The following is a 72,089-nucleotide window of genomic DNA, read 5'->3' as shown; positions in this document are numbered from 1 at the left end:
TGCATGTACCAAATTTATTTATTTATTCTTTTGATCAGCAATTGGAATTTGCAGTTTCCTACTGTTATAAAAATGATATTATAAACATTTTTGTACATGACTTCTTCGCACATGAGTCCTAGGGCATTCTACCAAGGGGTTAAAGTGCCGGGTTTAGGATATGCAATCTTCATGTTTGCTAGACAAGGCAAAATGAATTTCCAAAGTGATTGTACCAGTTTAACTTCCACCATTAGTGTGTGAGAGTTCTCGTTTATCCATATCTTTGCCAACAGCTGAGTTACCGCCAGATTGTTGTGGCTTTAATTTCACTATCAATGTGTATTGTTTTTTTCCTTGTCTATTCATATTCTTTTTCTCTATGAAATTCCTGTTGATGTCTTCTGTCCATTGTTTTTCCATTGAGAGGTTTCTATTGTCTTTCAATAGGAATGCCGTATTTTCTGGACACTACTACTTTTTCCATTATATCAATGTAAGAAATATTCAAACCTGTAGAGAATGTTTGTGAGTTTATTTGAGCCAATCTGGTGACAATTGATTGCCAGGAAGCAAAACCTCCACAAGTTGAGATAATGCTCTAGAGAATGGCAGTTTTACACCTCATTTTACACATTACAATCAAAAGAGGAGGTATAAGTGGGTTATATGAAATCCATTGGTTATAGATTAGGGAGGCAAGAGGGTGCAAAGCAGGGAAACTTCTGGGATTGGATAATAGTAAAATGATAGATACATCTTTTATAGAAGTAGGTACAGGATAGCAACAGTCAACAATTAACATAATAACAATAACAATGAGGGAATTTGTGGTCTCCCCCTGGTGCAGTGCCTGTGCTTTGAGGAGTCCAGAAAAAGGAAACTTGACATTCCAGAGGTATGTTATCATACATGTTAAAAGACAACACACAGGCTAAGTTAAGGTAAAGGTTGACCTTTGTTAGGGAAAAATACCGATCTAGGACATGACCACCCACCATGATCTGCTTTTAGTTAGAAAGATTTCAATTTCAGACCATCCTATGTGGTTACTCTCTGTCTCTGAGTTTGTAAGGCCACCGCTCAGGCCTCCCCTGAGCTTGTCAGTTTTATTATGTGGCCAGTTTTTGTCCACAGTTACATTTCTGCAATTATCCTCTTCTAGTTTGCAGCTTATCTTTTCACTTTGTAGGATCTTCCCATGAACAGTAGTTGTTAGTTTAAAGTAGTCAAATTTATCATCTTTTCTCTTATTGTTTATTTTTTTTCTACTTGTTTAAGCAGCCTTTCCATACTTGAGGTTGTAAAGACATCCTATATTTTCTTACAAATTTTTTAAAATTTTGCTCATCACATTTAAATCTTCAAGCCATTTGCAACTGAGTACAGATTCAAACTTATTTTTTTCCCACATGGTCCTCCAGTTTTCCAAACACTGTTACTGAATAGTCTATCCTTTCTCCCACCAATACACAGTGGCATCTGCTAATCATCAAGGTTCCATGTATGCATGTCTTTCTCTGTCTGGGCTCTGTGTTCTGTACTATTTGTCTTCTCTGCCATTATCACTGTCTCACTTAATCCAGCATAATATTGTTTTGGCAGCTGGTAGGGTGAGCCTCCCTCATATGTTCTTCAGGAGTATTGACTAGTTTCATGCCTTTGCTCATTCATATAAATTTTAGAATCAATTTGTCAAGTTGTATGAATGCAGAACACACACACACACACCCCTGCTGTCAAATGCATGCACACACACACATACCTGTTGAGATTTTTATTAGAATTGCAATGAATGTATAGATAAATTTGGGAAGGACCGACCATCAAAACAATATTGAGTCTTCCTATTCATGAATACAGTATAACTCTCCATTATTTAGATTTTCTTTAATGTATTTTGATAACATTTGAAATTTTCTTTATGAAGTTATTGCACATCTTTAGTTCATTCTATTCTTGAGAAAATTAATTTTTTCTGTTATAAATTGTACCTACTTACAAAGTATATGCTGTTATTGATGATTAATAGAAATGCAGTTGACTTTTACATGCATCTGGCAAATTTGCTAAATTTGCTTATTAATTCTCATTATTTGTACAGCGAGTCTAAGAACATCATATTGCTTATAATTAATGATAATTTTGTTTTTATTTTCTTAAACTTACACTTTTTGTATCATTTTGTTATGTTACTAAACTGGATAAAACATCCGGAACAATGTTAAAGGGAAATGATGATAGGGTATCCATGTTTGGTTCTGATTTTGAAGACAGGGCTTTTAACATTTGATAATTAAGTATAGGGTTTGGCACTCCTAGCAACCCACTTGCTATGTGTTGTGGAATGGACTCTTCTCATACTTGACTGGAAGATGCTCAGCTCAAGGTTAGCCTTGGAGAAAGAGGCAAGATTGCATGCTTGAAATCTAGATTCCTGAGACTAAACAGTAGAGAGAAAAGCTTCTCTGTGTGGTCCACCCTCAGTCACTAGCTGACGTTAGGGTTTTGGTCTCAAGCCCTAGCTAGTATTCTTTGTACCTGTATTTTCCTCTGAAACCTTGAGGGCAGGATTGAGTAGTTTTGAAACCCCAGCCAAAACTACCTCCTAAGGCAGCAGGTGAGTATCAGAATCACAGGCTGGGCCCCATGCCAAAGCTAATGATTCAGCAGGTCTGGGGCAGGGCCTGATCATTTACATTTCTAAGAAGCTCCCAGGTGGTGCTGATGCTGCTGGTCCTGGGATTACACTTTGAAAAACATGGTCTTCACGCTGTCTCCTTAAAATATCCCAGCAGTGGATAGTCCAGAGAGCAGGAAACAAAATTATTAAAGTGCCTGAGATGAAAGAGGAAGATTGCAAAGAGTGCTGTCGGCCTTAGGGAGTACCAGCCCTGCAGAGTGACAGAGGGCCCCTCCAAACATGGGAGAATGGAAGGAGTGGGAAACACAGGAGAAAATGAGATTTGGGACAGAACAGTGGAACAAACTCATGGGAAAGTATGAAGGGAGACCATTCAGTCTGCATCCCACAAGGAATATAGAGGGAAGGATGACAGTGAGATCTGTGTAGCTTTGGGGAGGACAAGTGACAGAATGGCCATTTAAATGACAGTTCCTTGTGAAGACCTATTCCACACAGAGACGGGCGTCTGCCAAGTAAGACAGTAGGTACTGGATGAACCAGAAACCCAAGCCCCAGGAAGTCAGAGAATTAGTACAAGCTTCCTATTAAGAAGATAAACTGGATTTATTCTTAAAGTGAAAAAGAAAAGGGAAAGTACTACCAGCAGGCAAGGCTTAACATCACAGTGGCAGGAGCTGCAATTCCTGCTAGAAACTCTGAATTGGGCTCAGGGGCCTGCGAGGTGGGACAGGGAAAGTCACACAGGAAGATGAGGTTGAGGCCATTGCTCTGCTGAATGGAGAGCATCACCAGAGGTGCCAGAGCAAGCCAAAGGCTAACTCTGCACCTGGGGCCGGATTTATATGATGCCTTTGATACTGGAGTTTTCACTCATCAACGGTGTGACTAAGCAGCGAATAAATTAGAAAGGGAGTTAAGTTCTCCATTCCACTTGTATACCTTCTGCCAGACACCTGCCTGTCAAGGGCTTGCTGGGTCTCTGGGACATCACATCTTAAAGCTGCCCCTGGCTTTGATAGTCTCTTGTCAACATTATCAGAGCTGGAAGAAACAGTAGAGGCGATCCTCACTGGTCCAGCTGGGACCATTCAGCAGGAATGACCTGCCAGCTGTCAACTAGAGTAACTGCATTCATTTATTTTATGCATTTTCCATTAGGACTGCTTGATTCAATTAACTGACTTATTAAAACATTTCAATCAGTACCTCCATATTTACTCTATAAAATCTGAAAAGCTTGTCTCAGATTTATATAGTATGTTGCCTCTGGATAGACTAAACCAGCTTCATCTGTGTAAGAATATAAAAACCAATGAGAATTACATTCCTAGGAAGGGTTTTGATCCCAAAGTATCTACGAACAATTTTTAAGCAAATTGCTTCATTGTCCTGTGATTCACTGACTCTTGCGAGACTAGAGGTAAGAACACTTTAAGTTTCAAAAAAAGTTTCAATATAAATTCAAGACAGTTCTTAGAATTGCAGATTTTTCTAGTGAGACACGTAGATCTTATGCCCTCCCACACCCAGAGCTGGATGCCCTCTCCGCTTCCTTCATACCTGACCATCCAGCCTTTTTCTGAACACTTTTACATCCTCACTTTGGGGGATGTGTATTTCCATTGTTGCACATTCCTAATTTTTGAGAAACAACCACATGGAAGAAATGAGAAAGATACCTTCAAGCGCAGGGCTTGTACCTCTTAGAAATCACAGTTGAAAGAGTCAGAAGCCAGCCTGAGCAAGTCTTCCTAGATTATCTTTGACTTCTCTTTGCTATGGTTGTCCAAATGGCAGATAAAAAAAATCAGTGTCATGCTGTGTTGGAAATAAAGTTTTCTCATGCTATGTTGGAAACCTAGAGCATTGTACAGTTCTGATGGTTAGATTATTATACCTTACATCACACCAAAATCTGTTTCCCTGGAATTTCTGCCTGTCTGCCCAGTCCTATTCTTCATAGCCACCGAGGGAAAAAAAATCTAAGACCTCTATCAGCAGCTGAAGACCGCAGTAATGTTCCAACTAAGAGTCCTTTTCGTCAGGCAAAGTCTCAGGGTTACTCCCGGCAATTGTTTCCTCTTCATGGCCTCATTTCCAAGCTTTCACAGTATTGTTTGCCTTCTCTGGACATAGGCCAGCTTTTCTGGGTCCCTCAGTCTTAGGACTGAGATACACATATACTTGGATACCACTCCACACATGAAGTTTGAGCCAGTGGCTCTTAGTCTTCCTGATCCTCCTTAACAACCCACTGCTTTATTATCTGTAGGTACTACAGACCCTTCTATCTCTTTTTGTGTACTCTTTGGGTACTGTTGCTAGGTCAGTGTCAAAAACATCTATGAGTTACTGAAATCGACACCAATTTTTTTATTTGCCATCTGGACAACCATAGCAAAGAGAAGTCAAAGATAATCTAGGAAGACTTGCTCAGGCTGGCTTCTGACTCTTTCAACTGTGATTTCTAAGAGGTACAAGCCCTCCACTTGAAGGTATCTTTCTCATTTCTTCCATGTGGTTGTTTCTCCTGACCAGGATCTGCTCATTGTCCTGGACCTCTGTCTGTGCATCACCTGCCCATATTTACCTCCTCAACATTTAATGCTGTGTCATCCTTTCTTGAAAACTCCAAGGTGACTTTTTAGAAGTGCCTGAGTTGTTGTTGTTGTTGTTGTAAACTATTTTCTTATCCTTTTGTCCCTCTGATCTCTGTGTCATAATCTGCCATTTGCTCTTTTAGGTTTATTGAGTCACTTTATGACTCTGCTGTGTGTGTGTGTGTGTGTGCGTGTGTGTGCGTGCTCGCGCCTACAGTGCCCATTTAAGGATTCTTTAATGGACAATATCCACTTTACTCATTAAAGTCTGTGATTTGTGCTGCCTTCTAAAAATAAATGGTTGCTTCAGAACTTCTTTAAAACTATGCCACAGTAGCTGTATGGTATCTTAAAGCGGGGTGTGCCTACGTAGTTTCAGGGCTAGAAGAGGCTCCAGTTCTGCAATCTCTCATTTTTATGTCTCAGGCAACATTACTATTTGCTCTTAGTTCAGAATGTTCAAAAACCTTGTGGAAATAGTGGGGCTGGGTGGGAAGGGGGGCAGAGGGCCACAAACATCAGTATCATCTAATGCCACAAGCGGAACATATCTGAATCCCAACTCTAACCCAACAGAGAAAAGTGTACTACCATTTAGATAAACTCAGTTGTCATTCACTTTGTACTTGGACTCTGTAGGAATGTTTTACAATCTAGACTCCAATGGCTAGAATTTAGTCAAATATAATTTTTCTTGGCTGCTAAGGAGTACTTGGAATGAAAGTGGCCAAGAAAAGACCATGTTCCCTGGCTGGACACATGGCAATAGGGCAGAAAAGCTAATTCCTTGTTTGAAAGTGCCCATAGCACAATATTTTTTCACCAACTGGACTAAGGGTCACACAAAGGTTCATGATAAATGACTTGCTTTTCTTCAGAGTCATTTATTAACCTCAGGAGTGTGGAATGCATCACTGAGACTAATCTGTGCCACTGAAAGGACATAAACCAGAGTTTTCTGGACCACTAAGGGAGAGGGTGTGGGTTTATCCTTGCTTTTGCCACCATACCAAACGTGGCTGCCCTACCTCCTTGAATAACAGATAGATAGAGTCTGCCTACAAGGATCTGAGCAGACACTTCTCCAAAGACATGCAGAGGGCCCATAGACATATGAAAAGATGCTCAATATCACTAGCCATCAGAGATGCAAATTAAAACCACAATAAGATGCCACTTCACACTGGTCAGAATGGCCATCATAAACAAATCAACAAACAGTAAGTGCTGGCGAGGTTGTGGAGAAAAGGGACCCTAGTGCACTGTTGGTGGGAATGCAGACTGGTGCAGCCACTGTGGAAAACAGGATGGAATTTCCTCAAAAAACTCAAAATCAAACTGCCTTTTGACCCATCAGTTCCACTGCTGGGATTATACCCTAAGAATCCCAAAACACCAATTCAAAACAACCTGTGCACCCCAATGTTCATAGCAGCACAATATACAATAGCCAAGTGCTGGAAACAGCCTAAGTGCCCATCACTAAAGTAGTGGGTCAAAAAACTGTGGTATATTTACACAATGGAATACTACACAACAGAAAGAAAAAAGGAACTCCTACCCTTCACAACAGCATGGATGGAACTGGAGAGCATTATGCTAAGTGAAACAGGCCAGGCTGTGAAATACAAGTACCATATGATCTCGCCTGTAAGTGGAACTAATCAACAAGACAAACAAGGGAGCAAAATAGAACCAGGGGCATGGAAATAAAGAATCAACTGACAGTGACTAGAGGGGAGGGATGAGGGGGGTAATCAGGGAAATAAGGGGGAGGGTCAAGTCAAGGAACATGTATAAAGGACCCATGAACAAGGACAACTTGGGGGAGGATTGAATGTGGGAGGTGGGGTGTGGGCAGGGCAAGGGAGAGTAATGGGGAGAAAAGGGGGACAATGGTAACTGAACAACACTAAAAACATTTTTTAAAAAAGAGCCTTTGCCTACACATATGAGAAGGCTGGGCTGTGCTTTGATTATAGCCCTCTGCCTCCACAAGTGAACCAGGGGTACAACTGGAGAGGTGGCTATGAATGAGGCATAAAATAACGTACTGATTTATTTTAAACCAACATACTGGTGTGGGCACAGCCAAATGAGTGTGGCTTCCTTTTAAGTAAAGCCCCTTGAAAAGCTATCCATTTATTCCATGATCTTTCTGTTGCTCAAATGATTATTGGGAAGTTGGTGAAGAAAAGAAAATACACATACACACACCAATGATAGCCATCTATATCAACAACTCAGAATTAGGTACTGTTAATATTTTGGCATATTTTTTCCAATGTTTGTTTTTATTTGAGAAATCTCTTTCTATTGTTTCTCATTAAAATCCAATAGCTTTTTACAGAGATTTAAATCAGGTAGAAAAGAACAAAAAAAAAAGAATTTTTTTTTAAAAAACATCTGAAAGTCCTTCATTAATATTCAGTGAACATTATTCCAGGCATTTCTCTTTATATCCCATTCTTTTGAATATCATTAGTTTTGGTAAAGTTGCCACCTGTGAGGAAGGATTGATTTTTGGAAATAGGTCAAAGTTGCCAGGAGCCAGCTAAGTCTGGTAAATAAGGTAATGATTAAGCTAAGTAACAAGAATTTGGCACCAAGTCAGATGTAATTGGTTTTCTCGGACAGCTCGGAAACTGGCTCCAAGACAGGCACCCATGTCAGCAGTTTTCTGAGCACCAGCAAGGACTGCCCTCCGAGGGGCTCTTTCTGAAGGACATGTGCATGAGGAAGGCAGAAGCCTTGGGAACCGTAACCTCTAGAGCTGGGCCAGAGATGCACCCCTTGAGGCCTCTGGGCCTCTGTCAGGTCTGTAGCCCCAGGAGCCTCTGCTTGCTCATCTTTACTGTGATGTTCATAATGTCCCCTTTTCATGAACTGTTACAAGAATCAAATTAGGTCATGGGCATGAAAGTTCTTTTGCAAACTGTCAGATGTAAGACACTATTATTTATGTTTGTCAGATTAATCTTGTTTCTTGATGGGCACACCTCCTTTCCATAGATGGCTGCATCATCAAAAAATAAGTAGGTAGGACTATTCTCTCCCCTTCCACTCTCCTCAGGCTTCAGGTTTATCGCTTCACAGCTGCTTTACCTTGTGGTCATTTTACTTGATTTTTCCAATGCCCAAGGCTGGGCAAGGAAATCAGACAAAGCTAATGGGACACCGTTTGAATCCCTACTGCTGGCATTTCTAGCATTCAGCAGCTGGACGTTAGGATGGGGTGGTGGTGGTGGTGATGAATGATTTCAGTCTTGGATGTCTATTTTGGATCTGATCAATTTACTGTTTACCTGAAAGTTATTTTAACATTCAAAACTTACCAACTCTTCTCTCACAGAACAAGGGAATCTGAGGTCTAGAAGATTTCTTAAGAGTTTCCATGGTGAATACCTCATCTACAAAAATGGGGGTAATAGCTGTACCATCCTAACAGGTGGGTGGAAGGACTAAATTTCAGGCACTAGTATAGTCTGACACATAATAAGTGCTTAATAAATGTTAGCTATTATTTTGAAAAGAAGCACTTTTTTTTTCTTTTCTTTTCTTTTTTTTTTTTTTTTTGCTGGGAATACTTATTTATTTGGTCTATTAACACCAAGATCTGCAAAAAACAACTTCTCAACACAGGATAAGAAAACTTGAACGTTAACATTCTCCTTCAATTTTGTGAAGCTATACAGTACAGAAAATACACATACTTCAGACATCTGCAAAAATGGTGTCTTTCTGAGAAAACAGAGTTTCTACATCAATACAAGACAAATAGGCATTTTTCTAATCCAGTTCAGTGCGGGACACGTGGAAAGTGTAGAATCACCACTTGCCACCTGGAGGAATACCAGCTCTCCCCTTTCCCCCACTGCCCACCTGGGGCTGGGCAGGTGGGCTGCTGCCTAAGAGGATCTTAGGGTGAAAGCAAGATGAAAATGCCACTTGCAAAAATCACTAGTTTCCCCACTCTGCCAATATAAATATTGGTGTTTATAAATTCTATAAGTTAGATTGATGTCAGCGTATATGCCATCAGCGAGTGACTTTTGACACATGAAAGAGTACTTCACCAATAATAAGCTGTTACTCATACATAATTTATAGATATAATGTCATCATTTGGAATGTTTACTTTTTTATTCATGTTCATTCAGCATATATTTATTGAGTGTTTACTATATATAAGGCATTGTGCCATCCACTGGAGATATAGCAGTGAATCCAACAGACATAGCCCTCATCACCATGGAGCTTACTGCCTAATGTAGAGGACAATTTGGTAAACAAATTACATACAGATGTGAATATTTGATTGTAACTCATTTTAAGTACAATGCTGGGAAAGTGTAACTCTATGAAGTCATGTAACTGGGTGGACCCAATCTTGTGTAGATGGATGGGAAGTGGGCAGGGAGGATTCAGGGAAAGTTTTCTTAAGTAAATGGCATGTGAACTGAGATCCAGAGAAAGAACAGACTAACATAGCAAAGAGTGAAGAGAAGCAGGCCCCTGCGCTTCACTCAGAAGCAACAGAAGCAAAGGTCTTGAGGCTGGAAGGAAAATAGGACATAGTCACAGCTGGAGTAGTGAGGGGGATGCATTGTGGAGCAGAAAATGAAGTTGGAGGCTGAAGGGCAGGCACTACACCAGGCAGGGCCTTGCAGATCATGATAGAAATTATGGCCGTGACCCTCCCAGCAAAGGGAAGCCATTGAAGCGATTTAAGCCAGGACATAAAATGAACAGATTTATGATTCAAAACTCACGCCCAGCGCAAGGAGAATGGACTAGAGGGGAGTGAGTGTAGGGAGACAATGAGGAGGCTGTCGTAGCAAGCCACAGGAAAGCTGATAGTAGCCTGACCTAGGGTGGTAGTGGTGGGACTGGAAAGAAGTGGAAAAAATGAAGAGTTATTTAAGAAGAAAAATCCACAGAATCTCATGATGAAAATTGGATGGAGGTGGTAGAACAGAGGAAGTATGAATGATCTATTCATTCGGCAAACACTTATTGGGCCATAATTTAATTCTAGAAACTCTGCTCAGTATCTGGATTCAGCTCTGAATAAGACAGACAGGTCCCTGCCCAGGACATTGCCTACCCATAGCAAATCTTTACCTAAATGGTCCACAGTGGGGCAGAGTGAGGATCTGCAAAGGTTTAAGGGAAACTCTTGAATTGATTACTTTTTCATTCAACAAATATGGAGAATGAGCCCAATGGAATGGAAAAGGGTCTATTTCTGCAGTTTTTATTAAGCTACCTTGAGAATTGAACCCTGAACTCAATCCATCTTTTATCAAAGATGCAGAATCTTTAGAGATGTATTGCAGCTAGAAAGATAGTAACAATAAAACAACAATAACAACAACAAAAATCTCCAGTACAGCCCTGGCCGGTGTGGCTCAGTGGGTTGGAGTGTTGTCTCATAAACCGAAAGGTCAAGGGTTTGATTCCTAGTCAGGGCACATGCCTAGGTTGTGGGTTCAGGCCGTGGTCGAGGCACATACAAGATGCAACCGATCCATGTTTCTCTCACTCGCTTTCTTCCTCCCTTCTCCTCTCTCTACAATCAATAAATATGTCCTTGGGTGAAAAACAAAAAAAAATTTCCAGTACACCAGTAAAGTCTTCTGGGAACAATACAAGGTTTAAATTCTTCCTCCATCATTTATTAAGTGGGACTTTGGCCAAGTTGCTTTACCTCTTTGAGTCTCACAGAGCTCATCCTGTGAGGGATAACATCATGGAAATTGTTAAGAGGATTTAAGGAAATACTATGGCAAACATGAAATACTTTTTACCTTATTTACCTCTCTCTTATTTGTCCATTTAATTCCCATCTCTTCCCCAGTCCGTTTAGATCCATTAAGCCAGCACATCCCCCACACAGACACCAGAATCCACATCAATTCAAACTCCTCCTTCCTGCTCCAGGCACATTAACTGAGACTTTACTGGAAAGGAAGAACCGTCTGGCTGCTTTCTTCCAGGATTGAGGTGGGATTGGTCTTTTTCTGGAACAGCCTCTAAAAGACAACAGCATTATTTCAGAGTAGATTCTACAAAGTGAGATAATGGGGACAAGAAGAGGCCCTTGGGAGGGTCCATTCCCTGCTGAGGGACAACTCACTTTCTCTTGACCCTTGGTTTTCTCATTTACTAAGTAATTCTCTAGACCCCCACCAGCTCTGATAGGGTAGGTACACAGGGTATGTGCATAAAGTGCCCTGAAGCTTGCCCACAGCACTTGCCTGTGAGAGTTTTGGGAAGCAGGGCAGATTTCTCCTGAGCAGATTGCTGCATCATTTCTTAAAGAAAAAAATTTTTTTCCTAAGGGCATCTAAATGACTCTGTGACCATGTCGTATTGCTAATTCAAAGTAACATGTCCTTCCTGAAATGCATATACCTATGACAGACACCAGCAATCTGAGGAAGGAGTGGATTGGAATGGTCAATGGAAGACATTGAACCAGGAATCTGAAATCTGGTTCCAGCTGAGGCTTTGCCATCACTAATGTTGGGCAAGTCACTTGAGAACCTGAATCTCAGGTAATTTTGTTGTTGCCCTTGTTTGTTTTCAGCATCATGGGATTAATGCTAGACATCTCTTCCTTGTCCAGTGCACAAGGATGTTAACAATGGTTCCTCTTTTCTTCCTATATCTACTCATATGTTTAAAAAAATTGATTTCATAGTACGTGCTGTTCTATAACTTATTTTTAATTTACTTAACAGCATATCATGAGTATTGTTCCATGTCTCTTGGTAGTTTATTTAAGTTTTTAAGGACTACACAATCTTCTATTATAAGGCTGTCCCGTCTTTGCCTGTTTATTCTCACTTATTGGACATGGAGTTTCATTGTTTGCTGTTAGAAATAATGTTGCCAGGTGCAGAGAAAAAGAAAAAAAGAATCTGGGCACCTCAAATTGAGATCACACCCTTGTTTTCTATTTGCAAGACCCATCTGTCTCTGGCTGGAATCAAGACCCTGAAAACAGGAGAGACCAAAGAACTGGTCACTTAGAAGAGAGAAAAGGGCTGAGGAGGACAGGGCAGGAGCTGTGTGTCTTTATTGGGGACCAATGTGCCAGACTCTTATACATGTATTAGAACATCAATCCTGTGAAGTAAGGTTATCCACTTGCTGAAGTGAATCCATGCTCACGGCTACCAAGTTGAGAGGGGAAACTGCCTGAGAAGAGACCAGAACCACACGGTGCCACCCCTCCTGTGCCTTCACCTACTCTACTCTCCCCACCAGGTGTCCTCTTGTCCCCCCACCCCAGCCTGTCCACACTTTCTATCCCTCGATGCCCACTCCTCTCAAATACATCCTTCAGATACCCACTGGTTTATCTTTCTGGAATTCTTAGTCACATATTTAGCATTTTATTATAAGTGATCTAACTCTCAGACTCTTAGGGTTACCACAGTTAATTTGCAAAGCCTTGCCTGTGTGCAATAAAGTCCTTACAAAGTAGAAAAACTCCTCGTTTTTCTGAACTTATTGTTAATATTTAATTATCCCACAATGCAACAAAGATACTCTGTGCTGAGTATATTTTATTGTAAAGTCTTAAATTTAAAATACACATTTTTAAGTCTGCTAAACATGTCTTGCCAGCCTTTCTATTCTTCTCATCCACCTTCACCAACCCTCAAAATCGGGACACAAAGTAGAAACCAAATGTCCTACTTTCATACTGGAGTGAACATATGGGGTTTATTTGCAGTTTTACTAAGGTGGGTTTCTTTGTTTATTTAATGACAGCTGTGACAGTGAACCAGGGCCCCTGGGAATCTATGCTTTTCCCTGCCAGTAAGCGCTTGGAAACTGAAATGAGGGAATGAGTTAGAAGATTTCTAATATCTTTTCCAATTTAAAGTTCTGTGTCCTTTGGACATTAATATTTTAATGTTCCAGTGGATGGATATTACTTTCAGTGAGTGGTTTACTTTCTTTTGTAAAAAGTTTGCACATTAAAAATTAAAAATAAGAAGCTTTTCATTCCTTATTTAAGTAAGCTCCCTGAAGTGAGAGAAAGAATGGACATTCGCATCCTACTCTTAGCACTGTTCAAGTCTGGCCATGGGACTTTGGCAAGCCGTTCCCCTCTTAGAGCCTCAATTTACCCATTTGTAAATGCTAAATTTTAAACCAAACTTATTCTGAGATGCCTCCTAGCCTGGGCATTGTTGGATTCTCATTACTTATTCATTCTGTTCAGAGTGCCTCTCTGGTCTTAAGTTATCAATAACCCCTCGAATGGGACAGGATCCTCCAATCCCAGCATAGGCCCACAGGAGCCACGGTTTGGAGGAGACGCCCCACGGAACAGGAAAGCGCAAAGGCCACGTCCCCTCGCCAAAGCCAGAGAAGGCCTGTCCTTCAGCTCCATGCAATACAAGTCGAAACACCCTCTCTTCCCTGCTGACGTCACGGCCGGTCTCAGGCTGAAAATCTACCCGCGATCTTTCTGCTCCAACGGCAGATGCAGGTGCATGGACGCGCGGGCGGAACCGCGGAGAGCTGTGCAGGAGCCCTGGCCAGGGATGCTGACCTCGGAGAAAGGAATCCACTCCCCGAGGGCATCCTCTCTGCCTGCCCCCTGGCCACAGGACAGTCTCTGAGCCCCAGGGAGTGGGAGAAAGGAATGAGACCCTCTCATCTGAACAAGGAAAGGGGAAGGGGACCGGGAGAGTGACCACCTCTAAGCCCACCCCTCTACTGCTGCTCCCCCTGCATGGAAGGGACGTCAAAAGATCCACCAAACCCTGTTGCCCAACTCAGCCATCTTAGAGATGAAGAAATCAAAGCCCAGAGAAGAGCTGCAGCTGGACCAAAGGGGGGTGGCCAGGTGGAGAGAAGGCCATAGTCTCCTGACCCCTTCTAGTCTTCTGTCTCCTCCACCTGTTTCTTCAGCCAAATGGCTTTCTCCTGGTTGCTTCACAAAAAATACTTCCAAACTGTCTTACTGACCTATCAGATTGCTACATAAAGGGTGGAAGATTTGCACATTTGAAACCTGAAACCCATCTCTCCCTGTTGAATTTACAGCAGAGCTTCCTTGCTTGTTCTGCCTGCCATCTGACTATGCACAGCTTTCTCAGTGCCATCCTCTGGCCTGTGATCACCTGACAGTCATCAGAGAACATCCTGATTGTGACTGTGACCCAAAGTAGAAGTGTGGCTCACAGCCAGTCTCATCCACTTTCTGGACAGGATGCTTACTGCATCTCAGAGAGCACCATTTCTCGCTGTTGGATGGCCTGCCGGGCTCCTGCCAGAGTCCTGTCTTATCATCATACACTTGCTATTTGAAGGTAGCCATGCTGTGAGTGAGCTAAACCAGGTGCATTCTGGGATCAGAGGGAGAGAGCAAGTGACTGTTCTGCTAAGTTCAAGAAGAGGAGGTGGACATTACTATAATCATATTAAGAACTAACGTTTTTTGAGCATTCACTATGTGCTAGGTTCTATGCAAGTTCTTACAAGTATCATCTTAATATAATGCTACAGCAACCTGTTATTGTTATTCTTGTGCTATAGATGAGGAAACAGAGGCACAGAAATTGAAAACTTGCCCCAAGTCACCAACTAGTACTTGTCAAAGCAGAGATTTGAACTGTAGGTTCATCCAGAGCCTGTGTCTTCAATTGTTATGCCCTGTCACATCTCGTGATGGAAACATTTTGGTGTAAGAAAGAGGATACTAGATGAAGAATGAGGATACCCAGCTTCCATTCTTTACTCCATGTCTCTAGACAGTCACATAATCTTGCTTTTCAGGTCCATGAAATGTCTGAAACAAATAGAATTATGGGAAGATGTGTGTTTTTCTGGGAAGAGCAGCCATAGTTTTCATCAGAATCTCAGAGAGACCAATATGTTCCCTCCCCACAAAAAAATATATAAACTCTCTGGACTGTCTCATCTTTATAGCCTTTATCATGCCAAATAGTCTAGTTTACATTCTCTTCTACCATTTTAAATAATGATGCAATAGCAGCTTCAGGCTCCACTACCCCTCTCCGGTTCAGGAGTGTAAAGGGCTCTTGGCTGAAGGTTGGCCTTTCAAGCACACCCGCATGTCCAGATAACGATCACAGGAAGGACAACATTAAGATGGGATCATCAAATTCATCCCCCACCTACTTGCAACACCTCAGCATTTTTCCTTTAGCCTACTGTATTCCTTACTTTCAATCAGACCTTATGTTTATATAGACACCCCAAGTACAGATTTCAGAACCTTTTTTTTTTTTTTATGTATATAAAAAGAATTCTAGTGGTGGAGCTTCCACCGGCCTTCTGGTAAAGTGCCCATTTATTACTGAGCATCGGCTGTGTCCGGAGCATACAGCAGTGAATAAGAGAGACCAGATCCCTGACTGCGGGGATACTCAGAGGGACTCTGGCCAGGAAGTGCTAGGAAGATGCACAGAGTGCCTGGAGAGTGAGGTCTAGGGTGTCCTTGAGAAGTGGTGGGATTTGAGCCAATCCTTGAAGGATGAGTAGGAATGAGATAAGTAAGAGGTGCTGGTCAGAGGGGTGGAAGAGCATCCTAAGCAGAGGAAACAGCTGTGGGAAGGGCCCAAAACAATAAAGAACCTGGCCCATCAGAGGACCTGAAGGGATGGACAGGCTGGAGCACAGAAAGAGGGACAGTGATATAGGCTCTCCCTACTGCTACAGATGAGGCTGCTGAAGGAGGTAGGCTCAGTGTATGCAGGGCTCCCAGAGCCAAGAAACATGGCTCCTAGTACCAGCTGTGACATTAACTGGCCGTAGGATTTTGGCAAAGCAGGTAAGAGCTCTGGTCTTCCATTTTTTTACTTAAACATTAGAGGTTTGAACTATACGGTTTCTAAAGTCCTTTCTGGCTCCACTATCCTGTGACTTCAAAGAAGGTGAAATGGTCAGTGAAAAAGAGAAAATCGGCCCCTGATATATGGGAGCTGGGTGGCACTGTTAGCAAGGCCCTGGTGTTTTCCCTTTGAGCATAAGGAATTTCATAGAACATCAGCATCAAACAAGGGCTCTCTGTGACTGTGCTGTGTGAAGACAGAAATAAGATCACTCCATAATCACGTTTGAACACAGACAAAAAAAATCCACATTATTCAACCCACAAAAAAGACCAAACATCTCCCTATCTGGCTCAGATGACTACTGCTTCTTTACCAATTACAGCTCCGCCTCACTCTAGTCTTTCTTTCTTCTAGACAACATTTCCTAAGACACCAAATCATAGAACAACCCCTGCTTTCTTAGACCTGCCCCAAAATCACCTCCCATAAGTTCCAACCTTCTAAGTCCTTTCTGATACCTTCTCTGGGACAGCTCACAGGTCTATTTCTCTGCCATGAGGAACAAATCAAACTTGTCCAACCACAGGGTGTTCCTGGAGCAGGGCTGGACTCGGGCCCTGCAAATACAGGACCAGCCGTAACAAGCAGGGCCTCACATTTGGCAACCTCACTGCCTCTCTTTCCTCACCCTAGTTCCCAGCCTGTCCAGATGGTCCATGGCTGGGGGGCACTGACATCAGCCCCCTCCTCCAGTGATGCTCTCCTCTGATCTCACCAGAGACCCTGCTCCGGGCCTCAGGTGTTGGGAGTGGAGCCATGAAGTGGAGGAAGACAGAATGAGGAAGGAAAGGCAAGAGGACGACTTCACAAGGAAATTTGCTCCCATCCAATGATGAGAAAGCAGAATTAAAACTACCTCCAGAGTGAACATTTCTTCCCTCACGTAAAGTACCAAGCTTTCTCCTTTCAGGCTTTCTTCTTGGCACCCAGCATGGACTACTTGGGAGATAGTGGTGTTTCAGTTTCCCAGCCAAACCACATCAATCATATCCTCCCTTAAAGCCATCTTCACAGAAAGGTAACTGGCTCCCAGAGAACTGACTCATTTAGCAGTATCAGAAGGGGGCAAAAATTGTTGCTGCTGGTGATTCATCTCAGCTTGGACTTCCCATCCTTAGCTGAATTTCTTTTGCTGGGGGAGAGGGTATCCCCACCACACAACCCACTCTATGCTGTTCATGAGAGCAAATGGTAAACAAACATTACTCCTGGTACCACCTGTGTCAGGTGGCAACCAGGGAGAAGTTACCTGTTTCTCGGGCTGCAAAACAGACTGTTGCGCTCATTCCTGTAGCAGAGAAAGATAATGGAGTCAGCCAGGCACATAGCTATTCCCAAAGCTGTCAGTGTACAGTGACAGCAAAAGCAAAGTTTTCTCTTGTGTTCAGTTTAATGCAGGGGTTAACACACTTTCTCTGTAAAGGACCAAACAGGAAATATTTTAGACTTTGTGGACCAATCTATGTTGTAAGGACTTGGCCCTTGTAGCCCAAAAGCAACTATAAATAATATGCAAGTGAGTAGGCATGCCAGTACGTGATTTTACAAAAACAGGTGGGCCATAGCTTCCTAACAACCCCTGGAACATTGTAAACAATGCATTGGCACAGCTGAATAAGAACAAGAATAATAAGTTTTCCCATAACTTTTTTTTTTTTAATACTCATTGGAGAATATATTTATTGAAGGGAGAGAGAGAGAAACATCAATCGGTTGCCTCCCGCACAGCCCCGGCCAGGGACCAAACCTACAACTTGACTGGAGATCAAACCCACACTGTCTTTTTTCCTTCCTTCCTTCCTTCCTTCCTTCCTTCCTTCCTTCCTTCCTTCCTTCCTTCCTTCCTTCCTTGGGTGCAGAGGATGATGCTCCAACCGAGCCACCTGGCTGGGGCAACGTTTCCCATAACTTTAGAAGAGCTTATTTCTCATCAAAGAGATTGGAAGACTTGAAAATCAGTTTGGAAACTTTGGGAAGAGAGAGTGTAAAGATCTCTTTGTAAAACCTCTGGGAGCCTCCTCTTACCCTAACCAGCTCTTCTGGAGCCACTCACAGATTTGGGGGCAGGCAGGGAGACACTGAGAGCTCACTAGATAGCCACAGATTGTGCAGATGTTCAGGACCATTCCAGCTTCTGAAGAAGAGGCCTTTCTGAGCCCCTAGGAGGATTCCCAGAGAGAGCAGAAGAGACCAGGGCATGCTGCACAGACGGGGTTTGTGAAGGTGGTTTCTAATGGCCACGTGTAAACAGGATCCTGGACCTTCCCATCATTGGGGTGAATATACTGGTTGTGAAGAATATGTATTCATTTCTTAAATTTGGAAAAGGAATTTAATAATGAAAGATTTAAGTTTAAAAATAGAATTCTCAAGATTATGCCAAAGAATTGTAGTGGAGAATGAGAACCAGATATGTAAATCCCATCCATTTAGCTGGGAGAGAAGGTGAGAAGTGACTGATCTAGGATTCATGGCCATTTTCTCTAGTTCACAGATCATGCATACTGATTACAGATTCAGAAAGTTAACCTAGCTATAGAGCAATGATTTCTGAGCTGTGTTTTCTGAAATACTGGAGTCATAAAATGTTAGCAATTGCTGCATGAAAGACTTCAAGGGAACTAAGAATGAATTGACATCGACAGGAAACTCTTGTGCATCTGTTTCAATAAATTTTTGCTTTGCTAGTTATGCTTGGTTTAAAAAAAAAGTTATAGTGTGGAAGACAAAAATCATTTTAAAATTATTCTTAGGAAACAGATTTTTCAGAGCCAAGAACAGACTTCCAAACTGATCCAATGTAGATAAAAGAGTTGTTAAGATAGTCTAACTGTGGTTTTCAAAACTTGAATGTACATTAGATTCACCCACAGGGTTTGTCAAAACCCAGGTTGCTGGGCCCCATCCCCAGAGTATCTAATCCAGTAAGTCAGGGTGGGCCCCAACCATCCGCATTTCTAACAAGTTACCAGGAGATGCTGCTGCTACTGCTGCTGCTGTTGATGATGATGATGGCTCAGGGGCCTCACTTTGGGACACATTGCCCTACACTCAGCCCAGTGCTTGACAGGTACGAGACTCATTATACAGTAACATTACATTTCTGCTTGAGGGTTACCACATTATAGGAAATATATTGGATGGGTTTCCACCATGTGTGAGGGGGTGTATTGGATAATTGAGCTTCAAAGTCAGGCTTATGGAAACCCTGACTTTAGTTGGGCTTTAGTTGGGAAAGGTTTATTTCTTCGGGACAGTCTTCCTCCAGAGCAGCCGCAGGTTTCATTAGCAACGGAGCATTCATAAGGGCAAGTGCATGTAGCATGTTACAAGATTTTTTTTTTTTTAAATGGAGAGAGTTCATGGCTCTCCTGTGTGAAGCTGGTGAGGCCAGTTAATAAATCAGTAAATATTTCCTGACAGGGAGAGAGTAACCAGAGTGGGGGGAGGGGGATAATGCTGGAAAGAAGGGGAAGAGACTAGTCAAATAACATCCATGCATGACGCATGGACCTGGACAACAGTGCGGGAATTGACTGTGGGAGTGGGGGGTGCGGTGCGCAGAAGAGAGCAAAGGGGGTAAAATTGGGACAACTGTAATAGAATAAAAAAATGATTAAAAAACTGGAAACAAAATTCAAAATTAACAGGGGACCATAGTTCTTCAAAAAAAAAAAATCAGCTTGAACAATTGCAATGTGACATATTTGGGAATTAAAAAATACTAATACAGGCTCTGAAAGGACTGCCCCAGGAAATATTAGAAAACAAGGAGAACCCAGATGACTAGAATGTGGATGTGCATTAGCCAAATGATGATGTTTTGGACAAAAGGCAGCAAATATGTCCTGAGATCTGTCACTTAAGAGCAGGGACACAATGCCTCTCAACCTCAGACTAGTCTTAAGCATGGTACTAAATTTTATTAGCATACTCTAAAAAATAACATGAAGTTAGAAGAATTCATGGGGTATTAACGTATATCTTTAGAACAATATGAAAAGGCAGAAAGGTTTGAGTTGTGAAGCCTGGAAAAAATGAAGATAACTGTTCTACCTTTAAATGAATGGGAGTGTTCTGCCTCTGGTCTTTCATTGCAGTGGTAAACTAAGCAAGAGAAAATATAATTTTTAAAATATGTGTGATTTTAATTAACTCTGAGGAAGTTCTTCTTTAAAACAAGATGATAAAACACTGGGTGTATGTCATTTTTGGCCCTGGACATTTACTAATAGCAGTTATCCATTTTAAGTGCCTTAAGAATTTCATAGAACTCGTCCATGATCCCTGCAGCCCTGGGCAAACCTGAAGGAAAGGATCGCCACATTAGTGAAACAGCTCAAATGTCCGTCTGTGGGAAAGTGAACAAGCTGTGATACATTCACACAGTGGAATCAGCAATCAAAATGATGAACTATGGTTACATACAATAACATAGATGAATGTTATTAATATGATATTAAGTGAAAAGAGTAAGTCTCAGAAGAATCCATACAGTATGGTATCCTTTTATAAAGTTTAGGGCAATTAAAAATTTTTTAGGAATGCAGGCAGATACAATATAACCATGTAAAAGGAAAACAAGAGATGGCTACAGTGGAAACAACTGGCAGCGCTAAGGGTGGGCAAGGGTATGGACCAGTGGAAATTCACACATACTTCTCATAAAGATAAACTGCTTACAACCATTTGAAAAATGTTTTGGCAGTATCTACTGAAGCTACACAGGCACAAACTCCATAGGACCCAGTAATTCCACTTCTAAGTATAAACTCAAAATATAGTCCCCGAAAGACATGGTTCAAAGATGTTCACAGCAGCACTATTCATTAAAACCCCAAACTGTTCATCAACAGGGGAATGGATAATTTGTGAGATGATCATACAAAATACCAAACAGTGAGGAAAACAAACTGAGGTTACAAACTGCAGTTTAGAGAACCTAGCAAACATAATGTTAGACTAAAGAAGGCAGACACAAAAGAGCATATATTACAGAATTCAATTTATAGAAAGTTCAAAAACCTGGAGAACTGACTTGCGACAGCAGAGGTCAGGCCACTGGTTGCCTTGGGTGAGGATAATGATCAGAAAAGGCACGAGTGGGGTCTCTGTTCTGCTTTTTTAATTCGGATGCTAGTTATGTGATGTGTTTCTTCTGTGAAAATTTACTTATGATTGCACCTGTCTGATATCTTACACTTTAATTATTAAGAGTTTATTTCAAGAGACAAAAAGAGAAGTGAAATAGAAAAGAGTTGGTGAAAATTAGAAAAACAAAACCAGAAACAATGAAAGATATGAAGGAATATCCAGCATAATTTCCAAAATATTGGAAATTAATATTTCACATTAAAATATTAGTAAAATCTTTCTTTTGCACTGTTTCCCTTTGCATTTAATGTTTATATCTATTTCTATAACCATCTTTTGAAATAACATTTTACAATAACATCTTTTCTGATTTAAAAAATAATACGTTTATTATTTTATTTAAAAAACAGAAGAAATTCATTATTCTATCACTGAGATCTAATCACTCTTAACATTTTGATGTATATTCTCTTAATCTTGATTATGAGTTTTAAAAACATTTTATTTATTTATTTTTAGAGAGAGAAGAAGGGAGAAAGAGAAGGAGAGAGACATTGACGTGAGCGAGAAACAATCGGTTGCCTCTCCTGCGCTCCCAGACTAGGGACCAAACCCACAACTCAGGCATGTGCACTGACCAGGAATAGAACCAGTGACCTTTTGCTTTGCGGGACAACACCCAACCCGCAGAGCCACACAAGTCAGGGCAGTCTTGATTATAATTTTTTTTTTAATTTTAAGGCAGGGGTGGTGGGTTGTGAAGGAAAACAGAGAAGTAATGAATGTGTAGTTTACGGTGATGGTTTTGGTGGGAGAGGCAGGAGAACAGGATGCAAGAGGGTAATGGACAGGTAGGGTACTACTGATGTTCTTTGTTTTGGATGGTAGATTCTCAGGTATGTATTCATTATTAAAAGTAACTCAATTTATATCATTTTTTTAAAAGTAAAAAGATCTCTAAAATACTAGAGAATCAATGAACAATTAAAAAGAAAACTTCAATAACAAAAAACCCACCAAGGTATCGGGAGACCCAAAAAACTGGACTTTATTTATTTAAAAAAGTGTGCATTTATTCTTCCATGTTTAAACTTCAGTCACCTTCCAAGTACTCTCCATTTTATGCAATACACCTATTGAGACATTTTCTCCAGTGCTCAAAACAGTTTCTGAACTCATCTATTTTCAAGTCCTGTAGTGCTTCTGCTGTTTTTTGTTTCACCTCTGCCACATTGGCCAAACATTTCCCTTTGAAGAATTTTTTCATCTGGGGAAATAAAAAAATGTTGTGTGGAGCAAGATCTGGTGAATAGGGAGGGTGGGGAATGGGGGTCATGCCATTTTTGGTCAAAATCTGCCGAACACTCAGCATGGTATGGGCAGGTGCACTCGTAAATCACCTATAATGAAATGGGCAAACACGTGAAGAGTCTCCAAAAAAAAATTCACTGAAGCTGAACACAGCCTCTCACAACAACACCTGCTGGTGCACTGATACAGATGGGCTCCTAGAACACTCCCCTAGCAGGGGAAGCCTGTACTAGAAGGGGCCCGCCCTCCAGAAGATAATTCTGGGGGGGTTTTTGGTCCCCCTCCTATAATTAACATGCAATACAAAATCAGTAGCTTTCAGAGACAGAAACAATAACCAGTTAGAGGACATAATGGTAAAGAAAGCCCCATGCATAATAACAAGAAAAGATTAAATACTCAGTAATAAACTTAACAAAAATGTGCAGAATCTCTAAGAGGAAACACTGTTGAAACATACAAAATTATTATTGAACAAAAGGAAAGACACCCCTGTTTTCAGATAGGACAACTCAACATCATAAAGATGTCAATGTAACAAAATCCCAATAAAAATATTTCTAAGCTTCTTTTTATGGAGCTAGTCAAATTGATGCTAAAGTTCATAAAGAAAAACAAACCTGCAGGAATAGCCAGGGACACACTAAGAAGTAGAAACTACAAATGTGAACTAGTCCCACCAGGTATTAAATCATGCTGTAAGTCTCCTTAATTAAAACAGGGTGCTACTGTCACAAGAGTAGACATTCAAAGCAGCAGAGTAGAATAGAAAGTTATGAGCTAGATCTAAATAAATTTGGAAATAATAAAAATGCTGTCACAGAAGCAAAGATGTGCTTTTTAATAAATGTTGCTGGTACAACTAGATAGCCACTTGGAAAAAAGACAAAATTAGATCCATATCTCACACCACACACAAAAGTAAATGCTGCACTGATCAGGGAACTAAGTGTAAAAAATATTTAATAGATAAGCTAGAAAAAATATGATGAATTCCTCTATAAATTCAGTATAGGGTAAAGCTTTCTAACATTGACTCAAAATCCAAGAGCAATAAAAGAAATAATTCATTAATTTGGCTACATAATATTATTTTTAAGTTGTACAGTGACACAAAGAACTGCCACACTAGCAGAAAACATTTGCTGCGTATATCACAGATAATGGGCTAATATTTATAATATATAAAGAACTCTTAAAATTGGAGGGGAAAAGGACCAAAACTCTGATTAAAAAATGGGAAAGATAGAACAGGAAAAATAAATAAATAAAAATAACAATAAAGAAATAAAAGTGGACCAGGTATGGATCAATGATGGGAATGTCACCAAGCAAGGATTATGATTAATTTAGTTCTGTGCACCTGAGGTCCAACTAAAAGTTCAAGAATTTCCACAGTAGATTTTATGCTGTAATTGAAAGCAAGTTCAGTCTTCTGGAGACCTAAAATGATGTTATTAAGACACACTAAGGAGTACTGACAAAATTTTTTTTTTAAAAAGTGACTTCCTTTTCATCACTAAACCTCACTCAGCTTTTTCAATGAGTTCTGAATTCCAATGCCTACACATAATAAGCTTGGCCACCATGATTCAGGCGTTGTTTTGTCAAAAGGTTTCAGTGTGAACCAGATAAACTTTCCAGTTCCCGTCTACCTCTAAAGTTCTGTATTTCAGATTGATGACCCGATGTCCCAAAACAGTCTACTCAAATCTACCCACTCAGTTAAGGAGGCGAGGAATGTCTTTCCCAGACACCTTCCTCCTAATTACACAGGCAGTTTTCCCTGGGGACACTTCTTATTGTCCTCAGTAAAACTCCAGATTTGTGTATTTGCTTGTGTTTATATTTATACCCTGTCATTATTTACAAAAATGGAGGATTTAATAAGGTGAGGAAATTGGGGTAAAATAAGAGCAGGAAGAAAAAGTAATACTATGAGTAATATTAAAGCACAAAATGCACCCTTTTGGTTTCTATCTTAGCTACAGCTGTGCCACGAATTTGGCTTGCAGTTTCCTAATAGTCAGAGCAGAGAGGGAACAGGAGACATTCATAATGCCAATAAAATAATTTGGGCCAGTTTTTCCAAGAAAGACCAGTATTTCTGCATTCGTAGAAATACGTCCCAGTGGTATGCTGGAGCAAGCAGGCTTCCACCGGTGCACGAAAGCCAATGGTTAAATATCAGGGATTTTTACAAGTTGGTTGTTAAACCATGGTAGCTGGGAATCTGTCATGGTGGGAGCATACAGCAAACACCACAAATCAAGATGCTTTTTCCTTTGGTTTTGTTTGTTTGTTTGTTTGTATGTACACCACTACATGTTCCACTGGTCCTCGTACAGGGACATTCTACAAGGCTAGAGTTGCTGCAAGTAAGAGAGAAAGGCTTGGTGTGCAAGCTTGTAAAGAAGAGAGTGAGAATATATGCCCCAGACCAGACAATGACTGGAGTATGCATCGGCATTCACCTACCCCACCTCAGTCCTTCCTTCTTTCCAATACCACCCTTTGGAATTTCAGACCTGAGGCAAATGTATCTCCCCATTCAAAAGTGCATCCAAAGAAACTGGGAGGAGCTCAGGTGAAGGATTATATGCTTTCCACTAAGTCAGCATTCCTCAAGCCTATGTTTCACAGCATTGTAACAAGCGTCCTTTGCGGGGTGGAGGGGAGGGGGTTAAAGTGTTCGATGCCAAAATAAATCTGGGAATGAGCAGGTTAGAGTTAAGCAGGACTTTATGCAGGACTCCTCAGAACGTTTAGGAGGTGAACGAGCCCTTGTGGTACAGAGTATACATCAATCCCCAAATTTATTTTTACCCCCAGAACACTATGTAGTGGCACATCTGGGCACACCTGACTGAAAATACACCATGCTGGGTAGTCAGGGCTCCCTGGTGATTTTGAAAGGCAACACTGGAACTTATTCCACAGAAATATATCTTTCGTCTTGAAGCTCTGGCATTTTTCTTTACAATATGACTTGCATGTCTTTGCTTTTCATCTGAACCATTTCAATAAGCCTGTGGGTATCCACACATCCATGAGCAGAGCATATTTAAGGGAAATGTTTCAGGACAACAAATTTCTTAACTCATGGCCTGAGTCCCCAGGAGCTCACTCAATCCTGTCAGAAAACACAGGCATCAGCCAAATCAAAGCCGGAAGCCAGCATATGTCTCAGCTCACAAGATTCTGGAACATTTCTGGTCATTTTTAAACCTTGAATTTTAACCCCCACCCCTCAACTCCCATTCTATTTCTTTATTCTTTCTCTTTCTCTTTCTCCTTAAGATGGCATCATAGACTCCTAAGATGGTTTATCCGCACATGCATTCATTTAGGGAGGCCCTCTGCGGTTCTAGGCCACAAATGAGACAGACCAGGCTCTGTCCTCACAGAGCTCATAGTACATTATTCATGAGTGTTTGTTTCCTCTCCTATTTCTCTTCTTTATTTGCTTTGTCTTGACTGTTTCTTCCCACTTTGCTGCTCCTCCCCACCCTGGTTCATCCTTTCTCATCTGTTCCCTGACAGCTTTTTCCAGACTAGCAGGAACTCAGCTCAGCTGGTTTTTATCACGCTCCTGTCCTTGCATTTTTCCAACTCAATTAAGCCATTACCGGGGCTAAATGAGGCATGGACTCTCCAAAAGTCACACCTGTTGTCAGGGAGATGGAGGGTACACCTGTGCAGCTGGCCGGGGTAGGGTGGGGTGGGGGGGACGGCAAGTTGGCCTGGAGGGAGGCAGTTGAGTGTGACCAGAAGTTTGTGTCTGCCTTCCCCCCTCTGGAGTGCTGAAAAGAACCCTCATTTTAAACAAGATGTCCCCAATTCTTTGGCAAATGCGCACTAGGTGTGCATAAAAACCCACAGTGTGGATGTGTGCCCAGCAAGAGGTGAAAAAAATAAATAAAGTTGTAACCAGAGCCAGGTACCGAGACACACAGATTTTTGGTTGAACTTTCTCAGGTTAAAACGTACATGTTTCACCTTTCTGCAATATTGGCTTCATACCTTACTGTTTGTATTCTTTGTGATGAGTGTGACAAAGGAAGACAAAGATACAGTACAATAAACCAGAGATAAATCAGTTATACTCCCCATAAGAAGATAAATAATCTCTATTGAAAGTAAATTTTGGTTTCATAATCACCTTTTTTCCTGGCAACCTAGAATTTTTATTTCTGCAATCTAAGAATTGAGAAAGTATAGTCCTTTTGAGATTGCCATGCCTCTAATTTACTGAGTAGTTTTATGTTTCAAAGGTCTATGCCTCAGTTTTTCTCTAGTTGAAGGGTGGGCAAAATCATTCTGCCCTAGAATTACACAATTGCCAGAAATTTTAAAGGCCAGGGTGGGTTTTATTTCTATGAAAATTGAACATTGCAGTGTTGATTCTAACCTTGCCTTGCATCCTCTGTTAATTTGTCCTCAGCTCTGGAACTTGGATGAGCCATCCAACTTGTTGGTCAAATGCAAATTAAACAGATATTTTTTAAGCATCCTTTCAGTACCAGGTTCCTTGTTCAATGATGGAGGTGCAGCTGAGATCATGATGAAGCTCCTGCCTTCAGGAACCTTCAGTCTTGTGGGGTACCCCCTCCCTATTCTGTCCTAGAATTGCTCAACCAGCTACTCGTTTATTCCGATCATGCTTCATTCATTCATTCATTCATTCACTCACTCACTCACTCACTCACATATTCATTCACTTGTTCATTCATTCATTCATTCATTCACTCACCCATTCATTCAACAACTATTTGTGGAGCATCTATTAAATTCCAGGCACAGTTCTTGGTTTCAGGCTACAAAGATGAGGAAAAAAGACAGGCCCTACTCTCAGGAAGGTTCCAGTCCTCATTTGAATTAATTCTTGCTCCTGGCAGCCACAAGAAAATAATATCACTCCTCTTTCTGCCTTCCCTCAACACTTAGTGCAGGTTTCTTTTTAGCATTTGAATCACTGTAATTACAATACATCTTTCTGTCTCCTTTTAAGTCATGAGCACCTTGAAGGTAACAACCTCAACTTTTTCCCGAAATGCCTTACACTCCCTGGTGTCTAGCACATAGAGAAGTTCAATAAATGTTTTTTTGAATGAATAAATAACTGTACGAATTTACAAATTCATGAACCCATGGAACCATAGACCAGTCTGCCCTGACCTTTCGTGCCATGTCTCTTGGATGAGGAGCTCAATGTAAAATCAATCATCTGTCAGTACTGAAACACCCCACAATTTCAAGGACCCTCTAAATATAAAACCAGCTGGTCCATGGGTCATTTCTTCTTCTAAATGTACCTGCCACTGAGATAAAGAACAAATAAAGCTTTGGCTTCTGTTTACAATACTCTTTTTTGCAGGAAGGCAAATACGATTATATATGATTTAAATGAAATAAACTTATAGTAAGGAGAACAAATGAGTTTATTTGCGGCTCTTGGATAGATACGGTTAATATAGTTTCCGTAGGAAAAAATATAATAACAATGGCTTAAACCAGCTAGAAGCTTTTTTTCCTCTGTCATGTTAAGGTCCGGGAACAGCCTGCTATGGAGGTTCTGCTCTGTGAAATCCTGGCCTCACAGCACCATTGTTCCCTAGGATGTGGCTCATGGTGCAGGATGGACTCCAGGGGTCACATTCACCTCCCTGTGGCAAACTGGAGGCAAGGGGCATGAAGGGACAACAGACACCAGCTCGCTCTTAAGCAAAGTTTCCTGGAAGCTACCTACAGGGCACTTCAACAGACATCCCATTGGCCAAAACTTAGACCTATGACAACACATAATTATAAAAGAAGTTGGGGAAAGTAGTGTCTTTATTTTGAACAACTACTTGTCCAACTAAAAACTATTTTACTGTGGCACAAAAGGAGTGTAGATATGAGGGATAAAATTAGTATTGTATCATATAGTATCATATGACATAGCATCATATATAGTATCACAGATACTACAGCTGAAGTGTTAGTGATTATTCAAGAATTTCTGTATTCTAACTATTGCAGGCTGAGGTGACAGTGATGAACTCCAATTGTTAATCCACTGTGTTACAATCACACCTGGTACTGCTATGGCTGTCCATATCTAGGAGATGAGGGGAGTGAAGTAGAAAGGGAAAAAAACTTTTGCACAAAGTAGTTGGAGTGGGTGACACAATGACAAAAGTAATGGATGGAGGAAGGCAGAGTGGAAAGACAATAGAATCAACAGGACAAAAGATATTGGATATTGGAGAAAAGAGAGAAGGGGGATCTGGAATGATTTTCAGCTTTGAAAGCAAATTGTACCCTAGTAATTGGACTAAGAAGCGTGCTTTGGAGGCTACATTAGACTGGCGGAGTTAACTACTGCAAATTGACCTGAAATCTCTCCTTCATCTATTGCTTCTTGCCATAAATTTTCTCTTGAATGAGCTAATGAAGTTAATAAACTTCTCTAAGTAGTTAATCTTTCATAGGAAAAAATTAACAGGTCTTTGTGACTTAACCCTCGTCAGTTATAATGTTCCCTCTCCTAATTAAGTACACTACACAGGACTCCTTAAAATGTTGAGTTCTTGAGGCACTTGTATTTCAAATGCCAAAACTTCTCATTTGAGTAAGCTGACTACTTGGAGAATCTATTCCCCCAACTAGAAAGTAAAGTTGGTATTGCCCTCTCTGCAGTTGTAGAGTTTCAAATACATTGAATGTTTAAAGGTCCTGACATTATGTCTGGTTCAATAAGTGTTAGTTTCTGTCTCTTTCCAAAGTACTTTTTAAAAATGCCCTCATACAAACATTTATTCAGCAGCTACTATATCACATACTGTGTTAAGTGCTGGAAGAAAAGTTGAATTTAGTCATTGAAAACGAAGTTATAATATTTTTGGTCACTTCCACTTTTGGGGTAAGTTGTGACCCTCTACACTAGTGTGCCTGCCCCTGGACTGGGAGTTCCTGAGGGCAGGGGATGCACATGTGTTTGTTTCCTTAGGACCCCAGGCCTTATTAAATGTATGGCTGAATAGATGACCAAGGTGCAAGGAATGAAGCCAAAAAACCTAAAAGCAGGACTGGAGTTAGAGAACTAGGATGTTCATGGGTGTTCAGACACTACTAGAGGCAATTCCATGAATGTTGAGTATCTGCTGGGTGCTCCTTCCATGTGGGGCTCAGTACCCTGTTCTAGAATGGCTGTTGGAGGGGCTGGAGATCTTAAGAGGCAAGGGGCGGCCTATGACAATGATTAAGAGCGTGGGCTCTGGAATCAGTGTCTGGAATCAGACACTTATGCATATAATTATAATAAGTGTAATGAATCTTTCAAGAAGGGAACTCCAAGATCCAAGATGTAAAAGACTATAACAGGTGGATGTACCTGGTCTGAGGGTTCAGGGAAGGCCTCCTTGAAGAGTCCTCTAAGTTGCTTACTGCACAAGTGAGGTGTTGGCACTGGTAGAATCCAGTCTGTGTTCCATTCCCCAGGAAGTAGGTTCACCTTGGCCCAAGACTGTGTCTACCCCTGAGTTCTTTCTCCATTTATTCAAAGGCCCCACAAGGCACCATGCTTTCCCCACCTGCTACCCCTCAGCCATGCCTCCGAAGTTATGGGCATCTGAAAGCTGAAAAATAAGCAGATATTTTCCAAAGTTTAGGCCAGAACGACCAAGAAGGAAAGTAGCATGTTTGAGGTCTGGGGGATTTTAAAGAAGTCTGGTATATTTGAGAATCTCAAGAAAGTTCACTATGGCTGGAGTGTGAAGTTCAAAGGGAAGACTAGCAGGAGTGAGCCTGGAAAGATACTCATACAGCTGGCATTTTCTGTGAGTTTTCTCTTTAAGCTGCGCTAATGGATCTCTGTACATTATTTTATCAAGATCACAGAGGTTAAATGAGTTTCCCAGGGTCACATGTTAGGAAATAGTGGAACTGTGATTCAAAGTCCAGAGACTGTGCTCCAAACCACTTGTTCCATGGCACCCAAAGATTTGCAATGGTGGACTGCGAAGGGACAAAACTATAGAAGGGAAGGCCAGCTAAGAAATAGTTGCAGAAATCCAGGTAAGAAATGTTGGTGGACTTCAGATGGCCTTGGAAATGGGAAGGAGAAAATGGATTGCAGAAAGATTTAGGAAGTAGAATCTACAATACTTGGTGCTTGTTTCAATATAAAGGACAATGATGAGAAGAGAGAGGAGGCGAAGATGACTCTTATTTTGTGTCTTTGTGGATGGCGTGTCATTTGCCAAGAGGAAAATGGTGAGAGAGGGACAACTTTGGGATGAAGGTGAGTTTAGAGCCTGTCAAGTTGGAAGCACCTGTGGGACATTCAAGTGGATATGTCTAGATGATGGTTGGAGGCTTGGGCCTGAACCTCAGGAGAGGCTGTATAAGTTGGCTGACATCAATATGCAACTGTAAATTGACCCACAGAGTAGATGATATGGAGTGAAGAGTGGAAGAGCAGTGGGTTCCTACTAGGATAGCCGTGCCAAAGCAGAAGGACTCTTCCCTAGATCCAGCTGTTAAGCTTTGTAGAACATAACCTCACCCTTAATTTAAATGAGTCCTTTTCAAAAACTATTCTCCAAAGATTTATGGAGTGTCATATTGCAGATTCTAATCAAAGATCTGTCATGAGACGGCACAAAAAGGGAGGGGAGTGCTACCATAATAAATAAAGAATATGTGGCCTTTTCTGACATTTTTATTCAATTTAAAGTCAGATTTAAACTTAAATATGACTCATTCTCTATTTTCTATAAGAGCATATTGCTGAATAAAGTATAATTAATATTATTGTTCTCTAAGGATTTGCCAATTCTATACATTATTTACACAGAAGAATAAATGGATTAAAATCCAGGGACAACTTCAGCGGAGGGCTTAGCTTATTGGTGGCCTCTTTAAAATGTGGTCCTTACAACTGAACACAGTCCTTCTCCCACACGAGCAATTCAAGTTTTCTGTGTCTTATGTGAAGTGCTATGAAAATGAGACTCTGAGCCAAGCCTTCCCCACCTGCTACGCTTCAGCCTCTCTAAATAGAACCGCTGAGCCACCTCTGTGGTAGTCATCATAACAAGATGGGATTTAGGCTTAGTTGAATTCATTTTGTCTCTCTTTCCTTTTAGAAAGCATCACAGGCAGTCTCTACATGATGTGGCATCTAAAGACTCAAGAACCATCCACCTCACTAATCTGCAATGAAGAAGGCAAAAGTGGGAATTCAAACACCATGACTTCCATTCTGTTATTAATTGTTCTGTAGACATGTACCTCCACCACAGGGAGTGAACTGCACCAAGGGGGAACGTTCTTGGGGCCCCCAAACTTCCAGCACTTCTTGTCTCTCTCCCTGGAGAGAAAGCAGAACTATGGCCCTTTATAACTGCTGTTTCATTCTCTTGGCATTTACCTGCTGCACTTCTGCTTATGGGCCCGACCAGCGAGCCCAGAAGAAAGGGGACATTATCCTTGGGGGGCTCTTTCCTATTCATTTTGGAGTAGCAGCCAAAGATCAAGATCTAAAGTCAAGGCCAGAGTCTGTGGAATGTATCAGGTAAGGAAAGGAGCCAAGTCAAAGAGTCTCTTCCCTTCTGGGTGGATGGAGTAAAGCCATACCAAACCCAAAACAATTTTTTCAAACTTGGTTCTCTCTTTTTAAAAGTGGTGATTTGAAATCATACTGAAACTTATTATTCTCCCCACCCCTGACTTTTTAAAGAAATTTTTTCCAAAAATAAAATGTCAGTGGTACTGAGTAGAAAAATCCATAGCCTGTTGGAACATACAGTATGCCCGGCCACTTGGTAACTGAGTTGTCATTGTTCACCTGGTAGCAGTGTTGCTTAATGGAAGCCCAAGTACCTCAGTGGAAATTTATTGTAGGTCTAGCAAACCTGAGTAATAATATCTCCCATTGACCCTGGTCAGTAGTAGCTGAGTGTTGACTATGTCACTATTATTTTTTTAAAGGATTTATAGTTGAGGAAAACCTCAGTGATTGGCATGACCCAAAATGAAGATGGGCATCTTCAAAATGAAGCCCATAGCATTTTGGAAGCACTCCCATTAGAAAGTCTTTTAGCTTTCTTCTAGAAAGCTAAAATCCCCCTGACTAACATAGATGGAGAAAAACAGAATCCACCTAATTCGACTGGACTCTCTTCACCCATTTGAAGACAACTAACATATCCCCTTGAATCATTTCTTTTCCAGACCAGTCTCAGTTTTCTAAACAATTATTTCATGACATGATTTCCAGATCCCTCACCATTCTGTTTGCCCTCCATTTGTTGCTCCCTAATTTTTTATGAGTCTTTTAGAATATGGCAGGCATCTAAAACTAGGCACAATTCCCTCAAATAGGATTTGTAGAGTCCAGTGGGCTATATATCACCTTTCTTTACCTGGACATCAGAGACTGTTACTGCACCCCAAGTCCTGACCGATCTTCTAAGAGAGAATAACACTTTCTCTTTGAGATTTACAACTTCCAAAAGTGATCCAACACTGCTCCTTAGTCTTCCTTGTAGCTAGAAAATGAAAATTAAAACTAGGATTGTTCCAACAAAACTGGATTTCAGTGTAAGTTCTAATGAGAGCTCACAAATTCGATAACATTTTCACATTTTTCTTATGAATGAAGAAAAACTAAGTGCAGAATTTCACTGATCCTGATTATATCCTTCACAAAACCCATGTGACAAATACTCTCTTTGTCGTGTGCTGCTGGACAGAGTTGTGCATGTGATACATGTGTACTTAAGATCAAGCAAGAAGCTTGACCTTAATATATAGTTCTAATTACATTAAACAAAGGTAACAAAATTAGTTTATCAGTATAGATGTTTTATATAATAAAAAATTCTATAATATCTCCTAATAACTTTGCAGATTTTAAACAATTAAATAACAGGAACATAAAGAAAACGACTAAGAAAAAACATCACATTAAAAGTTAGATCAGGGCCATTAGGATCCTAAACAAAAGAGTAGGGTAGAACAGATTGTATTTCTCACCTCCTGTCATTGAGTTCAAGCAGGACAACCCACGACAAAGGGAGAACCTGCAGAGTTGCTCTGGGCTCTGATGCGCTGATTCAGCACATTTATAGAGCCCTCACTCTGAGCCAAGTCTTGAGAGAGTAAAACTATGTCACTGACCCTATTTCTCTGTGTTAATTTGCTTGATTTTTATTTAAAACAACTGTTCTTTAAAAAGCAATCCACACCCAGAAATAACCAGTTTGTGAACAGTCTTCCTGTGCATAATATTTGTTTGTTTGTTAACAAAGATGAGATTATTTATTTCCCTTTCCACTTTGACCTCTAGGACTGTCATGGTCTAAATTTGTGACTTTGCAAATCTGAGGTTACCCCTGGGCTCCCACATGTTAAAATCCTAATCTATTTTTATTTTCCCTAGTCATTTTCTTTTGAAATCTCTGTATCTGCTGAAGTACCTCACAACAGTTGATTCAGATTCTTTGCTGAACGAGGCAGGTACAAATTATTCATTCTGTTACTAAAACAGTCTTCATTCTTATTGCTCCCTAACTCTATGAGGCACCATGCTGAGAATGTTGCACAATTATCTCCTGTCTGCAGCCAGTCTATGAGGAAGGTGTCATCCCCATTTACAGACAGGACCTTGAGTCTCAAAGAACACACTGTCATGAAACCAGAAAGTAACAGAGCCAGGATTCCAACCCAGCTTTGCCCAGTCCTTACTTTAAAGTGGGTGACCAGAAAGCTTCCATTTTCTTCCATGTCTTCTTTCTTCCAGGTATAACTTCCGGGGGTTTCGCTGGTTACAAGCTATGATATTTGCCATAGAGGAAATAAACAGCAGCCCGGTCCTTCTTCCCAACATGACGCTGGGATACAGGATATTCGACACTTGCAACACTGTGTCTAAAGCCTTGGAAGCCACCCTGAGTTTTGTGGCCCAGAACAAAATTGATTCCTTGAACCTTGATGAGTTCTGCAACTGCTCACAGCATATCCCCTCTACTATTGCTGTGGTGGGAGCAACTGGCTCCGGCGTCTCCACAGCAGTGGCCAACCTGCTGGGGCTCTTCTACATCCCCCAGGTACCCGGGCCCTCTCAGCTGGGGCAACGTGGGTTGGGGTCAGGAGAACCAGGCTTGGAGGGCTGCCACGCCCAGGGTCCAAACAGCTTGCTCTTTCCTCTCTCTGGTTTTACATGGGCACAAAAGACCTTTTAATTAGTTGGGACACTGTATCATGACCATTTGGGATTTCTAAGACCCCCAATGTCAACATCAACTAGACCTTTACAACTCTTCAAAAATTCATTTCAATATATCTTATATAAAACTTTGTATATACCTTTTATTTATTTATATTTATACCTTGCATAAAACCTTTTTCCCCAAAGTGTTCAATACTTTATTTTCCACTCTATTCCTTTATCAAATGACCTTTTTTCTGCCTTAACTAAAAGGAATGAGACCAAATGATGCGAATCCATCCTTTCAAATCCCAACTATGTCCCTAATCCTATTCTCTTAAACATCTCTGCCTATCAACCACCTGGTTGAAAATTTCGGTCAGAGGGAAGCAAAGCATATTTTCTCACAAAACAGGAACTTAGTTACTATGTTGCACATTCTAGAAATAGAAAATATTCTATTTCATTCAGCAACTATTTATAGAGCGTATATGAAGAAGCAGCCTCCACCCTGCAAGAACTCAGCCTAGGTGGGGAGATGTCTGCACTTTCAGTGAATTGCACAGTCACTGAAGCAAGTGCTTTTATAAACATTTGTTCAAAGTTGCATGTTTTTTCATCAAAAACCCCCCCGGCAAACTCTAAATGCCATTTTATAACCTGATTTTCCCCCCTTAACACTATAGAGCAAAGCTTTTTTCATGTCATTATTTATAGATCTATGACATCACTTTATAATAGTGAAAAATTGGAAACAACCTAAATGTTCGTGGATGGGAGAATCAGCTAAATTGTGATACATTCCTTATGTCAATTGTTAAATTATAAATCATATTTACTAAATGAAATTTAAATTTATTTTTTCCATGTCTAATATTTAAAATTTATAAAGTACCCTTGATAAATTCACATTTCTATGTTGTGATCTCTTTGTTTCCTTGGTGATAGCCATTATCCCTTTATTTACACGTGACAACTGAGAAAGTCTTGTCATCATTTCCCGAATCCTTACTTCAGGGAATTAAAGGTGTTTCCCACGGGGAAGCCCTGGCTCTATAACTTTTGTGCTAAAATGGTCTAACAAAGCCCACATCAGTGAATGTGTTGGGCAAGATGCAAATATGCATTTTGTAAATTTGGCATGTTGAGCAGCATTATTTTCAACACACAGTTAAAGTAGATTGTTGTTATCCAATGGCTAACAGGTATAAGATGTCATTACCATCAAGAAAGAACATGAAAGATTTTAAATTTTTGTGGTTTGAATGAAAGATAATGTTAAAATGAATTTAAATTTTAGAAATGCTAAGAAGACTAGAATGATTATCAGTAACAGAAGCAGTTACAATAGAAAGTAATCAGAACTTAAGTGGAATTCCAACTCATTTTAAAGTTTAGCCTAGTTTTGTATTTTTTAAATTACACATAAGAGAGACATCATAATCTTTTCATTTTTTAGAACTTTTGAGGATAAAAGTCTAGCCTCACATCTTATAGTCATTCTTGTCTTGCATATGCACTTGATTTTTATTTTTTGTTTTACTTTATTTTATTTTTATTTAAGTATGGCTGCTATACAATACTATATTAGTTTCAGGTATACAATATAGTGATTCTACATATACCTTATAATGTGATCACCACACGAAGTCTAGTAATCATCTGTCACTACATCCATATCAGTGTATCTACAGCAATGGTTCTCTGCAGAGGCTGCAGTTGGGATCACTTGGGGAGTTTTAAAAACACTGATGCCTGGGTCTTATCCCCCAGAGATCCTGGTTCCACTGATATGAGATGCAACTTGAGCATTGGGAGTTTTGAAAGCTCCCAAGACCATTCTTTTTCTTTTTTCTTTATACTAAATCCTTTTTATTTACTTGTCCAAGGCAATTCTAAAGTGCAGCAGAGCTGTAGGGTGGGGTCAGTGGTATTTCTATGCCACTCACGCCACCAAGTGGATGAAACAAGTAGACCAGCTAGACTATTCTAACCATAGTTGTGGTTAGAACAGTTTTCTGAAGCACCCTTGAAATTCTCTTTTACAATGAAAAAAATTTGGGGTGTATGTTTTTAAGGATTTTTTAGGGGGACAGGTACAAAGTGGTGTTTACCCCCCAAACTGGACAAATGTTATGAATGCATTCTTTAAGAGAAACATACACATGGGGGGATATTTTTTGTTCTTTTATTTTTATTCCTTTAAAACCATTTTTGGCCTAGTTTTCAAAAAACCAAGAAGTCATAATGGATGGATTTACACAATTCCCAATCAGTTTTTTCATTTGCAAAAACCTGATTCAGGAGCCTATTGGTTGGGTCTACAAATAGAGCTTTCTCAAAAAACAATAACATCTCAAGAAATTATTTCATTTAACTAACTACCTCATTAACTCCCATAGTAGAGCAAGAAGGGGCTTATTCTGATCAAGGAAAAAAATTGTCAAGTTCATATTATAACTTCCAAATTCAAAGCTTTTATTTAAAAATAAAAATGTCTGTCAGCAAGGTTGGACCAGTTCTTTCATAGATCAATGCATTTTATGTTTCTGATGTAGAAACTGTTCATTGATAAGAAGGAACATATTGGAAGAATTCATTTTAAAACACGGAGTATAGAAATTGTTTCAATTGGTGATAAATAGTGAAAGAGGCATTTCCTCAAATTTCTTTAACTTCATATCCTAAAGAAGTGTAAAAATCTCTTTAGATAACTGGAGAACAAATAATATTAAACATTCTTCATTACCTAGAAGAAATTCCATGAAGTACAAAAATGCTTTGCTCTTCAGAAGAAATGGTCCAATAACTCGGAACTTCCTAACTAGGGAGCTAGGACACACAGGAGTGCTGCAGAGGGGCCAAAGTCCGACAAGATTCTGATTCCCTCGAAGCTTGGGACGTCTAGGTGAGGCTGAGGGCAGTCAGAGTATCCGCCACCCAGGTTGGTCAGCCTCTTCCATTAACCCCAACTTCTATGTTGGCCACAATGTGCGGGGGGGGGGGGAGGTGAGAAGCTCTGCACTACAAAATGCTTTACATGATATTCAGATATTTCAGGAAATGATCTTATACTGTCAAAGGTAAAGCTTTCTTCCCTTGGTGGCCCACACCCATCCTCAAATGTAGAACTTGCTATATCTAAGAAAGTGGAAACCCAGCAAAGCATCTTCTCTGGGGTTCTGTTTCAGTTTCTCTAGGTTTTAGAGACTGGTATCAAAAGCCTGCCAGCCGAACCCACTGAGAAGCCAGGAGAGGAGAGGATGCTTTTCTGGCTATAGTTAATGATGTATGTCATTGTTACTGTGATGCATGGGAATTGAGCCTCATCAGCCTAATGGCTAATTGAGCCTAAAAGATAAACAGTTCTTAGAAATGACTGCAGTTGAGGGTACTTTTATCTAAAGTACTGTGGGAAAGGCAGAGTGGGAGGGGATGAGGGAGGGAAGAGAGTGAATAGCTGGAAACGAAACAGATGGGAAGAGAGAAACCAGGCAGACTAGGAAAGGGGAACCCCCTGGGGCTCTTCTGAAGAGATTTAGGTTCATAACCCAAAGGGAACCTATACCTTCCAGAAGTGAGTCATGGACAAAGTGTTCATCAGAGTAAAGGGGAAGCTAAAATGTTCAAATTAGAAGCAGGACCCAACAAGCAGAAGATGTGTACGTGGATATATTATAACCCATGAGACAGTACAGAGAAGGGTAGAAGAAACGATGGAACAGTGCATAAACACTCTCCTTGAAAGAATAAATAGGTCCTACTATTGTTGGGTTGACTTTATGGACAGACCAGTGTTTGAAGGTAGAATTGTAAAGACCCACCCACTGGGAAATAGAATGCTCCCTGACAGATTGACGGGTGCTTGGATATTCACACTGAAAAGGAACAGATTCTAGTTGTCTTCACCCTTTCATCACATCTGCAGTGAATGACACATTTGATAAATTATATTAATAAATGCTCAACAAATCACCTCCACACAGCCTTGAGGCTCACCCAGCACCTCCCTCACTCATTCATTGTGTTCTATATTCTTTCCAGGTCAGTTATGCCTCCTCCAGCAGACTCCTCAGCAATAAGAATCAATTCAAGTCCTTCCTCCGTACCATTCCCAATGATGAACACCAGGCCACCGCCATGGCAGACATTATCGAGTATTTCCGCTGGAACTGGGTGGGCACCATAGCTGCTGATGATGACTATGGCCGGCCAGGGATTGAGAAGTTCCGAGAAGAAGCTGAGGAAAGGGACATCTGCATTGACTTCAGCGAGCTCATCTCCCAGTACTCTGATGAAGAAGAGATCCAGCAGGTAGTAGAGGTAATCCAGAATTCCACAGCCAAAGTCATTGTCGTTTTCTCCAGTGGCCCAGACCTTGAACCCCTCATCAAGGAGATTGTTCGGCGCAATATCACGGGCAGGATCTGGCTGGCCAGTGAGGCCTGGGCCAGCTCTTCTTTGATCGCCATGCCAGAGTATTTCCATGTGGTCGGAGGCACCATCGGATTTGCTCTGAAGGCCGGGCAGATCCCAGGTTTCCGGGAATTCTTACAGAAAGTCCACCCCAGGAAGTCTGTTCACAATGGTTTTGCCAAGGAGTTTTGGGAAGAAACATTTAACTGCCACCTCCAAGAAGGTGCTAAAGGACCTTTACCCACGGACACCCTCCTGAGAGGTCAAGAAGAAGGTGGTGGCCAGATGAGCAACAGCTCTACTGCCTTCCGACCTCTCTGTTCAGGGGATGAGAATATCAGCAGTGTTGAGACCCCTTACATGGATTATACACACTTACGGATATCCTACAATGTCTACCTAGCAGTCTACTCCATTGCTCATGCCCTGCAAGATATATATACCTGCTTACCTGGGAGAGGGCTCTTCACCAATGGTTCCTGTGCTGACATCAAGAAGGTTGAGGCTTGGCAGGTACATCCTTCACTTAGATAACAGATCTCTGTGTAATAAAGCATATTTGGGCTGCTTCAGGCAAGACAGATAAAATGGTAACCTCAAAAAGATGAGATCTAAATAAGGTCACTAAATGTAGCTTTGGATTCAAATCGCTCTTTCAAACATCTGAGCAACTGACTTCTGAGCAACTGATAAGAATTTAATTTGATGATCTGTTTAAAGCTTTAGCCCAACTGTTCTTCAGCCTGGTGGTACAGAATAATCTCTAGAGGATGGCTCCTAAAAGGTTTTTAATATCCTGGGATCACAGATTTAGTACTGAGTGGAGGATGTTTTTCTAATGCTTTAAGTTAAAGATACTGTTCCCTTATGAGTAACAATTATTTGTTGAGTATATATTATATTCCATATGCTAACAGACATAAAACTAGTGCTATTGTGTTTAGTCATTGCTTTTGTCATTATATTACTCAAAATATAATGTGCTGGACAACCCAACAGGCCAGCTAAGTCTAGGACACAAGCAAATCAAAGACACAGAAAAAACTTTCCTTAAAAGAATTTGATACTGAATATTTCAAAAAGAAGCATTAAAATAGAAAATAATCAGAACTTAAGTGGAATTCCAACACTCATTTTATAGTTTAGTCTAGTATTAGCATTTTTTTTAAGAACATGAAAAGAGAGACATCATAATCTTTTCATTTTATGGAACTTCTGAAGATAAAAGTCTGGCCTCACATCTTACATAGTCATTCATGTCTTGCATGTGTATCTTGATTTTTTTTTTGTTTTATTTTATTTTTAATATAGTTGTATACAATATATTAGTTTCAGGTATACAATATAGTGACTTGACATTTATATACCTTACAATGTGATCACTACACTAACCTTCGTAATTGTCTGCATTCCCCTTCACCTTTCACCCACCCTTCCGCTCCCCACCCCTCTGGCAACCACCAGTTTTATCTCTGTGTCTATGAGTCTATTTTTGTTTGTCTGGGCTTTTTTTTTTTATAACATTCTACATATAATGTTATATTTGTCTTTTTCTGCCTGTCTGAGTTCACTTAGTAATACTCTCTAGGACCATCTAAGCTATTGCAAATGGCAGGATTTCATTTTTTTTTATTGCTGAGTAATATTCCCTTGTATATAATTATATATTACATCTCCTTTATTTAAAGAAAACAAAAACACTAACTCAGAAAGGTATATGCACCTTTATGTTCATTGTGGGTTATTTGCAGTAGTCAAGATATGGAAGCACCTTAGATTTCCATTGAAAGGTAACTGTACCTTGATTTTTAAATCAGATCATGTTTTACTCTCCTTTTGTGTTTTCCTTAGTTTCAGGCTGACCAGAGGAGAGACTGAATGATAGGAGGGGGAGATGGGAGTCCCTGAATTTGAGTCGAATGACTCACCTCCAGCTTAAGCTCTAGCTCCCAACTTTATTAACTGCATCTCCTTATGCAAACTGCTGCTCTAAGACAGTTTCTTCTTCTGTAAAATGACCTTAAGCCCAAGCCTACTTTCAACTCTAGGTTCTTTTCAAGGTGAAATGAGATGATATATGTGAAAGCAATCTGTAAATTTTTAAGCTCTAAACAGATACTGATTATTATAATCAGATTTCAATATGCCTCTAATCAATTAATCAATTAGGCAAAAAATAACTAAAATAGCTTTGTATACATAACCCAACCACCATAGACCTTTGGGAAAAGAAACCAAGAAATGAAGAATGTCCATACCTGTGTCAGTTATTTTAAGTGTTCTCGGGGGATAAGGAGTGACCGTCCAGACTTAGCAGAATGAGTCAGGACCTGCAAGTACTTAGTTGTTCTAGTGTGGGAAAAATCTCACTCAGGCATCATTGTTGGCTAAAGTTTCTAATCTCTATGAGGTCCTAAAAGCTTGCTTCCTTGCAGTCCTCACCACCCCCCACCTACCCCTGTCAAAGAAAAAGGAACTCTAATGGACATCAAAGACTAAAAGACTTCAGCAGCCTTGAGGATAAGTTGCCGGAATTTTAAGAAGAAGGAATAAAGGGACAATCTTTGAGTAAATACTGTTGTCCTTTCTCTTTTCCTTTACATGTCCCCTGGAAAGAGGAACCCAGCCTTTGAAAGCCTACAGAATCAGGGTGGGGTTGAAGGGAAAAGAGGCTTCCAGTGGGTAATTTGACAGTTCTGCTCTTCAGGGAATCTTCTTCCAGACAAGGAAATAAGATCCAGATAGTCAAGAGCAAAGTTTGGACATATGAGAGAAAAAAGCCAAGAATCAGTCTATAATCAAGATAGGGACTTTTAATTGCATATTATAGAAAACCCGAAGCAACTCACTTAAACAGAAGAAGGAACATTATTATTAGCCCTTAGCACTGAAAATCTCAGAAGCATTCCACGTACAATAGATGCTTTCATCTCCATCTCTCTGTTACTTATTCCTCAGGATTAACAGTTTTCAGCCTCTGCAGAAGCTTTAGGTTCATAAACTCCTTACTTCCGGGCTCTCCTTACTTCCTAGGATCTCCTGTGAAAATCCCACACTCCACATTGACTGACCAGCTTAGGACCACATGTTCCTCCCTGAAGCTAGGAGTGGAATCCTCCCAAACTACATAGACTGAGAGTAAGGCAGGGAATGGGTCCCACAAGTTAAATTCAGGATGCTATTACCAAAAGGAGGAGGAAAGAAAAGAAAAGCAGCCAAAATAAAGTGCCCACTACACAGACACCTCAGCTGACCCTCATACAGGTAACACTGTGACCTCCTGACTGGCACACAGTCTGGTTCAATTCATCCAGGAAAGGAAACAAGAAAACAAGGTCAGAGTTTTAAGGAGGAATAACATGTGGGCTTTAGCCAAAGTGTGCTGAGTGCTTGCTGTAAGTCTCCTTGGAGCCTCAGGATTCCAGGCAGTTGGGTCGACATTCCAGAATTTAAGATTTTGGCCACATATTCAGAAGATGAACCAGCAATTCTTCACACTCATTATTAAGACCTGCATGGAAATCTATCACCCATACAATCTATACAATATAATCCAAGAATCTCATCCTGGAATTCCACCCCACCTTCTCTCAATTCCCTTATAAGCCAATCTTTCTGGCACTTCCCCACAAAACACTAATTACTTCTGACATAGAATTTTTGTTTAGACACTATCCCACACCCAAAGAGCCATCAATTTTTGTCTCCTCTATCATTGTCCACCACAAACTTTTAACTCTTTCAAAATTCACTTTCTCCTGAAAAGTCTTTTCAAATCATACAACTACACACACACACCTTCTAACCATTCTTTCTTCCTCATTTTCCCCATTTATGTACCCAGCTTAAGCTTCCACAGCTCTTCAGTTGGCTGAAATAGTAAGATCGATTACAGTTTTCTTTTGCTAATCATTTCCCCCTCCGTAAAATTAATCAACCAACTCATATGCCTTAAAAGTAACACTAACAGGTAATTTATAAGCATACAACACACAATTTCCTCCTAACCCCCACACCCTCTTCACACTTGTTCATCACCTCTCTCCTCACTCTGAGTCCTCTCTAAGCTTCATGAGAGCAAGAACCATGCTTTTTTTGTATTGTTCAGCACTGTGTCAAGAACACCTGACACGTAAAAATGTATAGAATAAATGAGTGAATAAGTAGCAGTCTAGTTGATTTGACCTGACACTACCTGGAGTCCTTTGCAGAGAATTGTTCAACCTTGAAACAGACGCTGTGGCCAGGGTATTCTAGGCTGTGATTGGAAGATCCTGGGTCACACACCCAACAATCAAATTTGAATGGAACATCATGTGAGTCAGTATAGAACTGCCTCTTCTTTCTCTCAGGATGATTGTGCAACAGACATACTCCCTACTTTCCTCTACCTTACACAGACCATTCAGTAGACAAAAAACAGGTATGCATTATGACAGAACCATGGTAATAACAGAAGCCAAACAAAATTGATCCTTCCAGAAATTGCTGGTACTCTTGAGGGTTGGGAGAAGGGAGGTGAATTGTGGTGAGAGCCAAAGGAGATGGAAAAGATGGAGCCAGAAAATAGGGCTGAGGTTAGAGAAGGGAATTGGTCTAGGATTTTCCCTACTCTCAGCACAGGAAGTGGGCAACAAGCAATAGGCTCGTTATCGGTGTGAACTCTTCCTCATTATCTGTGTGAAAGGGATGCTTTGTGCATCCCACGCCACTTGTACTCTGTGCTAAGAAGTGATGTCATGTGTAAGAGGTGGAAATTGTAGACAATAGGGGAGTGGGCAGGATTCATGGCCCCCAGTCTTTGGTTTAACTCAATTCACCTATGCCAAGGGGTGATTCCCATCTATGCTTATACTGAGCAACAGTTTGACTTAAAATCCTTTAGAGTAAATATTCTAAAAAGCCACAAGATGGAAATATTACAACATAAAGATAATAAGATAATATATGACCGCCTAAGTGCGTGCATATTATAAATTTTTGTACGTCTTTTGTTAAAATTTGTTTTAATTTATTGACTCATGCATTCATTGGGCCTTGGTATATAAGGATGATGCTCTAACCAACTGAGCTACCCAGCCAGGGCTATAATTTTTTTATTATATGTCTTCCTTAATGTTTAGTGTTCTTTGTGAAACTGTCCATCTCTTTGTGTTTGTATATTATCTTCTATATTTAAGTCATTTTACTAGCTTTTTTCTTTTCCTCTTCCCCTTCTTTATTCTTTTTTCCTCATATTTTTCCCCATATAAAATAATTTAGCAGCATATTATACTGAGTTATAATTTCAACATAATTTCTTATATTCTCTTTTTTAATGAAGCTATTAGTTTCTTCTTTTAAAACTCTAAAAAAAACTACAGTGTTCTCTCTGGGGGAAATATCTCAATTTCTTTGTAATTTGTGATGCTTTCTATGTGTCAGTAACTCTCAATTTAAAGATTCCTTACCATTGTTTTTAAGGGTGAAGTGGTTTACATATCCGCCTTCCCTGTTATGCAAGGTTACTATGTAGGAAAGTAGGTGCTCAAATGCAAAATTTGCAAGTAAACACAGCAAGAGAAATATTAACGATGTCTAATGAGATAACTTAGACATGTATGTGACTTAGTAAACAAATTATTGACTATTAATGGACAAGGTGAAACTTTTGACTCAAAAAATTCATCCTCATGTGATTTTATCTATATGCCTGATGTGAAGATGAAACACTATAGTACTATTCTGGTTACGATTTGCAGTAAAGAAGAAAATAAAAGATGTCATTCAAGATGGGCCTTGAAGGCTGGATAGGATTTGTGGAAAGGATTTGTTCCTTGGAGGAAAAAAATATCCAGACTGGGGAAAAAAAGAGTTCATACTGTATGGTTTCATTTATATGACATTCTACCTCTAATGAGAGAAGACAGATGAGCAGTGGCCTAGGGCTGCAAGTGGGGGTGGGACTGACTTGGAAAGGGGGACTTAGGGCACCTTTTGGGGTGATGGTAGTGGAGGTTACACAGGCATATACATTTGCCAAAACTCAGAACTGTAATCTTAAAATGGATGTGTATTTTATTCTGTGTATACTATACCTCAATAAAGTTGATTTAAAATACTAAACAATGGAAAGTACCTGGGGTGGGAAAGTACAGGCCTTTCATAGAGATCTGGATGTCAATCAGTTTCGACCACTTTTCCGATTATGGCCTCTTGGGTTGCCATGAGCATTTTATATGTTCCTACCTTCTCATTTTTGAGAAAATATGTCCATTTTCTCAACCTCAGTTTTACACAAGTTAACCTATTGTAACTAGAGATAAACAACTTAATAGACAGTCTATCTAATTTGACTCTTACACCTGAATAGGTTGTATATAGTGTAATGGTTGAGAGTTTGCATTCGAGTAGTAGAATAACTGGATTTAAATCCCAGTTGCTACCTAATAACTTTATAACCTTGGAAAGTTACTCAATGTGCCTCAGTTTCCTCACCTGAAAGAAGGCAATAATGGAACTTATTATTTATTAGGAAGATAACATTGGTTAATATGTATAAGGTGCTTAGGATATTGCCTATGTATACTAAGTGTTCAGTAAATATTAGTCTTGAGTATTATGTTCTTTTGAGGTTGAGGAAAGTAAGACTCAGAGAGGCCAAAATGATTTTCCAAAGTCATATATCTAGCCAGTAGGAAGGGCAACATCTGCCGAGGCCAGGGTAACAGTTAATAGAACCGTGCCCAATCGTCCCTCTGGGCACATGCTCTCTAGCTCCTGAGAGGTGAGCCAGGTCAGCTGATGGTTTCATAGGGAAGACCATGGTCCATAACCTTAAGCCCAGGGCATTCACCAGAGGAAACCAAGTGTCCTGAACTCTGATTTACACACAGACACAAAAAGTACAGTGTGCAAATAAGTGAGAGTGGACACAACTAATCAAATCAGAGTATTTGAACATCTACTTGTCCATCTTGAACACTACTGTATATCTTATTACTAAAAAAAGTGCCTGTTTGGACCATATTGGTTGCTCAATAGATACTTGTAGAATAAGCAGATAGCTAAAGGAAGAGAATAGAGACAAAGGTAAATACTGAGTGAAGACTGGGGTTAAATGTATGACAAGGACAGTGCATGGATATGGACCTAAAAAAGGGAGAAGGCAAGTGGTCTTAGAGAAGCTGGCAGAAAGTTTTCATACAATAAAACTGCAATAATCTGGCTTCATAAATTTATGCTGAAATAGGCATCTTCATTATCAATGAGCTGAATGATTGAGGGAAGACATCACTTTGGTAAAAATTTTATGAGTATAAACAGGATTATTGAGACAAACATCAAAAAACAACTAAATTTTAAATTCCTATTTTTTAAAATTCCTAAACAGGCTTCCTAAGAACTTTTATCAGGACCAAGGTATTAGCCAAATTCATACCAATAAGTATGCCTAAAAGAAGGGGGAAAAAAACCTTTTTTAAACCTATTTTGGCCTTTTTTATTAAAAGGAGAAGGAGGAGGAGAAAGAGGAGAAAGGCTGGACCTTCATTCAATTAGTCTGAATTAATTTATTATAGGTAATTGAATAATTCTGGGTTCTCTCTGTATTAAGAGACTTCCAGTCCTTCATTTCAGCCCTTTGTTGCTCCCTTCATCTTCTGTCGTACTGTTGTCATCATTCTTAGATGGAACAGCTGTTTTTTGGACTTACTCTTCTCTTCAGGCAGCTCTCGGCTGTTATTAAAACATTATTATGCTGTGGTGACTCCAACTTCCCTTTTCCTCACCAAGGTGCTAGAAGTTTTACAATCAGTTTACTCCATGTTTTGAATGTTGCAGGGGTGTACAAACTTTTGGCATCTCTGGGCCACACTAGAAGAAGAGTTGCCTTGTGCCATACATTAAATACATTGTAACACATAATCACAAAAAAAACTTGTGTTTTAAGTAAATTTACAGTTTTGTGTAAGGCTGCATTCATAGCCATCCTGAGTCACATGCAGCCCGTGGGCCGCAGGTTGGACACCTCTGGACTGGAAATTAAATGTACGCTCATAATCAAAACATGACATGAAAAGTACACTATTTAGCTGCAGCTTTCTTTAAAAAAATCACAATGAAAATATTTCCCCAGAAAAATTAAGATTCCTCTTTTTCCTTTATGAAGAGAAAGTTAACATTTTATCCAATGAAAACCGTAATTCTTCTGCTATATCTACCATACCATATGTCTTCTCATATGCCTTAAGTAAAATCTTTTAGCACATTTTAAAACAAATTTTGCTAATAGTTTCCTGTTTGCTTCTTGTTCTTTGTTTTAATCTAGAAGGTTTATTTTTCTTTTTAAACCAGAACACAAGAACATAGATTATGATTATAGCTCAAATGGAAAAATTGTGTTGGCCCTTTATCCCATACTATAGTTTTCTGTAGTTTGCTTTCCAAAATATAGGTTTCAATTCCAACCAATTGCATGAAAGCTTTAATTTTTATGATCCTAAATGTCATGTTTTTCAAAAAGTGAATCCTATGTCTTTTCATTTGATTTGAAAGTTCTTTTGTTTGTTTGTTTGTTTTGCCTATTTGTTTTGTTTGAGTGTAGAACTTAAACTTTTATGTTTTCAGTCTGAATCAGCCTGATCCAGTCCAGTCACACTGGTTAGAACCTCCAGCACAATGTTGGACAGCCAGAGTGAGAACAGACATTCTTGTCTTATTCCTGCTCTTAGGGGGACAGCAGTCTTTCACAATAAAGTACGGTGTTATTAATGTAGGTTTCTCGTAGATGCCCTTTCTAGGGTTGAAGAATTTCCCTTTTATTCCTAGATTGCTGAGAGTTTTAATCTGGAATGGAGGTTGGATGTTTTATATACTTATTCTGCATCTCTGGAGATGATCATATGGTTTCTCTTGTGTAGCATGTTTATGTAATCTAATGTTAAACTAATATTGCATTCCTGGGATACAAGTTACTTGGTCACAGTGAATTTTCCTTTTCATAGGTAATTGGATTTGAGTCGAGGTGCAGTGGAAGTGAGTGCCCCTGCACTCACAGGCTGGATTGTGTCTCACTCTTTCTTGGTGCCTCACTGACCCCTGGCACTGGGCAGGTCCTGCATGAAAGATAAGCTGCTCAGTGCCTGCTGCCTCCTCTTGACCCGTGTCAAGAGCACACAGGAAGCAGAGCCAAGAACCTGACAATGCCATGGCAGAGCATAGCCAACAGGCTTTGCACCCTCTTCAAGCTGTGTGGCCCTGGAAAGGATACTTTTATTTCCTGTGCCTCAGTTTCCCCATCAATAAAATGGGATAGTACTACTACTTGTTGTGCAGATTGGATTAGATAGTGAATATAAAGGATTTATTAACATTGTTTCTCAAAGGGAGTAAAATGACTAGAAAGGTTTAGTAATTATTGCTTTACATTTTTTGTACAAGGGCTTTGTGACACACAAAGCTCTGTAAAAATAAAGGATTAGCCATAACTATTACAACGGGACTCCATTCACAGCCTCATTTATTTCTTCCTCCCACTCCCCTCTCTTTGATTTGTGGTAGCAAGACACTTTCGCAGAAGCAGTGGCGTAGAGAAAGATGGTGCAGTTCTTAAGAGCTCTTAGTGCCTCCATGCCTTCTCCAAAGCCCATCTCAGAAAACGCTAAGAATGGGCTCTGGCTTACAAACCCACCACTTCTGGGGCACCACCAGGTAGCAGTGTACATGCAGAAGCCTTGTCTTGGCCTTTGGTGAGATGTATCCTTTTCCCTTTCCTAATTTCAAGAAAGTGTTTCCTACGCCAGGTACAATGTGAATACCACATAAAGTCCCTAGCTTACCAGGGCAGCTCCTAACACATGCAAGTACCCTAGTGTAAATTAGAAAAAGGTGTCTCTTCCTCAAGTCATGTTCTTTCCACTTTGTTAGAAAACAGTTTATTTTCCTTGCACAGTGCAAAACTTACATAACCATATGTGGCAACCCTGTGACTCACAATATTCTTCTCTGTTCCTCTTTAGGTCCTGAAGCACCTACGTCACCTCAACTTTACCAACAATATGGGGGAACAGGTGACTTTTGATGAATGTGGTGACTTGATGGGGAACTATTCCATCATCAACTGGCACCTCTCCCCAGAAGATGGCTCCATTGTGTTTAAGGAAGTAGGATATTACAACGTCTATGCCAAGAAAGGAGAAAGGCTCTTCATCAATGAGGAGAAAATCCTGTGGAGTGGGTTCTCCAGAGAGGTACGTGCTGTCCATCAAAACACCTGATGCCTCCACCATGGCAGGAAACTGTGCTGTGTTTTGGAGGGCCTTGGACTTTTTACTATGGGACTTCTAGAATAATGAGGTCGCTTCCCTCAACTCACTCATTCTGCTTTGCCAGGGCTCCCTGTGAAATCCATGAGTGTTTAGTGTACAGAGGAGGATCATTGGAACCTGAGCCCAATGCTTATTATGTTAAAAAAATTTATTCTTTACAAATCTGACTCCCTGGTTAGTAATAGTTTTTTTTTAATTAATACTTTCCACAACCAGAGCGAAATATTTCAGCAAACATAAACATTGCTCAAGGCAGAGGTAGTTCCCTGTGATTTAAACAGCTCAAGGCTGCTGACTTGTCAATCAAAATGACATTTTATTTTTCTCCTTGGGAGCTCTGTCACAAACAGGAAGATGTTTGTGACCATGACCAGGATCCCCTCCTCTGAATACCCCTGCATCTAGATACCTGATTAATAACCAGAGGCCCATCACCCAGTGAACATGCACTCAAGGAAAAAACACATGATATGCTGAAATGATGACCATTCTGTGGTGGTTGTGTCCCAGAATGTAGCAGGCTGCTGATGACCCAGGTCCTCTGTAAAAACAAATGCTGGATGGGCCATCCTTTTTAACTCTCCCAAGAAGCCTGGATAAGACCCACTAGGTTACTCTGCATTTGCCTTTCTAGTATCACCTTTGAGCATCTTGAACTACTTTTTATAACATGACCAAAGATTCAATTTCATCTTTTACCAAATGCTCTTTACATTGGTGGGTTTCTGATCAGATGCTACAATTTCTTTGTTCCCCAATATAGAGAGTAGTTATCTATGCAAAGGTCTCCTATAGATAGTGAATCTTATCCACCTTGTGCAGGCCATTGCAAGCTTCTACCTTAGTAGGTGGATTCTCAGTTATAAATATGTCATGATCTTTTCCAGACAGAAATTTGAGGACTCCAGAGGTTATATAACTGTCTACTAATTTTACCCTTGTCCAAATTATCACCAAGTTTCACTGACTGAAATCTAAATTGATTAGCTGTACTACCACTAATTTCCTGCTATTGAATCAACCAGGTTATCTTCTACCTCCATTAATGCACATAACTGATTGTCTCTAATTGGAATATATCTCATCTTTCTATTTCCTGTATAGTTTTCTATAACCCTAATGTACTCTACCAGCCTGTGTACACCATAAGCTTAAGCATTGGTAAATGAATAACAGGGAATTGTCATTAATTTAGTCATTTATATTTCTGGGATAGTTGACAGAGTTATAAATTAAACCTAATTTTTCCACAGAAATATTACCTCAAACATACCACACATAAGCAGTCAACAGTATTAGGATCTAGTCACTCTTTTTATCCCATGTTTTTTGTAGAAACGACCATAAAAATGCCATCTATATTTAACTAAGAATAATGTATTAATAACTTCCCTGCATAGCTCACAAAGTTGTTAATGAGATCAAGGGTACAAAAGCATACTATAAATTGAATTATACTATACAAATGCAAACTGTTATTAATATAGCATCATAATATCTTAATGTCTCAATTTACTTTCTAATGAAGCACTTTAGAGCTAGAGGGTCTTTAAATATCCTTGTATCCGACACCCCAATTTGAAGTTGATGACACTGAGGTTCAGGGAGGCAAAGGTCTCCCAGGCCAGGCAGACAGTCAGTGTAAGAGCTGCGACTGGGATCCAAGTGCTCCAACTCTAATCCCAGGGCTTCATCCCCTGCACCAGTGATTTTCAACCTTTTTCATCTCATGGGACACATAAACTAATTACTAAAATTCTGTGACACACCAAAAAGCATGTAATATTTTTGGCCTATCTGACAAAAAATAGGTATAATTTTAATTTTGATTCATTCATACCAAGTGGTTTCTGTTGTGTTGACTGTTTGTTTTTTGTTTGTTTGTTTTGTTTTGTTTTTACAATCTAAGGGAAAAGAGATGAATGCCCCTCCTAAATAGTCAAGTATTGTGTGTTTTAAAAATTCTTGTGGGACACCAGTGTGCCCCAGCATACCAGTTGAAAATCTCTGCTCTACACTATACTCTCTATAATTATTTCCTTGTTTTATTGCAACAAATTAAAAGGAAAAGAGACATCTTCACTAGGGACTTTGAATACAGATGGGCTTCCTTGGCCAGAATTGGGTAAGCATCTTTGAATGAAGCTTTTAAGAAGACTTGAAGATACTTGTTGGCTTTTTGAAAAATGAATCCTTCTGATAACTGCCTCAGCCCACTCCTTTGGTGGTGAGATTTCTCTTTAGCTGAGAGATGCAAAAGGATGCAGTAACAGAGCTCAGAGGGTGGCATTCTACCAATCCTTGACTCCTATAAAGCAGGATTTGGTACAGTGAAAAGTGCAGACTTTGGAAGACTAAGCTGGTTGTGGTTGCCAGCTCTCCAGTAAGTCACCATATGACCTTGAGCCTGTTTTTAAAAATCATGAAGAACAGAAAAAGAGGCATGGCAGAAATTGCTAGAGGCCCCTCTCTAACAAGAGAACTCAATTCTGGCTGGGCACATGACCATGCAGAATAAAAATATTTCCCAGCCTCTCTTTCAGTTAAGTCTGGCCACATGATGAAATAAATCCTTGAAATAGGGTGCAAGTGGCAGTTATGTAATAGAGTTTGGGAATCTTCTTTCAAGAAAGTGCTTGCAAGGATCCTTTGCTCTCTTTTTCATCCCTTCCTCAATACTGCTTCCTGGAACTAGATGCTACCATTAAGGACTATGGTACCAAGACCAAACATGGCAGACCAACAAGGTAGAAAGAGTCTAGGTCTCCAGTACCATGAAGTGTCATCTCAATTTGAACCACCACCCCAGACATGAACATGGGAGAGAAACTGATGTCCATGTTATTTAAGCCACTATTATTTTGAGATATTTTACCACCCACAGACTAAACAGAAGCCAACAGAGAAAGCTACTAAACTCATTTTATGAAGCAAATAAAATTTTGACAACAATATCAGACAAGCATAGGACAAGAAAATACAACTGTAGATCAATCTTATTTATAAGCACAGATGCTCAAGTCCTAAATAAAATATCAGCAAACCAAGACTAGCAGTGGAAAAAAATACAACACATCATGACACAGTAGAGCTTGCAGTAAATCTATAAGAATATGATAGCCCAACATCACAAGTTATAAATGTAGCCTATCACATCAACAGAATAAAAGAGAAAAAAAAATCTACTATAAGGTCAATAGAAGCAGAGAAGGTATTCGATAACTTCCAGCACCACTTCAGATTAAAAATAATACTCTATGAATCTAGGAGTAGTAGGAAATTCTGCTTTGCCTTACCCTGATAATGGATAGAGCAATCATCATCCTTTAATAGGAAAAATTTAGAAGTAATAATTTTCATTGGATAATCAAGTGGGTTCATCACTCTCATTGATGATCAAGTGGATTGGTAACTCAAGAAGGATTCAAGGAAATCCTCTGAGGGTGGCTTGCTACCACAGCTGAAGGGGCTAATATGTACTGATTTCAACTACATCTTTTCCTTTCCTCCCCAAGGTCCTGCCTTAGCAATCATCAGGCCCAGTAATGCCACTTCTATTCCTCTTTTATTGAAAGATAATGCCAATCACCTTCAGTTCAAGTCTTTTAAAACTCCTTGTCAAACCAGTTATTTCTTTTCTGTTAGAAACAATTACAATTATTTCATTGCTTTCCAAGTGCTTGACTTTGGAAGATATCTCCAATGCAAGCAGGTAGGTAGGGGAAGGGAAAGAATCTTATTAAGGAGACATTTTGGAAAAAGTATGAGCCCTATTACGTACCAAGCATTATTTAAGTCTTTTTACCTGGGGCTGCACAATGAGTAAGGCTTGTCCCTATCTGCAAGAAACATATACTTTTGTGAGATAAACTTTATTTTTATGGTGCATTTATTATCTCTGATACACATAGACTGTACGATCATAAATATCTAACCATTTCCTAGAGGAAGTGCTCAGTTGCTTGGCATGGTGAGAGAATGAAATAGAAGCAGAGTTCCTGAAATGGTGAAGCAATGTTAAATTGGACAAAACTGTCAAAAATGACCATCTAAAGTCCTGGAAATCAGCCAGAGAAAGAAAACAAAAGCTGAAACGGTTTCTTAAGAAAAGTTAATAAGGAAAGATCCAAGACGGCAGCAGAGGAGGTGGAAGCTACACTCACCTCCCCCCGAACCAAACTGGAATTACAACTAAAATATAAAACAATCAACCTGAATAACCAACTGAAGACAAGCCGAAGAGAAGTCTTTTAACCAAAAATTTACAGAGCCACATCAAGGCTGGTAGGAAGAGTGGAGACCTGAAAAGGGCTGGCCCTGCTCCCATGGGAATTGGCTGAGATCCCAGAAGGATGTCTCAGGTACAAAGGTTCCACCTGAGGAGCATGGGGTCTCAACCCCGCACTGGCCTCCTTAGCACAAGCACCAGAGCAAGAGTCACCCACATGATACTTGGCAGTGAAAAATCGACAGGGATTCCATCCACCAGGAAGAGATGAGAGTCTGCTAGAAACATAAGCACTCTCTTAAGAGGCCAACACACAAAATCTCATTTGTAGCCACTCACCCTGGGCTCTGGCAGAAGGAAGGAGGACCAGATTACAGTTGCGTGAGAAGAGACTGGGGTTCGTGCCTCTAGGGAGAGAGCTGAAGGGATAGCCACCAGGAGCCCTGTGTGAGGGCCTCTGCCTCACCACCTGCAGACACCATCTTTCCGGGGTGAAGCACTCCCCTCCTTATGGCATCAGCCTGGAAGAATGCAATAGCCCCGCCCTCTATTCTCCCTGTCGCCCCACCCTGTGGAACTCACACCCGGCTGAGGAGTCAACTGCCTGGGCCTGGGGTATAGACGTCCAGGCAGACTGAGGGAGGGTCGTGACTGAGTTGTGTGGCTCTGCGGCAGGGACTTATCTTCCCTTCTTCCGTCAAGCCTGACCAGCATTCCCCCTCCATGGAGATCCACTAGCCCCACCCTCCCAACCAGGGTGGCCCTGCCCTGCTGAGCTCAGGGTATAGGCAGAATCTGTGACAGGCTGTGTTGTGTGGCTGTCAGACAGGGACTGTTTCCCCCTCACATGCCAGACCAGTGCAGAGCCCTCCCTTCACATGGTCAAATAGTGGTCTGTTTGGGCCTGACAAACCCTGCTATCCTCACCCTGATGACTTCCTGTGACCCCGCTCCACCACAAAGATCTGCAGGCACCCAGCAGGTGGCATCTAGACTTGGTATATGCCGAGCTTTTGCCAAGTGGCTTCAGACCCAACACTGGCACAGAGATTGAACCTCTATCAGCCTGGTGAACTCCACTTGCCCCCACCTGGTGACTCACTGAGAACCTTCCTCACGCAACTCAAGTACTGCCGGAGGCCCTTTCAGTGACCGAGCCTAACAGGCAGCCAGCAGATGGAGACAGACAGGAGCAAGCGGAGGTGGGTCTCAGGGTGCCTTGGACCTTTTGCTGACCTGCTCCTAGACTTATTGCTGGTGGAGGCTGGCCTTGGTGCACAGCTTGGACCTTCCCCCCGCACACAAACGCAGCCACTAACTGTGGATTGCCTTGTACCTCCAAAAAGGTTGCCCGGGGCCATTCACAGGCAGCGTCTGAATTGATCTGCACCAGAATCCCTCCCAAGAGGTCTCAGAGCCAACACACCCAGTGACCAGCTTCAGACAATGTTAGAGAACGATCCAATTAGTTTCACAGGTGGCACACCCAAAGGGAGATCTCTGCAAGACCAGACCCTGCTGAGGCAAATTTTGCTTAGTGTGGTCAGCACCTACACAGAAGCTTGTACGCTGTGGTTGAATTCAATCCTCACAGCCAGCCAGCCTGAGGGTTGAAACTACCCACCAATGGGCCAATAACAATCAAGACTCACATACAATGAGAGGGCCCACATAAACCCACACAAAGGATATTGCTGGATCACCAAATCAGGTGATCAAGAAGACTGCACCACTAGGATACCTACTACATGGGGCCACCCTACCAAGAGTGGGAGTCATAGCAGATCTACCAAAGATATAGAAATAAACACAAGACACAGCCAAAATGGGGGGGGGGGGGGGGGGACAATGAAACATGCCCCAAATGAAAGAATAGCAGGAATCTCTAGAAAAATTGCTAAATGAAATGGAGGCAAGCAATTTACCAGCTATTGAGTTGAAAATATGGTTATAAGGATGCTCAAGAAACTTAATGAGAACTACAACAGCATGAAGAAAACATAGAAACCATGAAAAAGAACTAGTCAGAAAGGAAGAATACAATATCTGAAGTTAAGAATACACTAGAAGGTATAACAGTAGGTTGAATGAAGCAGAAGAGTGAATCAGGTCCTGTAAGGGAGCTCCCATAAGATATTCAGCTTATTTTTCAAAAAAAAAAACCCAAACATTTCAGGCCAGAAGTGATTGGCATAAAGTATTCAGAGTGATGAAAAGCAAGGACCCACAACCAAGACTATTTTACTAATAATTCAATCACTTAAAATTGAAGGAGAAATAAAGAGCTTCCTAGACAAGAAAAAGCTAAAGGAGTTTATTATTACCAAATCAGTATTAAAAGAAATTATAAAGGATCTTCTTTAAGAAGAAGGAGAAGAAAAAACAAAGAAAATGGCCCTGGCTGGTGTGCCTCAGTGGACTGAGCGCCAGCCTGTGAACCAAAGGGATGCTGGTTTGATTCCCAGTCAGGGCATATGGCTGGGTTGCAGGCCAAGTCCCCAGTAGGGGGCACACGAGAAACAACCACACATTGATGTTTCTCTCCCTCTCTTTCTCCCTTCCCTTCCCCCTAAAAATAAATGAATAAAATCTTTTTTTAAAAAAGAATAAAATGGCAATAAATTTGTACCTAGCAATAACCACTTTAAATGTAAATGGCTTAAATTTTCTAATCAAAAGCCTTACGGTAGCTGAATGGATGAGAAAACTAGATCCGTATATAAGCTGTCTACAAGAGATCTACCTTAGAATGAAAAATACACATGATTAAAGTAAAGGGATGGAAAAAGATATTTCATGCAAATGAAAGTGAAAAAAAGAACCTGGGGAGAGTTTTTGAGATCTTGCTCCCTAGCATGTGGTCAGTTTGGCTCATCTAATCTCTTATAAAAATTCAAGAAAAAAAAGGAAAGAAAGAAAGCTGTGGTAGCAAATCTTATATCTGAATAAACGGACTTTAAGACAAAGTCTATAAAAAGAAACCAAGAAAGACACTGCATAAAAATGAAGGACCCAATCCAAAAGGAGGATATAATTCTTCTTTTTAATGTTTTTATCGTTATGCAATTACAGTTGTCCCCATTTTTCCCCATTACTCTCCCCTGCCCGCCCAGCTCTGCCCTGCCCAAGCCCCACTCCTACATTCAATCCTCCCCACCCCATTGTCCTTATCCATAGGTCCTTTATACTTGCTCCTTGACTTGACCCTTCTCCTTCTTTCCCGTTATCCCCTTCCTCCAACCCCACCGGTAACTGTCAGTTTGCTCTTTGTTTCCATGTCTCTAGTTCTCTTTTGGTCTTTTGTTTGTTATGTTGATTAGGTTCCACTATAGGTGAGATCATATCACATTTGTCTTACACAAACTGGCTTATTTCACTTAGCATAATACTCTCTAGTTCCACCCATGCTCTTGTGAAGAGTAGAAGCTCATTCTTTCTTTCTGCTGTGTAGTATTCCATTGTGCAAATGTACCACAGTTTATTGATCACTCAATTACTGATGGACACAGGCCATTTCCAGGACTTGGTTATTGAAAATGATGCTGCTATGAACATTGGAGTGCATAGATTCTTTTGAATTGGTGTTTCAGGATTCTTAGGGTATAATCCCAGAAGTGGAATTGCCAGGTTAAAAGACAGTTCAATTTTTAGTTTTTTGAGGAAATTCCATACTGTTTTCCACAGTGGCTGTACCAGTCTGCATTCCCAACAGTGTACTAGGGTTCCCTTTTCTCCACAACCTCACCAGCACTTACTGTTTGTTGATCTGTTTATGATGGCCATTCTGACCAGTGTGAAATGGTATCTCACTGCGGTTTTAGTTTACATCTCTCTGGTGGCTAGTGATGATGAGCATCTTTTCATATGTGCCTGGGCCCTGTGTATGTCCTCCATGGAGAAGTGTCTGTTCAGGTCCTTTGCCCACTTTTTAATTGGATTTTTGGTCTTTCTGGTGTGGAGTCATGTGAGTTCTTTATATATTTTGGAGATCAGACCCCTGTCTGAGGTATCATTGGGAAATATACTTTCCCATATGGTTGGTTCCTTTTTAATTTTGCTGATGTTGTTACGGAAAGCCAGACTCAAGACACGATTGAGGGAACGGAGTAAGCCTTTATTCACACGCGCAGGCTCAGAGGAGGCAGTCTTCAAATTCTGAGCCCCGAATTGGGGTTAGATAGGGGTTTATAAGCCCTAGCATTCCGGTGGGAAACGGATGGGCTTCCCAGGTGGGGGAAGGGATTAGCATTCAGGTGGGAGATTGATGAGATTGATGTGCTACCCAGGCGGGGGAAGGGATGTGAAAACGGGCTACAGGAACAGATAAGCAATGATTAACAGTTAACCTGGGAGGGGTCTCTGGCTAGGCTGTTCCTCTTAAATCATCTTGCCCTTATCAATGTTTCCTTTAGTCATGCAGAAGCTTCCTATTTTGATGAAGTCCCATTTGTCTATTCTTTCTTTTATATCCTTTGCTCTAGCAGACATATTGGTGAAAATATTGCTGCACAGGATATCTGAGATTTTCCTGCCTATGTTCTCTTCTAGGACTTTTACAGTGTCACGACATATATTTAAGTCTTTTATCCATCTTGAGTTTGTTTTTGTGTATAGTGTAAGTTGGTGTTGAGCTTCATTTTTTTTGCATATAGCTTTCCAGATATCCCATCATTTGTTAAACAGGCTATTTTTACTCCACTTTATGCTTCTTCCCTCTTTATCAAATATTAATTGACCATAGAGACATGGATGTACTTCTGGGCTCTCTATTCTGTTCCATTGAACTATGTGTCTGTTCGTATGCCAGTACCCGACTGTTTTGATTACAGTGGCCTTGTAATATAGTTTTGATATCAGATATTGTGATCCCTTCTACTTTCTTCTTCTTACTCAAAATTGCTGAACCTATTTGGGGTCATTTATTGTTCCATGTAAATTTTTAAAATATTTGTTCTATATCTGTGAAATATGTCATTGGTATTTTAATAGGGATTGTATTGAATCTATAAATTGCCTTGGATAATATGGACATTTTTATGATGTTAATTCTTCCAATCCATGAACACAGTATATGTTTTCATTTATTTATGTCTTCCTTAATTTCTTTCTTCAGTGTTGTATAGGTTTCTGAGTAAAGGTCTTCTACCTCCTTGGTTAGGTTTATTCCTAGGTACTTTATTTTTCTTGTTGCTATAGTAAATGGGATTTTTTCCCTAATTTCTGTTTCTGATATTTCATTGTTGATGTACAAAAATGTCTTTGATTTCTGAATATTGATTTTGTATCTCACTGTTTTGCCAAATTCACTTATTAGGTCGAGTAGTTTTTTGGTGGAGTCTATAGGGTTTACTATGTACACTATTATGTCATCTGCAAACAATGACTGTTTTACTTCCTCCTGTCCATTTGGATGCTTTTTATTTCTTTTTCTTGTCTGATTGCTGTTGCCAGAACTTGCAATACTATGTTGAATAGAAGTGGTGAAAGCAGACACCCTTGTCTTATTCCTGATCTTAGGGAGAAAGTTTTTAGTTTTTCCCATTGAGTATGATGTTGGCTGTAGGTCTCTTGTATATGGCCTTTATTTTGTTGTGGTATGCTCTCTCAATTCCCATTTTGCTGAGTGTTTTTATCATAAATGGGTGCTGTACCTTATCAAATGCTTTTTCTGCCTCTGTTGATATGATCATATGATTTTTGTCTTTCTTTTTGTTTATGTGACATATTACATTTATTGATCTGTGAATATTGTACCATTCTTGCTTCCTTGTGATGAATCCCACTTGATCATGGCGTATGATCTTTTTAACGTATTACTGAATGCAGTTTACCAATATTTCATTGAGGATTTTAGCATTTGTGTTTATCAGCAATAGTTCACCTTCCATTTTAATTGAGAGCCTTGCTGAGTAGAGTAGACTTGGTTGTAGGGCTTTGCTTTTCATTACTTGGAATATTTCTTGCCATTGCCTTCTGGCTCTTAGTGTTTCTATATTGAAATCAGCTGCTAGCCTTATCAGAGCTCTCTTGTTTCTTGTTGTGGTATGCTCTCTTCTTATGAAGGAAACTTCTTGTTTCTCCTTTGCTGCTTTCAAAGTTCTTTCTTTGTCTTTAAAACTTGGCATTTTAATTATGATGTGTCTTGGAGTGGGCCTCTTTGGGTTCCTCTTGATTGGGGCCTTCTGTGCTTCCTGGACTTCTGTGACTTTTTCTCTCATCCAGTTAAGGAAGTTTTCTGTCATTACTTTTTCAGACAAGTTTTCTATTCCTTGTTCCTCTTCTTCTCCTTCTGGTATCCCTATTATATGAATATTATTATGTTTTATGTTGGCCTGCAGCTCCCTTAAACTCTCTTCATTCTTTCTGAGTCTTTTTTCCTTTTCTTGCTCTTTCTGGGATCTTTTTTCTTTGTCTTCCAGCTCGCTGATTCGATCCTCTGCTTCATGTAGCCTGTGTTTGATTCCTTCTACTGTGCTCTTCAATTCAGAAATTGAATTCTTCACTTCCTCCTAGCTTTTATTGATAGTTTATATGTCATTTTTCATACTGACATAGTTTGCAGTAAGTTCTTTCAGCTTCCCTGTAGTTCTTTGTAACTCTCACCGAGGTCAGTGAGCTCCCTTATAACCATTGTTTTGAACTCAATATCTGATAATTTACTTGCCTCTATTTCTTTTAGCACTGTTTCTGGGGAATTCCTCCTTTCTTTTTAATTGGGGATTGTTTCTTTGTCTCCCCGTTTTAGGGGACACTTTTCTTGTTTGCTTCTGCTTCTTAAATTGCGCTGCCTTGACTCTCTATCTTTACCATGTGAACTTCTATGGTAGGAGACCTGTGTGAATCAGTGGTGCAGTTTCCTTGATCTCCTGAACTTGATGTTCTTGGGGTTCCCTTTACGCCATTTATATTGGTTCTCTGGTTATAACTAGGTTTTGATTGTTATTGGGTTGTTCTTTGGAGGGTCCTTCCCTCCAGCTGGCTGACTGAGGGTCGCTCCACCCACCATGTCTTATATGCTGTTGAGCAGGTGCTGCCAGAACAAAAACAAACAGACCAGGAAACAAACCCACACCTACAAAAATAACTCCCACCTGCAATCCTACTATCAATAATAAATGGACCAGTATTAATAAGCATGTAAAGAGATTAAGACTATTATAAGAAAGGAAAAGTGAACATGAGATGATTAAATGAAAGAAAAATGATTTTGAGAGGGTAAAGGGAGAAGCACTAAGAAGAGTAGAGAATTGGAGCACTACAAAGAGAAAGAGTAAAATTTACATTGTAAATAAAAAGGGAATGAAGAAGGCAGAATGGAGTAAGAGAAGGGAAGCATATAGTATTGGGTTTAAACAGAAATTTAAAAAATAAAATGAGAGAAGAAAGAAAAAGGAAAAAAGCAAGTAAATAATAAGTAAATAGGAACCAAATTGGAGAAAAAGATCCACCACAGCACTATGAACAACAAATGAGCTAAGATTAGGTGCAATGGGAATAAGAGGGGAAGAAGGAAGGAAGGAAGGAAGGAAGGAAGGAAGGAAGGAAGGAAGGAAGGAAGGAAGGAAGGAAGGAAAGGAAGGAAAGCTTAAGAAATGTCTAGAGGAAAGAGATATGATTTTGAGATGATAGAGGGAGAGGGAATACTAAGAATGAGGAATGAACACCAGGCTAAGACAGGAAAAATTAAAATTTGAGATGAAGAAAAAAACATGCAGGATGAAGGCAGAATGGAGTAGGGGAGGGAACAGTAAAACTTAAGAGATTTGAAATTTAAAAAACAGTGAAGATCTAGAGATAAAATTGGAAAAAAAATGCAACAACTACCTTATGCACAATCAATTAGCAAAGAATGGTTAATGTGGAGAAAGAATACAGGTATTTTAAGAGCAGGAAAAAGAATGTGAGATGACCATTTACACGAAAATTGGTTTTGAAAGATGGACAGGGGAGAAATAGTAAGAGTGCAGACTAGAAACAAGCAGTATCAAGAGAGAAAGCAAAATTTAAAACAAAAATAATAAGAGGAAGGAAAAAGGTAAAATGGGGTAAGAAAAAGGAGGAGAAAAATATGGGAATTGAAATAAACTATAATATAAAATCTAGTGACTTAACATGCACAAACATGAAGGACAAGAAATGAATGTTAAAAAACTATGTGGGAAAGAAAATATTGCAAATCATGGAGAAAACCATAGTGGATTTCATCTCAGGAGCATTTAGTACTTACCACTGTTTTTTCTTTCTCGATCTGCCTCTGGTGATGTCCGATGGTGTACCAGTCTGGCCTTAGGCAGTGTGTTCAAGACTACCAGGGATCTACTATCTGTGGATAGCTCCTTCAGCTGTGAATCTAGTCAATCTGCAATCAACAGTCAGGCTTAAACACCACAGGTAGAGCAGTGTAACTTCTCAGGGTAGGGCTACTTCTTCCCCCTGAGGCTGATGCCACTCAGTGGGGAGTGGTCAGCCTGAGCAAGATGGCTCCTGCAGTATGGGGGATGACTCAGCACCAGTATCCTGGTGGCTGCTCTCTCTGTTCTCTCCCCAAAGCCACTGTCTCCAGTGCCCAGTCTCTCCACAAACATCTCTAGCCCACTCTGCCCCCCATTTTGCCAGATCCCCAGGTAAGTGGCTGCGTATGAAAACTTATGTGTTTGCCCTTTAAACAGCTCTCTACATCTCCAGCCATCCATCTCTGCAGAGGGAAACCCTGCCACTTTTCAGAGCTGGATGTTATCTGAGTACTTTTACTGCTCTGGTATTATAGGCTGGGGAGCCCAGCTTGGGGTTTAGACCCCTCACTTCTCAGGGGAAACCCCCAGCTGCTGAAATATCCTCCTGGCACTTCAGCTGCCACCCGTGGGAGCCCAGCCAGCCCTCTCACGTTGCCTCTGCACTCCCTTCCAGTTACATCATGCTGAAGCTGTTTCTTCTGCCTGTCCATAGTTATAGAGCTTCTATCCCACTATTGTTCAGTTGTTTATTCCAGACAATTTCTCCACAATTTAGTTGTAATTTCAGATTGGTCCTGGGGGGAGGTTAGCGTAACTTCCACTGACTCCTCTGCCATCTTGGATCAAATATAACTCTTATAAACATTGATGCAGCCAACATAAGATTACCTAAATATATAAAGCAAATCTTGATGGACATAAAGGAAGAAATCAACAGTAATACAGGCATATTAGGGAATTTAAACACCCCACTGACATAAATGGGTAAGTCTTCCAGACAGAAAATCAACAGGGAAACAGCAGGCTTAAATGACACACTAGATCAAATGGATTTAATGGATGTCTTCAGAGCATTTCATCCCAAAACAGCAGAATATACATTCTTTTCAAGTGCACATTTTCTAGGAGACACCTCATGCTAGGACACAAAACAAGTCTCAATAAATTTAAGAAGATTAAAATCATATCAAGCATCATCTCTGACCATAATGATATGAAACTAGAAATCAATCACAAGAAAAAACCTGAAAAACACACAAAGACATGGAGATTAAATAGCATATTACTAAAAAATGAATGGGTTAACATTGAGATCAAGGAAGAAATCAAAAGATACCTTGAAACAAATGAAAATGAGAACACAACAACCCAAACTATATGGGACACAGTCAAAGCAGTCCTAAAAGGGAAATTCATAGCATTACAGGCCCACCTCCAGAAACAATAAAAATCTCAAATAAACAACCTAACTTCACACTTAAAGGAGCTTGAAAAAAAACAACAAACAAAGCCCAAAGTGAGTAGAATAAAGAATATAATAAAGATCAGAGCAGAAATAAATGAAAAAGATTCTAAAAACAATACAAAAGATCAATGAAACCAAGAGCTGGTTATTTGAAAATATAAACAGGATTGACAGATGTTTAACCAGACTCATCAAGGAAAAAAGAGAGAAACCCAAATAATAAAATAAAAAATGAAAGATAAGTAACAGCTGTCACCAAAGAAATCAAAGGATTATGAGAAAATATTATAAACAACTATATGCCAACAAGTTGGACAATCTGGACGAAATGAATAAATTTCTAGAAACATGCAATCTTTCAAACCTGAATCAGGAAGAACCAGACAATTTTAATAAACCTATTAAAATTAATGAAATTGAAAGAGTAATAAAATAATAAAAAGCTCCAAACAAACAAAAGTCCTGGATCAGATGGCTTCAAAGGTGAGTTCTACCAAACATTCAAAGAAGAATTAACTCCTACACCTCTCAATGTACTTCAAAAAATTCAAGAGGAGGTAAGATTCACAAACTCAATTTACAAGGCTAGCATTATTCTAATTCCAAAACCAGTAAAGACTCTACAAAGAAAGAAAATTATAAGCCAATATCCCTGATGAACATGAATGCTAAAATTCTCAACAAAATATTAGTAAACCAGATCCAGCAATACATTTAAAACGTCATACACCATGATCATGTGGGATTTATTCTAGGGATGCAAGATTGGTAAAATATCTGGAAATCAATAAATGTGATACACTACATAAACAAAATGAAGGATAAAAACCACATGATTGTATCTGCAGATGCCGAAAAAGCATTTGATAAAACTCAGCACTCATTTATGATAAAAACTCTCAGCAAAGTGACAATAGAGGAAACATACATAATTGTAATAAAGGCCCTATATGACAGACCCACAGCCAACATCATACTCAATGAAAAAAAACTAAAAGCATTCCGCTTAAGATCAGGAACAAAACAAGGATATCCACTTTCACCCCTATTGTTCAACATGGTCCTGGAAGTCCTAGTCACAGAAATCAGACAAGGAGAAAAATAAAAGGCATCCAAATTGGAAAGGAGGAAGTAAAACTGTATTTGCAGATGATATAAAACTATATGTAGGGAACCCTAAAGATTCCACCAATAAACTACTAGAACTGATAAATAAATTCAGTGAAGTTGCAGAATACAAAATAAGTATCTAGAACTCAGTTGCATTTTTATAAACCAATAATGAACTATTAGAAAGGGAAACTGAGAACACAACCCCATTACAATTACATCCAAAAAAATAACTAGGAATAAATTTAACCAAGGATGTAAAAAAGACCTGTGCTCAGGAAATTGTAAGACACTGAAAAAAGAAACTGAAGAACATACAAATAACTGGAATCACTACCATGTTCATGGATAGGAAGAATTAGCATCATTAAGATATCCATATTACCCAAAGCAATCTATAGGTTCCATGCAATTTCTGTCAAGACACCAATGGCATATTTCACAGAATGAGAAAAATCCAAAAACTTATATAGAACCACAAAAGAACCCTAATAGCAACAGCAATCTTAAGAAAGAAGAACAAAGTTAGAGGAATCACTACCTGGTATCAATCTATATTACAAGGCCATAATAATCAAAGCATGGTACTGGCCAAAAAACAGACATATAGACCAATAGAACAGAATACAGTGCCCAGAACTAAACCCAGGCCTGACTGATCAATTAATATTTGTCAAAGAAAGCAAGAACATACAATGGTGTAAGGACAGTCTGTTCAATAAAAAGTGTTGGGAAAATTGCACAGATACATGCAAAAATGAAACTACACCACCTTCCTACACCAAATACAAAAATAAACTCAAAATTAAATAAAGATTCAAATGTTAAACTCAAAACCATAAAAAAAAAAAACCATAGAAGAAAACATAGGCAGTAAAATCTTGGGTATTCCTTGCAGCAATATTTTTTCTGATATATCTCCTTGGGTAAGGGAAACAAAAGAAAAAATAAACAACTGGGACTACATCAAAATAAAAAGTTTTTGCACAGCAAAGGAAACCATCAGCAAAATGAAAAGACAACACAATGAATGGGAGAACAATGATACATCTGTTAAAGGGTTAGACTCCAAAATATATTAAGAACTTATACAACTCCATACCAAAAAAAAAAAAAAAAATCCAATTTAAAAAATGGGCAAAGGACCTGAATAGACACTTCTCCAAAAAGGACACACAAATGGCCCATAGACATATGGGAAGATGCTCAGCATCACTAGTCATCAGAGAAATGCAGATTAAAAACCACAATGAAATTATCACCTCACACCAGTCAGAATGGCTATTACAAATAAATCAACAAGAAAATGTAGGCAAGGATGTAGAGAAAAGAGACCTGTCCTGCGCTCTTGGTGGGAATGCAGATTGGTGCAGCCACTGTGGAAAACAGTATAGAGTTTCCTCAAAAAATTAAAAATGAAACTGTTTTATGACCTAGTGATTGCACTTCTGGAATATATCCAAAGAAACCTGAAACACTAATTCTAAAGAATATGTGCACCTCTATGTTCATTGCAGTATCATTTATATATAATTATATACAATTTATATATAATTTTATACAATAGCCAAGATTTGGAAGCAGCCCAAGTGCCTATCAGTAGATGAGTGGATTTAAAAAACTGTGGTACATTTACACAGTGGAGGTCTCTTCAGCCGTAAAAAAAAATAAATAAATTTTAAAAGAAAAAGGAAATCTTAGCTTTTGTGACCAGCATGGATGGCCCTGAAGACTATTATGCTAAGTGAAATAAGCCAGTCTGAGAAAGACAAATACCATATGATTTCACTTGTACGTGGAATATAATGAACAAAATAAACAAAAAAATAGAAACAGACTCATAGATACAGAAAACAGACTGGCAGAGGGGAAGCGAATTGGGGGGCTGGGTGAACAACGTAAAGGGGTTAAGTGAAAAAAAGCCCTCATAGACACAGGCCACAGTACGGTGATTACAAGAGGGAAAGGGAGTGGTGGGAGGTAGAAGGTGAAGGGAGGATAAATGGCGATGGAAGGAGACTTGACTTTGGGTGGTAAACACACAATACAATATACAGATGATGTATTATAGCATTGTATTATAGAACTGATGTATATTTGAAACGTATATAATATTATTAGCCAATGTCACCTCAATAAATTCAATAAAAACTTTTTTTAAAATAATGAAACTTGGATTTCATTTTTAAGAACAGTGATGGTCTAACGGCATTTTAGCCTGCGGCTACTCTCCAGTTATTTCAATAGTTTGATTGTTGATTCTTTTGGATTTTCTATATGGACAATCTCATCATCTGCAAATAATAATAGTTTTATTTAGTCCTTTCCAATATGTATGCCCTTATTATTTTTGTCTTACTACTTACTAGCTAGGAACTTCAATGCAGTGCTTAATAATAGTTGTGATAGTAGGCATCCTTGTTTTAAAGGAAATGTTATTAATATAGTCTCATATAGAATGGTTATTTTTGTTACCATTTTTTCTTGTTAAAGATATTTATTCCTGCCTCTTTTCATTAAGTTTTTGTCATTAGTTTTTGTCAAATTTCATCAAATGCTTTGTCTTCATCTACTGATGATCATATTTTTCTGTGTTACTTTATTACTGCAGTGAATAACACAGATTTTCTAATATTAAACTTGTTCGTATTCCTGGCATAAACCTAACATGATCATGGTGTGTTTATTTTTTTATGTCCCTTTGAGTTTGTTTCTTTATTTTTTTAGTATTTTTTTCATTTATTTTGAAGAAGTAGAAAATAGTTGTGCTCTTCCCAGATTCCTTATACTGTGTAAGCACCCCCAGGCACTTCCGTATATTTTTGCTTTCAATAACCAGAACTTGCTGTCCTTTCTCAGAAGACCATCTACAGGCTAATGGAACCCATTTTGCCCACAGGCTCAGAGAGGCAGAAGAGCCTAGGAATTTACATTTCCCTGAGGTGACTCTTAACCAAAGAGTAGGGTGGAAGTCTGAAAGCCCTAGCCATTTCTTCTCAGGTCAGGGCTGTTCTGAAGCATAACTTACAGTCCAGCGTTTCCCTGAGAACAGGCAGAAGTTGCCTTCTGAGGGACTTTGATCACACCCTTGCTTCTCCCCCTCCCTTCTATGTTCTACTTCCTCCATTCTCTTCCTGTTTCCATTGGGAGGACTTTCTTTATAAATCACTTGGACACAAATCCCTGACTTTGGTCTGCTTCTGAAAACAACTTCATACATGAGTTGGGCCTGTAATTTTTTTTCTTTTCATACTGTTCTTGTCTGATTTTGGAATCTGGGTTATAGTGAATTGGAGGGTGTTCCCTTTTCTGTATTTTTTTTCCTAATCATGAGTAGAGTTTGTATGAGATTAGGTTGATCTGTTCTTTGAAAATTTAGTATTACTTCCCTGTGATGAATGTAGGATATGAATATGTGATGGGAGCAGAAGTAAGGGGCAGAGGAAATCATATAGTTGGATGCAGGGTTATTGTCCCAGTCTTAGCTTTTGTTTTGGGTAGTAGTCATTAAAAATGACTAATTAAAAGTGATTTAAACATGAACAAGTAATGATGGAAAGGACAAGGATTATGATTAATCAAATTCTGAAGTCCATTAAGAAAATAAACTACAATCTACGCTATCTGAAATTAATGTAGCCACTGCAGCTTTCTTCTGGTTAAGAATTGCCTGATACATCTTTCTGATCTGTTTACCTTGAACCCCTCTACACCTGCCCTGCCTGCCTCCCTAAGGATCTCAGAAATCTACCTATAAAGTCTAATATAAAATTGCAAAAAAATGCAATTTTTAGAGTCTCATTTTCAAACAAATTTCCCCTCGTTTCTATATCTCTCTCCTTGTGACTCTCCCTCTATATGTAAGTCCATGTCCCTGTATCTTTTAGTTTGTCTCAAACTTTTACTTCCATGGAGAGTAAACTAAGATCTCATTTATGGGACCTGGAGGGAATGTAAAAGGGATTATTTAAGGAAGATTTTGGTCATGGTGTAGACTCCCAACAATTAATCTTCCCAAAGCCCCATAGATGTGTGTGCATGCATGTGTGTGTGAGTGCCACGTGCACATTTGCATGTTCACTTGCCAAGAGACACCTCTCCCCTTCATAGACACCAGAAGGTGGGGCCTCTGGACCCTTCTCTGCCTGGAAGGGGCCAGGAGTCTGCCACACTGGTCCTTGGCCCAACTCCTCCCGCTTGCATGTGTCAAAGAAGCTGTAAAACTGATTCCACAGCCACAGCCCCTCACTTTTGTGTTCTCCATTTTCCAGGTGCCTTTCTCCAATTGCAGCCGAGACTGCCTGGCAGGGACCAGGAAAGGAATCATTGAAGGGGAGCCTACCTGCTGCTTTGAGTGTGTGGAGTGTCCTGACGGGGAGTACAGTGATGAGACAGGTAAAGGAACAGCCCTTTGTGGACACCATGTGGGGCTTGGTCCACTTTGGAACCCTGGAGTCAGTGATGTCCCTGGAAGGGATAGGCTGAGATGGTGCTTAGAGCCATTTCTCAATTAACCAGGTATATCTGAGCATTGGTGCTCGGCTGAGCCCTGAGGAAGACAGAAAAGAAATGGTGGATGTCGTATAATACCATAAGAGCTTACAAACACTCCTGTCACACATCTTTCTTTTACTTTGATACTGCTTTCCAATATTGTTTTTCTTTTCTTATAGCTCAGTGGCCCTGAATAGACAAACGTCTGTCTGTTCCAGGCTCCAGGGTTAATAGGCCATGGTAGATTGCCTGCTGGGTGCCTGGCACTGTACTTTCTGTCTTACTCAGTTTTTCCTGTGATTCAGTTTCTCCATCTTTAAAGTGGGAATTAGATGAGTTAATATTGGTAAAGCACATGGTAAGTTCTAGGTAAATGTCTGTGCAACAAAAATTTTTATTGGCATATTAGAAGCACTCTATAAATATTAACTCTACGTGCTATAATCTCATTTCATCCTCCCCACAGTGACGGGGTTATTATGGCTTCTAGTGCATATACAAGAAAGCTGAGGCTCAGAGAGTTTAAGGAGCCTGACGAAAGTCATACAGCCAGTAAATGGCAGGGCCAGGATTCCCATCCAGATCTCTGACTGCAAAGCCCATGTTCCTTTCACTCTCCCAAACTGCACGCTGAGAGGGACACAGCAGAGAGTTAGTAAATATTTATTGATTGAATGAGTCTGTAGCCTCCTTCTTCGGAAGGAAAGTCCTGGATGTGGAATGAAGGGGGCGCAGGTCATATGTATGGGGTACTCTACCCTTGATCTAAGAGGAAGTCTACTCTGGCACATCTACAAACCCATCCATATATCCAAAATGAGTCAGGCTGGGTTTGAATCATTCTGTAAAAAGTTCATTGACTATGTCATACCTCTGGGCATCCACCTGTCCAGCAAGATTGATCATTCTCTGCTACAAACCATCAGCAGATAGTGTTTAAGGAGCCATGTAGCCCACTGTGTACAAATGGGAAAAAATCATAGACTCGTCAAAAATACATGAAATTAACTAAATGTTTGTGTTTAATAAGTCAGGGTTCCCTATATTATTTGATAATGTTTTAAAAATTCACAATTTTTCTTCAATAAACGCAACGTAACGACCGCACCCAGTAACCTGTGTACCTTCACCGCCACACTCACACTCACAAATTTTAGTCTATGCTACTCAGTCACTATTCTTCACCGGGACATTTTACAGATGCAAGCGCCTGTGACAAGTGCCCTGAAGACTTCTGGTCCAATGAGAATCACACTTCCTGTATTGCCAAGGAGATTGAGTTTCTGTCATGGACGGAGCCCTTTGGGATCGCACTCACCCTCTTCGCTGTGTTGGGCATTTTCCTGACGGCCTTTGTGCTGGGTGTCTTCATCAAGTTTCGCAACACACCCATCGTCAAAGCCACCAACCGAGAGCTCTCCTACCTCCTGCTCTTCTCCCTGCTCTGCTGTTTTTCCAGCTCCTTGTTCTTCATCGGTGAGCCCCAGGACTGGACGTGTTGCCTGCGCCAGCCAGCCTTCGGCATCAGCTTCGTGCTCTGCATCTCCTGCATCCTGGTGAAAACCAACCGCGTCCTCCTGGTGTTTGAGGCCAAGATCCCCACCAGTTTCCACCGCAAGTGGTGGGGGCTCAACCTACAGTTCCTGCTGGTCTTCCTCTGCACCTTCATGCAGATCGTCATCTGTGTGATCTGGCTCTACACCGCGCCCCCATCGAGCTATCGCAACCACGAGCTGGAGGATGAGATCATCTTCATCACTTGCCACGAGGGCTCGCTTATGGCTTTGGGCTTCCTGATTGGCTACACCTGCCTGCTGGCTGCCATCTGCTTCTTCTTCGCCTTCAAGTCCCGGAAGCTGCCAGAGAACTTTAACGAAGCCAAGTTCATCACCTTCAGCATGCTCATCTTCTTCATCGTCTGGATCTCCTTCATACCAGCCTATGCCAGCACCTACGGCAAGTTCGTCTCTGCCGTCGAGGTGATCGCCATCCTGGCAGCCAGCTTTGGCTTGCTGGCCTGCATCTTCTTCAACAAGGTGTACATCATCCTCTTCAAGCCATCCCGTAACACCATTGAAGAGGTGCGCTGCAGCACCGCTGCTCACGCTTTCAAGGTGGCAGCCCGCGCCACGCTGCGCCGCAGCAACGTCTCCCGCAAGCGCTCCAGCAGCCTCGGGGGCTCCACAGGATCCACCCCCTCCTCCTCCATCAGCAGCAAGAGCAACAGCGAAGACCCCTTCCCACAGCCCGAGAGGCAGAAGCAGCAGCAGCCACTGGCCCTGACCCAGCAAGAGCAACTGCCACAGCCCCAGCCGCCCTTGACCCTGCAGCAGCAGCAACAATCGCAGCAGCAGCCCAGATGCAAGCAGGTCATCTTCGGCAGTGGCACGGTTACCTTCTCTCTGAGCTTTGACGAGCCTCAGAAGAGTGCCACGAGTGCCACGGCTGACAGGAATTCCATGCACCAGAACTCCCTGGAGGCCCAGAAAAGCAACGATACCCTGACCAGACACCAGGCATTGCTCCCCCTGCAGTGCGGGGAGACAGACTCAGAACTGACCACCCAGGACACAGGCCTACAAGGGCCTGTGGGTGGGGACCACCAGCCAGAGACGGAGGATCCTGAAGAGATGTCACCAGCACTTGTGGTGTCCAATTCACGGAGCTTTGTCATCAGTGGTGGAGGCAGCACTGTCACAGAAAACATACTGCATTCATAAAATGGAAGAAGGCCAGCGCAGGGAGGGTCCAGAGAGGTTTCCTGTGATCACATTCTCTGACAGGGATTAGGGGCTGCTCCTAGCTCCTTTCCACTGAGGAAGGAGGAATAACAGACAAGCCAAATGCCTCAAACTTAGTTGCACTGTTTTAAATGACAGTGAGTTGACTAACATTCCCTTTCAAATTAAAAAAGAAAAAGAAAAGAAGCAGAGCCTGTGGTAGGACTTGAGAGTGTTGAGATCACCAGAGTCAGATCGGCTGTTCACGTCTCTTCTTCTGTTCCCATCCTCTGTTCTAACCCACCCAACAGCCCAGAGATGGAGCCAGACTTCAAGCTACTCACCTGCCTCCTCTTTTTTTTCATATTGAAGTGGCTGCCCTGAACACTACACACAGCC

The 72,089-nt window shown here is 40.4% G+C and overlaps 1 protein-coding gene across 2 annotated transcripts; it reads left to right on the top strand.

Moving 5' to 3' along the window:
• Window positions 1–31,894: 31,894 nt before the first annotated feature.
• Window positions 31,895–71,703, top strand: CASR (calcium sensing receptor). Of its 2 annotated transcripts, none has more exons than XM_054574972.1 (6): window positions 31,895–32,079; window positions 34,309–34,615; window positions 38,761–39,645; window positions 49,131–49,361; window positions 68,748–68,871; window positions 70,171–71,703. In XM_054574972.1, the coding sequence occupies exons 1-6, from the start codon at window positions 31,895–31,897 to the stop codon at window positions 71,688–71,690; spliced, it is 3,252 nt and encodes a 1,083-aa protein (XP_054430947.1). In that variant the 3' UTR covers window positions 71,691–71,703. The 2 variants fall into 2 exon arrangements, with proteins under 2 accessions (XP_054430947.1, XP_054430946.1); XM_054574971.1 differs by having other exon boundaries at window positions 68,718–68,871.
• The last annotated feature ends 386 nt before the right edge of the window (window positions 71,704–72,089 follow it).

This window comes from Pteronotus mesoamericanus, unplaced genomic scaffold (genome assembly GCF_021234165.1).
Source record: "Pteronotus mesoamericanus isolate MK-2021 breed Mesoamerican mustached bat unplaced genomic scaffold, CSHL_Meso_final contig_27, whole genome shotgun sequence".
NCBI lineage: Eukaryota > Metazoa > Chordata > Mammalia > Chiroptera > Mormoopidae > Pteronotus > Pteronotus mesoamericanus.
This window is presented reverse-complemented; position numbering and strand designations above follow the sequence as displayed.

Coding starts and splice junctions, on each gene's coding strand:
- CASR (XM_054574971.1), top strand. CDS start 31,895: ATGGCCCTTTATAACTGCTGTTTCATTCTCTTGGCATTTACCTGCTGC. Junction 32,080..34,308: donor GAGTCTGTGGAATGTATCAG/GTAAGGAAAGGA, acceptor TCTTTCTTCCAG/GTATAACTTCCGGGGGTTTC. Junction 68,872..70,170: donor GGAGTACAGTGATGAGACAG/GTAAAGGAACAG, acceptor GACATTTTACAG/ATGCAAGCGCCTGTGACAAG.